Below are 72,089 nucleotides of genomic sequence, written 5' to 3' on the forward strand. Positions count from 1 at the left end.
TTCTGGTGGAGCCCTGTGTCCACGTCTTAATACCCTAAATACGGTGGGGGAGATTTAGATGCCTTTAGTGAAACGTCATTCAAATTCAACTTGCTCTAAACCTCCAGGGACTTGGAGTCTGTCCTGGCTTTGCCCAGGCGCCTGTAAGGTTCACTTCCCAGCCCTTCCCCCAATCCTGCAGGATGGAGGAGATGGTTTATTCCCAGAGCACTACATACCCCATAAAAGTGCAGTGTATTTATATATACAGGCAAGCCTGGGAAGCCCACAGTGCAGCAGATACGGGAAGAGATGTAGACCTTGGGGGAAACCGCTCAGAAGCAGACACGGGTGTCCAGGGCCTCCAGTGGGCGGGAGGTGCCATCTCTGTGACAACCACAAGGAACTTGAATTACCCCCAAGCCTGCTGTGGCTCCAAGGTGGGAGATGAACCCAGCTGGTAATCCAGGGTGAGGTAGTGACATTTCAAGGTGAGTCACTATAGTTCTTAGATCATCTTCCCAGGGTAAAGAGAGCTACTTCTGTTGCAGATGACAAAGGACAGGGGGTGAGAACAAAACTACTAACAGGAGATACCTCTGTTGCCCATTTTATATGCCAGGCACTGTTCCGAGGCATTATGTACATGAACTTGTTTATCCTGACAACAACCCTATGAGGTGGATACTAATATCATCCTCACTCTATGGATGGGGAAACGAAGGCACAGAGAGGCTCCAGGTCCCTGCTCTTAACTACCACACAAGGTCTGGGCCCCAGGCGCCACAGCCTTGTGTTCCAGTGGCCCTGGAATGTGCAGCTTGCCCTGCTGGCCAAAATGCTGGAGGTCTTTGCAAGCAGCCCAGGACACACTTTATCCTGAGAACTGATACTCAGAACCGCTGAGTGGCAGAAATTTGATGTGTAAGATCCCATTTGATTCTCGTGCCTACCCTTTTGCACCAAGTACTGAGATTGCACCCATTTTACAGATGAGGGCATGGAGGCACAGAGAGGTTATGCATGGGGTCCAAGGTCACACAGCTTTGAGGCCACCAGAACAGGGCTGGGCTCCAGGGCTAACCCAAGCTCTTTGGCTCCTTTATATCTGCCACTAGGCCTTCTCCGATTTTCCGATACCACCAGGGTGTGGGCCCTTATTTGCATGGCCTTCAAAGCTACAGCATCCTTGTTCTTTCCTTAGGGACTTAGTCCCAGAGAGATTGAGCACCCTGCCTGAGGCCACACAGTTTAGGCAAGTAGGGAGAGGGGATTCAAAGCAGGTTGGTCCACATTGAACACTCATGCTGCTTCTTCCCTTCCACATTTCATTTCTAAGCAATTTAGACTTACCATGGTTTAAATTTATGGGGCATTTTTCCCTCTTGATGAGGACTCTCCTATCAGGGGAGTGGCCCATGGTTTGGACCAAGCACTCAGACTCCGGAATCAGAGAGGTCTGGGTTCCAGTTCCAGATCTGCCTCTCACTGGCATTGTGACCACAGGCAGGTCATTCTCCTCTCTGACCCTCAGTCTCCTCATCGGTCAAACAGGGATGACAATAATAGCAGCACATCCCAGGCTTGTTGTGGGGAAGAAGTGAGAAAATCCAGTTGAATATGGAGTCCCTCTTTTCAGGGATTGTTGTCTGTGTGTTCTCACCATCCCAAACAGTAGATGCTCAATAAATCTATGGAAGGAGGGGAGGAGGGGAGGGAGGGAGGAAAGAAGGAAGGAAGGGAGGGAGGCATGTAAACGGTGTCTATTAAAATGGTCTCATCCATCTTCAGAATATGCCTGTGAAGAACAAAGGGGGCAAAAGTGATTCCATCCACTTTGCAGCCAGAGAACAGAGTAGCTGGATGTGCAAGAGGAGGGCGGACCAGAACAGGCCCAGAAAATAAAAACAGATATCTTTGCCTCTGTGTTCTTGACCATGATCTTACCCCCAACCTCCCCTATTAAAATGTCAGCACTTTAAAAGAAAAGGTCCAGGACCTCCCCCCTTCCCCCCCACTGGTCTCCCCTGATTGTCTTTGCCAGGAATGGAGCATTCCCAAGGCAGAGTGCCCTTGACCCAAGTTGGGGGAGACGCTGTCAGCATCCTGCCACTGACAGCACGTTCTCTTCTGGAGCCCTGAGCTCCAATGACGCACACCCGCTGCCTAGGGGCTGGTGCAGACGACTCGGCGTTTCTCTCCCAGGTGAGACCAAAACATCCACCTTGACAGTCTGCTCCACGGAGGTCCAAGATGAAACCGGTGGATTTTCACTTGGGGAGGAATATGCATGTGAGTAATTTCTAGCGAATCAATCTTACTTTCTGGAAGCTTAAAATCGAGAGAGGAGGCAGGCCTCAGCCAGTATGCTCTGTTTGGTTTTGATACTTGTTATGAAAACATTGACACTGAATAGCCCCATCCCAAACCCAAACACCCTCCCTCCACCCCGCCCGCTCCCCTGGGAGCTTGTGGACTTGCCTCCTATCCAGCAACTAGAAGGTTAACACCTAGCCCAGCAGGGACCTGTGCCCCTGGAGGCAATATATACAATAGTGAACCAAGTAACAGCACGCAACACTGCAGGGCACGTAATAGCCGTAATAGCCGAAGCAAGTGGTAATGACCTCATCCAATGGATTGCAAGTTTCCTCTTTAGAAGACGTCCATCCCTACCTGGCTGGGCCAGACCCCTTCCTGTCTCACCTGGGCTCCTCCCTCAGCCTTCACCCTGGCCTCCCTGCCTCCACCCTTCCCTTGCAGCCAATCTCTCCTCCACACTGCAGTCAGAAAGACAAATCTGGTCACGTCAGCCCCCTGTCTAAAACCATTTGGGGCAAAAGCTCTCTGACTGCCCCCCTCCCCCCCAGCATCTACTGCAATTAGCAATTATATGTTTATTTGTTTATTTTTGGTTTACCCCATGGGATTGCAACCTGCACCCAGATGCCCCACTGTTTATATCCAGTGTCTAGTACAGTGCCTGGCACACAGTAGGAGCTCAGTAGATGTTTGCTTAATGAAAAAGAAAGACTAAATGAATGGATGAATGAGGACTTCCTGTGAGGTTTGTAAGAGCCCCAGAAAAGCCTGGCTGGTCAAGCAGGGGTGGGTTATGGTTTGCATAGGCAGAGAGGGGAATAGTATTCGAGGCAGGGGAACAACACAGCCAAGGCCAGGAGATAGGAGGCAGATGTTATCTGCCTTAGAGGGACCTTTAAGCAGGGAGAATATTCAGCAAAGGGATTAAGAGTGCTAAGAGCTGGGGTCTGGAGTCAGAGTGCCTGGGTTCCAGTCCCTGCTGGTGACCTGGAGAAAGATGCCACCTTTCTCTGCCTCAGTTCCCTCTTGGTTTCAAGTGGGGACAATGATGAGATCTACCCTCTAGGACTGTTTTGAGAATTAAATGAGATAACACAGGGCTGGGTAAGAAGTAGAGTCTCAATCAACATCAGCCAGGGTGTCTGATTCTAGGGAAGGAAATACCTGGTTGCCAAGGTTTTTCTGTGCAAGGCCCTCTCCGAGCTGATCAGATTTAACCTTCATGGCAATCCGTGCGGCTTACCTTGGTATCTGTTGACAGATGAACTTGACATCCATCCTGGCCCACTGCCCCAGCACTCAGTTTATCGTGCTTGGTCCAGGGTGGGATGCTTAACCCTCTCTGGGCATTAGACTCACCTGGGGAGCTTTTCTAAACTCCCCCCACTTGGGCCCCCTCCAGGCCCACTGAGAACTTCTGTGCCAGTATCATTATGACCTCCACAGAGGAGCCTAGTGGGAGCCAGGGTGAGAGCCACTGGCCTGCATTAGGGTTTGAAAGACCTTGTCATTGTCATGAGGAGCCCCAGGGTGCCTGCTACGGAGATGGGCTGGGGTGGGGCATCAGGAATGGGGGTTGTGAGTTTCTTCTCACCCTGACTACTGAGAGCAAACCTGGACAAATAACTCGATAGAGGGACTCAGAAGCCCGAGTTAATACATAGGTATGGCCACGCCCCGAAGTGTCGCTTCTAGGTATTCAGTGATATTGTGTGGCAGTGTCTGCAAATAACAGGCATCCTTCTCTTTTATGGGGCTGTCTCCTCCAGGCAGCTGACAGGTATCAGTCAGCCAGGACTTGCTCTCTTTCATAGTGGGGTGTAACAAGAGAGAACATGAGACTTGCTGTTGATTACTCAACTTTTGGTTGCAATTATAAATAGTGCTGCGATGGGCTCTTTATCTTTTTATTTAGAATTGTGACAAGGCCTTGGTCAGCCTCCAAAAGGCCTGGCTGCATTTCTGGTTGGCTGGCTACTGCTTTTGCCAGCATGTCTGCCATCATTTGAGACAAATGGATTTCAGCCTTGACGGATGGGTCCAGGGCTGCTCAGAGGCCCAATTCATCACTCTCTGCCTCTTGGTAGCAGAGCCTGGTCTCTGCTGAAATGTACAAAAACACAATCCTTTCTGATCGAAGGGGAATCTTTTTTCCTGCCTCCAGACTCAGTCCATTCTGACAGCTCAATTTATTGCCCTTGTCTTTCCCATTTTATAGAATGAGGGGGAAAAAGTCTTCCAAGGGCCTGCAGACTTCATGTCCTTAAAAATATTAGTCTTCATCTTGGTTGGAACATCACTCCTTGTCTTTCGCTACGACACAGAGACCCCAAGTTTCTGCTGCTGGGTCTGCCTTCCAGCCTTGTCTTTGATTTATGAGAGGCCAGCTCATGGCTTCATCCCTTTTCAAGAATGTGTGCCTAGAAGCCTTGGTGAGAACCACTTGCTAATATGATACTCATTTCAATTTCCCTTTGGGTTCTCCTCAGCTGAAGGGGCATTAAACTTTTGCCAATCTCGTGGCTGTTTTTCTTTGGGGAAGCAGGACTAAACCCTAAGGCTCTGGGGAACTCAGCTAGCCAATAATTCAGTTGCAGCAGCGGTAGGAGAAAAGAATCACCAAGTACAAGCAAAGTAACAGAGAAAAGTGGTCACAGGCACAAGTGATGGGCACTGAAGCAATTCAGCCCTGTTTATGTGGTTTTTTTGTTTTGACATTGTAAGTCAGAGAACAAAGCTTTGCTTTATAAAATGTTTTCAGTTCAGAGGGCAGATCACATAAAAGTGTCCAAATAAGACCCTGTGGATGGTGGCCATTACAAGCGGCTCTTTATCTACCCTGCCTCCATTCTCTCCCCAGAACCTTCTGGAATATAATTCTCAGAACAGTTTGGACAGTTAATTGATTTAATTGTGGGGCTCACCTGTGCCCCTAGCCTGCCTTCTTGTATCCACTGATTTTTTTGTTGTTCTAAACTAGTTGGGTTGAAAAATACACTAATTATGCCCCCAATTCTCACAGACACTTTCTTCCTGGAGAATTGAGGTAATTTGCATGCATTATTTGGCCACAGGACATAATGGAGCAGTGATACCGTCGCTGTTTGTGCAGAGATGCTGGGAGCCTTGTTTGAAGTGTCCCAGTCCAGGAGAGCAGCCAGAGTGGGTGTAGGGTTTGTCTATTCCCAGGAGAATACACAGGTTGAGCAGGTACAGCAGGAGCCAGTCTGCTTGGGTTTGAGTCCTATCTTCAGCACTTGCAAATTTTAAGACTTTGGCTAATTAGCCTTTCTGGGCCTCACTTTTCTTACCTGTAAAATGGGGATAATCATCGTTCCCACCTCATGGGACTATTTTGACTAATAGGTGAGATATTGTGCAGTAAGAACTTTGGACACTGCCTAGTCCATTGTTAGCCATTATTTATCATGGTCTGAATGGTATTTGGACCCTTTAAGTGAGGATCACCTGGAGCAGTGCTTCTCAAGTGCACACAAACCACCTGGGGATCTTGTTTAAATGCAGATTTTGATTCAATAGGTTGAGCCTGAGAGTCTGCCTTTCCAACAAGCTCCCAGGGGATAGCCAAGCTGCTGTACACAGAACACATCTTGAGGTGCAAGGACCTTGAGAACGGAGGTTAACGTGGCAGATTCCTAGGCTCCACCTCAGGCTCTTGGGGTCGGATCTCTAGGGATGGAGCTCAGGATCCAGGTGTTTAACAAGCCCCCATGGCCACATTCATTTGACAGGAAGGTGTGGCTTCCTCAGAACCTGTGGGTAGGGGAGAACGTGCCATTTTTCACTTGGGATTTAGGTTTCTCTCTCTCCCCTTTGTTTTCCTTCTGTTCTCTCCCCCCTTTTCCCTTGGCTAAGCCATCTAGCCTAGTGGTAAGTGCACCTGCTCTGGGTTGCATCCTAGCCCCCCATTTTCCAGTGGGGTGACCCCTCTGTTAAAGCATGTATCATGTGGGTAATGCTGTCATGTGCCTTTGTCCTCCCTGCATGGTGATCAACTCAACAATGGGCTAGTTACTGGCCATGGGATTTCCTCAGCACAAGACTTGAAGTTAGAGGCTCCCAAATGCTTGCTGGATGGAGGAATAAAGACAAAAACACAGCCATCAAGCCATGGACCCATAAATACTGGCCTGGGCCCGACCACCTTCTCTCAAGTCACATCACCAAATATTAGTGGTTGTGTTCCTTGTACCAGAGACCATATCTGAGGCCACAGAAGGTTTAAGAGGGGGCACCGAGGCCAAGTAATTATAATTTAAGTCCTCTGGAAGCTTTCCTACTCGCAGCTCACAGGAGTGATTATCCTGGAACACACCCAGCTGTTCCATTAGTAAGTGTAAAATAAAAATGAAATTTGCCCTACCCATATTTGTAGTTTACAAGATGGTGTTACCTGACACACTTATATTTAATCTTCATAACAAAGTTGTGAGGGAGGGATTATTATGGTCCCCATTTTACTAATGTGCTGGGGTTCTGGGCAGGTAAGTAACTTGCCCCAAGCCAGACACCTGGTCACTGGCAGGGCTGGGTGGGGGCCTGGCCAGGTGCGAGTGCTGCCTGGTCCACAGGCTGGAGGCGGGAGGCAGGCAGGACGGGCCGAGGGACTTGGGCACCACGGGAAGGGGCGGGGGTGCAGCCAGGTGGAAGCAGCAGGTGACCTTCCCCCTCACACCCCACACCTCGGGCCCTTGCAGCGGCCCTGGAGTAGGTTGCTCTGTTGCACCCTCAACTCTGAGACACGTGAATGAGAATTTCCTGAGTTTGTCAAATCTCCCGTGTTTGTAAAAGGGCAGCAGGTGAAGCGGCAGTGGAAGTGAATTTAGAGCTGAGCCAAATCTTACCTAACTCCTGGCTTTGAATCAATCAGCAGGAAGAGAAACGAAAAAGCCGTTATATGTATTTTTACACAGAGACCCACACCCCACGGGCCCCACTCAGAGGTTCAAACTGCGGCCCCGTTCCCCGAGGGGGCGGGCATGTTTCTTGGAAGTCCCAGCCCAGCAGGGGAAGGGGTGGGGTGTCTGGCACACGGGCCTGCATTATCCTCAGTGCGACTTGACAGCCGCTCAGTTTAGCTGAGGCAGAGCTGATGCAACCCAGAGAGCTGCAAAATGTCACCCTCGGCTGCTGGGGCGTGCGGGCTTTTGACCAGATGACTGCGCCGTCTCTGGGGGCCGAGACCCTTTGGTGGCTGGACCAGTTAACCACTCTGGCAGGGACCCAGGGGGTACAGATGCCACCGAAATCTGTGCTGGTCACAAGCCCACCCGGGGGTATTTTGTGCCCTGAGGGACACTGCATTTAAGGATGCCCTAGATAGTCTGGAACGGCCTGATACTGGGAGAAATTCAATCTCACTAGTAATAAAGGAGAAGCACATTAAAACAAGATGCCATTTAATTTCAAACAAGCCCCCTCACATAACTGCTGATAGAACTGGCAGGATTATGCCTTAGAGACGGGCATAACCTTTAACCCAATTTTCTTTGTAGGCAGTGACCTAAGAAATAGGGAGAAAAGTACACAGAAAGTGTATGTGCAAAGATGGGTGTTGGAGGGTTTATAGTTGGAGGAAATTAAATGCCCAAGAAGTTAAATACAATTTGGTATATTCTTGAGATGAAATCCCTGGCAGTCATAAACGGATGACTCACAGCCTTATGTGTCGTTATGGAAAGATGTTCCAGATATATGGTTGGGTAGAAAAAATAAGTTACAAAATAACATGCATAGTATGATCTTATTTTTGTAAAACAAATAACACAAAACCAATTATCTGCATACAGATACATTTACATAGATACTTATATGCTGCATATAGGAAAGTATGGAAATGCTAACAATAGTTATCTTTGGGTGACGGGATTATGGATGAAGCCTGTGCCTTCTAATTTTTTCTTTAAGGGAACATGATTGCTTGAATAACACAAATGAAATGTTTTTAGAATTGAGGGAGCAGGCTGGTAAGTCCTGGGAGGGTGGGGGGATGGCTAGGTGGTCAGAGTAAGGGTGCCAGGTCACCTCGGGCCTGGGTGTGCTTCTGGCTCTGGCACCTGTAATTGGTGGGGCTCTGGGTGGGTGACACGAGCTCTGTGAACCTTGATGTCTCGTCTTAAGAAGGGATCTGATGATTCTTACTTTATACTGGTGTGTCAAGATTAAATGGATCATATGTGCAAAGTGCTGGCACATAGTGCACACTTAATAAATCTAATTAGATATAAACATGCTACCAGTATAGAATACTGTATTTATAGATAAGTATTTGTCTCTCTACATGACAGCTGTATGCATTTATATCCATATGTGTGTGTATGTGTATCCATCCGTGCATCTAAGAGAATAGGCCTGTTTTACAAAACTCCCCAGGGTGGAACCCACAGGCAGAAGTCACAGGGAGACCATTTACAGTTCCCAAGTAAGAAGCATTTTCTAGTTATCCAAAGGTGGAAGTGAGATCCCCATCCCTGGAGGTACCCCGGCAGGCTGTGGGTGAACTGAGGGCAGAGGAGTGGGAGACGACATTCAAGGGTCAGGTGACTGGGTTGACCAGGCCACTGGAGCCCCTTCCGGTCCCCAGATGAGAAGGTGGCTCGGAGTCAGGCAGCCTGGGGCTGCCGCGTGACGCTCTTGGGGCGGCCTCTCTTCTCTCTGAGCCTCAGTTTCCACATCAGTGAAATAATCTCTGCTGGTGCAGTGATTGTTAGAATTAGAAATAATAACAATCTAGTGCTTGCTTCTGGTGTTTTTGTTCGGAAAATAGTGGAGTTAGGACACTTGATCAAATAGTCACTCATTTGTTCATTCATTTGTTCGATCATTCATTCATTCACGCATTTGGCAAATGCCTGTTGAGCCCTTTCAGTGTACCCAGCTTCTGTAAGGAGCAGGGCCCCATTACGGCATATGTGCTCCCCAGATCTGCTGCTCCTGGTCCCCCGAATCCAGTTGGAACCATCATGCTTTACCTTCTTGTTCTGTGCAGGCACCAAAGGACAGCATTTGGTCCTGACGAGGGCAGAGTCCTCAGCAGCAAAGGCACGTTTGCAGGGATGTGCCGGCCTCTTCAAGAGCAGCCTGGGAGAAAAGCAAAATTCCTCAGGCAGACTTTAAGGTGGGATTGAGTTATCCTGGCTTGGGCTAGAATGATGTGCCCAGATAACTGGACATCTCAGATGTCAGGCTCTCTGCTCCTCTCTGCATCTCCCTCCTGTTCCCTGGCAGTGGTGGTGGGAGGGGTAAAAGAGCTCAGAACCAATGGGCCCCTGCTTTTGAGGTACGGGGTTATCTGCCTCCTTGTCAAGCTCTACTTCATCTCAGCTCCGGCCTCACCTATCTCAAGCACCCCCAACCACTCGGCCCACCTTCCCCCAGCCGGCAAACATAGTCACCCCTTCACCGGGGGCTTGCCCTGCCTTTGTAGGTACGAACTTGTCCTCTGCAGGACCTAGGTTTTCTCCAAAGTGGGGTGCCTGGAAGAGGATCCATAGGATGTGGGGAGGAAACTTTAGAACTTTGATTTCATAGTCTTTTGCATGTTTTATAACGTGTATAATTTAAAAGTGGCTTCCATGTGCAATTTATAAAAAAATTATGTATTGTAATCGGTGTTTAGCAATTTTTCAACTTGGGTGGTGCAGTCAAAAAAGCTAAGCACTGACTGTCCTGGACGAGGACAGCTCAAGAGCGGGAATCACTGATCACTTACCTGGGGGTTCTCGGCATAGGGCTTGCCCCTGGTTGGGGCCCCTAAATGTTTGCTGAATGAATGAATGAATGAAAGACCAGATCCACCCACTGATCTTGGATGCCTGGCCTTTTTGCAAGCTGAGAGGGTCCTGATGGTTCACATATACTGAGATGGATAATCTCCCTTCCCTTAGTTCAAGTAAACAAATACTGGGACTCATTGTCTACGGGCCAGAGCTGCATTTGAGGATTAGAGGTTCAGGGGTGATGCGCTCCAGCCCTCAAAGGAATCGCAGTGTTATAGGGGCTGGGAGACAATTTACACGCTAACTCTAAGAGCCAAACCTCACATTCAGTGAGATTCACTCCAGTTCTCTTCTTAAATGAAGACTCCTATTATTAATATTTATTTCTCAATTCTGTATGAGGGACTAGCTAAGTATTTCCCAAACTTCAGTCATTCAAGTGCCCCATTTACAACTTTTGCCATATTTTCATATCACTGCATTCAAATGATATTTTTATTTTAAATTGACTTGTTACTAAATGCAGTTATCGGAAAGGAAGTGATATCATTACCACAGCTGGAAAATCAGGATCCCTCATTCTAAATAGAAGATGACTGTAAAAAATAACGAGCTAATATCTATTTAATACATGCGCCATATAATGTTCTAAGCACTTTACATGGATTAATTCAACTGAATCCTTACAACCCAAGGAGGCAGGTACTATTATTATTCCCATTTTACAGAGCAGGGAAGCTGAGGCTCAAAGAGGCAAAGCAGCTCCCTGTAGTTACGGAAGTGGAAAGCTGAGCGGCTGGGATTCCAAGGCAGGGGTCTCGCCCCAGAGCCCAAGCCGGTGACCACCACATTAAGCTCCTGGTCTCCGACCACTACCGAGCAGTTCTAAGGAGATGGTCAAACCACAGCCAAATCCAACCTGCTGCCTGCTTTGGTATTGTCCCCACGTTAAGGATGATTTTTTTTGTTTTGTTTTCATTTTTAATTGGTTGGAGAAAAAAATCAAAAGAAGAGTAACCTGTCATGACCCATGTAGAACACAAGTTCAAATGGTAGTGTCCATAAATAAAGTCTGCTTGTGACCCAGACACACTCCTTCATTTACATGTTATCTGTGGCTCTGCAGCAGCGGCGGTGAGTTGTCAGGGGTCATTGTGAACCCCCAAATCTAAAATCCGTACTCTCTGGCCCTTTGCGGGTGTCTGCTGATCCCTAGCCTACTATTAGAAGAAAACATGTTCTAAAATTCTAGCTGGATACTGCTGTCACTGAGCCTAAGGCCCGTGGGTTCTATAGGAAGTTTTGTTTAACTATTAAACAGTTTAAACCAGAATTGTTATTTAACTATTCAACTATTTAAAATAGTTTAATAATCCTATTTTACAGGAAACATTACAGAACTAGTAATACCAGAGACCTTCTTCCTTGATATAGTGAGAAGGACTGATTGAAAAGAGGATAGTTTTCTTAATAAATTTTTTGCTGGGCTCTTGTACTCCTAAAAGCACATCATGGCCCACATTTTAGGAACTTCCAGCTGTCCTAGATGATCACTAAAGTCTCTTCCAGCTTAAAAAGTCTACATTCCTGAGCGCTGAGTCATCATTTCTCCCAATCGGTGAGTCCCTGAGAATAAAGTGCTTCCAGGCCGTGGATAAAATCCACTCACTCTGCCTAATGCTGTGGGAAGTAGGCCCATCTCCTTTCTCAGGTTCATTGAAACTGGGAGCTCCAGCTCTCACTCTTCAATATGGCCAGGAAAAGTCTCCTTTGATGCAACGAGTAGAACTTGCCCAGCTGTGGTGTGTATTAAAATGCATCTCCATCCCTGAAAATCTAATTTTGTTTCTCAAAATCTTTGCTGGAAATATTGAGTTGGAACACAAAATTAAATTTGCTCAAGGTCAAATGTGGTTTGCTGTCATTTTGAGCAAAACGGGTCTCTCTGTCGCCTGAATTTGTACAACTTCACATTGATCATTTTGATGAACTTCCCTCAAGAAAATGTTAATTTTCCAGAATCAAAAAATAATAAAAACAGGCCCCTTTTGCCAGTAAATTAACACAGGTGGAACTGAATTATTCAAATCCCAGAGCAAAGATGAGACCAGACTTCTGTTCTCAGAGCTGCCCGTGCTGTTGGAAGACTTCAGCAGAAAGATGACATAATCAGGGCATGATACTTGCTCATCATCTCCCTCCTTGCTGTCTTCCAAACAAGGACAAATCAAACGCAGCATCTATGCTGCCTGGCCCTGTTCACGGAACCCTGAAAACTTGGCCTGTCCCTCTCCCCAGTCACAGAGAGGCTTGGCAACTTGCCTAAGGTCACCCAGCAGGTACTCAGAGAAGCTGGAATTTGGACAGGGGTCTAGCAGTCTCCTGAGCCAGCCTCTCCACTTAAAATTGCCCGACAGAGCCTGGGCCCGGGGCAGGGGCTGCTGGCTCTCTGACTTGTCTCTGCTTCCTGCCTGGCTGTGGATGTTGCCAGGGTCTGGGCCTGGAAGGGTGGGGAGGAGTGGATGCAGCTGGTTAAGGAATAGAGCTCTTCCTCCCTCCCTCCCTTCCTTCCAACAAACATTTATTTATTGAGGACCTACCATACACAGCAGCTATGCCAGACTCAGTGGATACACCAGGGAAATGAACAAAGCAGACTAAAAGCCTTGCCCTCATGGTGCTTGTATTCTATGGGGGGAGGTAAGCAATGAGCAATGTAAATGAGAAAATCTATAGTAATGTCAGAGGGTGATCAATTCTACGAAGAACAAACCAAAGGAGGGAAGGGGATTGGGAGTGATGCAGGGCTGGGAGAGGGGAGTGCGATTAAAATTGGGAGACCAGGGACGGACGGTCCAGCAGAACTGAAGTTGTTGAGTGAGCTATGTGGCTCTGGGGTGAGTGTTCCATGGAGACGAAGCACATGCAAAGGCCCTGAGGTGGGAGGGAGCCTGGTGTGTTTAGGAAACGGTAAAGAGTGTAGTGAATCGGGGGGAATAGAGTCCGAGCAATGATGGGGCACAGGGTGTGTGTGCATATCATTTTGAGATATATTCACACATCATACAAACCATCCAGAGTATATACTCAATGGCCCATAGTATTATCACATGGTTGTGCATACATCCCATGAATAATTTTAGAACATTTTCATTACTCCAGAGAAGAAACAAGAATAACAAATAAAATCCCAATCCTCCCAAACCTCTTCTCCCCTCCAACCCAATTGTTGACTGATAGTGTCGGTGTGGTACATTTGTTACATATGTTACTGTTGATGAAAGAAGATTAAAATATTACTGTTAACTCTAGTCCATATTTTGCAATAGGTACATTTTTTCCCATATACCCCTCTATTATTAACTCCTTGTAATAGTGTTGTACGTTTGATCTAGTTTATGACAGAATATTTTAATTTTTTTTTATATTTGTACAGTTAATCACAGTCATGGTTCACCACAAGATTCACTGTTACACATTCCCATGTTTTAACCTCCAACTTTCCTTCTGGTGACATACATGACTCCAAACATCCCCCTTCCACCACACTCACACACCAGTCAGCACTGTTAGTTATTCTCACAGTAACGTGCTACTGTCACCTCTATCCATTTCCAAATGTTTAGGTTTGACCTAGTTAAATATTCTGTACATATTAAGCAACCACTTATGCTCCCCATTCTTTAGCCTTATTCTGTATCCTGGTAGCCTATATTCTCTTTTTTTATGCCTATGAGTTTACATATTATAATTAGTTCATATCAGTGGGATCATACAATATTTGTTGGACTTACTTCACTTAACCTAATGTCCTCAAGGTTCATCCATGTTGTCATGTGCTTCAGAACTTCATTCCTCAAAGGAAGGGCTCCGGCTTTCTTCTGAATAAGGCGGAGCCCGTGGAGGGGGGACAGGATCTGACTTCGCTTTGAAGATCAGTCTGACTGATTAGCCTGGATCAGCCTGGGAAAGAAGGGCTGAGTCAGGGGGTGAAGAGAAGAGGTTCCTGGTGAGAGATGATGGTGACACGGCCCCGGGCGCTGCAGTGAGGTGGGCAGAAGTGCACACATTCATGAGAAATTCAGAAGGGAGTTTTGTCTGGCTTTGGTGACTGGATGTGGGGGAGACATTGGGGTGTGGGAGGAGGAGGAGCCAGTCATGGAAACGGTAACCAGAGTCTAGGCCTGTCACCATCCACTTCCCAAGGCCCAGCCAGGATGATCCCTCTTCAGTGAGGACCCAGCGGGCTTGCTGCGAGAGACCATAAACCGTGTGCTGTTACGCAGGAAGCTTCCAGCATGGGCAGTCGGAGTCCAGTCCTGCTGGGGAGCATTGGGAGCGGGGCTGGGACACGGGCTTCATCACCATACCCAGGGGGTGGGGGGATCTGGGTATTTGGAGTTGGGGTATTTGTCCCCCAACTCCCTGTCTGCGCTGGGCAAGGGCCGCAGTCCGGTGGGGTGGGGTGGGGTTAACTTGTCCTGCTTGCTGGTAGAACCAGCTTCCAAAGCCTGAAACACCCCTCAGAGGGAATCAGAGGTGTTGGCAGCCAGCAGCCTGATCACCCAGAGGGGAGAGCCACGGGCATGGGGCACTGGTGGGATCTGCTACGGGGGCCACACACTCCCTTCTGAGGCTGGGTAAAGTCCAAACACCTTAGCCTGGTGAGCAACGTCCTTTTTTATAAGGCGCTGCAGAGTACATATTTCAGGCCTCGAGAACCAGACAATCTGTTGCAATGAATCTGCCATTGTATGGCAACAGCAGCCATAGACAACACGCCAACGAATGGGTGAGATGGTGTTTGAATAAAAGTTTATTTACAACGACAGGCATCAGTTTGGACCCATGGACCGTAGTTTGCCAACCCTTCTCGGGAGGATGGGAATTGGACAGGAAAGGGGGAGTGTGGTATGATGAGGATGCTAGCTAATAATTATAAAGAATCATAATCAAACAAGAGTCCTTAAAGATGCTCAGTGGGAGGTGAGAGCTAACTTGAACTCTAATTATGCAACATATACAGATTAGACCCAATATGTATTTCCTGTGTTTTGTATTTTTCTTTCTAAAACCTCCAAGCAGCATTTATACTAGGTGACATTTAATTAAAACCACAAAGAGATCTATGCTTATACAACTAACTGCCTGGTTTAGCCCACAGTTAACTGAAGTCAGTGGAGAATCATTTGAAAATGGATTTTGTTCTCCTCCAACTTTGGACCTGAGACCCTATTCTTGTTCTGTAATCAAGTCCTGTGGTTCTAAGGCTTTGGAGACCATCTGGAGTAGCTGAGCAGATACTTCATTCTGTTTGCCATTTGAGGATAACTTTCGTAATACGCTGAAACCAACCATCTTGTTACCAAGGGTAATTGTCTTTAATCAGAGGTCTCAGTAAAAAAGTTTAGCCTGCCATACAGAAAGTCTCTTTGTTTTTTTCGTTATTAGGATTCTGAATATGAAGTAAAATTCTAGATTTTTCCTTGTCTTTATTAGCTACTTCAAAATAATTTTCTATTTCTAGAACAGACTGGCATTTGACAGATCTGGGTTTAAATTCAGTTTTAGTTATTTACTTCTTATTTGGGTTACTTGAGGAAAATCAGCTTAACCTCTCAAAGTCTTAGATTCACTTGAAAATTGACAACAGTGATACCTGATCCTTGTCACATACTCCGCCCAATAATAAAGATAATCGCAAACATTTATAGAGTGGCAGGCACCTTGGTGAAATGTTACAATCACTATTTTATTAAATCATTACAGTGCTTTATGAGGTTGGAATTATTATCATCATTTTATAGAAGGGGAAACTAAGGCACAGAAAAAAGTCACATAGCTAGCGAATGGCAAAGCCAGGACCTAAAAGCACTGTGATGGGTAGGAGGAGGTTTGAGAAGTGAAGGGACTGTAAATGGGATGCAGTGCTCACCCTAAGACATTACTTACTGAGTGAAATGGGGGAAAACATGTTCCTTCTCTTGCATTGGCTCCCTTCCACATGATGAGCTTTTGACTCATCAACCAAATGAGTTCTTTTTCCACTTTCTTCACTTCCATTTGGCTGGCATGGTGAGACTGGGCCTGGGGGTGCCTCCTGCTTGAGAGGTCCCCCTGAACTTTGGAAGTTCCTAGAGGGTCACAGTGAGGCCCTAGAAAAAAGGAAATAAGGAATAGGATTCTCTAGAATTTATGGGAAAAGCACGGTGTTCTTGAGGGTTTCAGGGAATGTCAGTTAGGATACGTTCAGCTGCAAGTGCCAGAATAACAAACTAACAGTGATCTGAGCAAAAAACAAAGGAGTCTACAAGTGGGTTATTCCAGGTATGGTTTGCTGGCTTGACTATGTCATCAAGGGCTGACGTTCTTTACACTTTTCTGCTCCACCATCCTGGGTCTATTGACTTCCCAGCCTTAGACTTGCCTCTCGGTCACATAATGGCTGCCATAGCTTCAAACATCTCATCCTCACACCACCTCATCCAGGCAGGACGTAGGAGGAGGCCTCCTCCCTGTCACCACTTTTTATCAGAGGACAAAAACCTTCCAGAAAACAAAAACCTTACTGCATCTGCTGTTACATTTCATTGACCATAACCGAGTCATGCACCCAGCCCTAAACCAATCAAACCAAGCAAATGGGGAGTGAAATTACCATGCAAGGGACCATCTGAGTTCACCCTCTCTGGCTGGGGGTGAGGCTCACGTTCCCCATACATGCTGGGCCCTGCACAAAATTGCTTTCTATAATGTAAGCCGGGAAGGGAGGGAATGGCTGCTGGGTAGGTGAGGAACATCTGCCACAAATCCAGCTGCAGTGACCAGTGGGGTAAGCAGCAGGTCATGTGACCTCTTCCTCTTGGACAGGCCTAAGGTAAGGAACCCAGCTCATCTGGGTTAGAGACCCCATGTAGCAACCAAGACTGAAGCCAGCTCCTAGCAGAGTCCTCCAGGATGTATGCATACTTCAGTTGTCTGTGCCTCAGTTTCTCACCCATAAAATGAGGATGCAGAGAGCGAGAGTACCTGCTTCACAAGGTTGCTGTCAGGAGTAAGGGAATTAATCCATTTAAGTGGTAGAACTGTGCTTGGCATGTAGGCTCCACTGCTTGAGAATTCTCTGCTATGTTGATTGGGACCAGGCAGGTATCTAAGATGATACCAATTGTCTTGGTTTGCCAGGCCCGGGAGGCTCCCAGGACGTGGAATGTCAGTGACAAAACCAGGAAGTCCCAGCCAATGGAGCCAAGTGACATCAACGAGTGAAGTGGGCTGGGAGAGAACCGAGGCAGAGGAGTGGGTGCACCTTGGCACCTAAGGCTATTTAGCTGAACCTGGCTGTCAACATCTTGCAAGCCCAGTGTGCTCAGACCTTCTGTTTTTTCAGAAGTCAGACAGCTGGATTTTTATACTAAATTTCTGAATTTTTACATATTTTACACACTAAAACAAAACATCGTGCGGACCAGACAAGACTCATTTACCAACCAGCTGGGCTCTTGGCCCGCCATTTCTGCCCATCTTCTCCCGGTCTTCGCAGCCTCCTTCCCTTACCTAATGTGATGTTTCCTGTTTCTGAAACCCGCATATTTCCTGCCTTCCCAGTGTGGCTTCCGTAACTCACCCTTATTTGTTTCTGCAGGAAGCGAAAGACGGAAATTTAAGGAGAAAAATGTTCCTCAAGTTTGGTGGCTAGGCGCACAAAAACATTTCCCTGATAAATACGGCCCCCACTCATTCACTGGGGAAAGCTGCGCGCTGCGACGTTGCACTCCGGCGGGTGACGGCGTCCGGACGGCCTGGAGGAAACGCAAGTCATTCATCTCAGGCCCCGGGCCTGGCCGGAGCCTCCCCTCCCGCAGCCGCCTTCCCACCGCGGGGCGCGCAGGCCTCGTGCTTTGGCGGCGAATTTGCACCGATCTAATCAGCAGCAACCCGGGAAGGTTTGGAAGGGGGAATATTTGTCTCATTGTCAGTGGCTATTAGGTAGCCCGCTTAGAAGGCTCAGCAGCCGACAGGAAAACGTTTTGTGAATGCCAATGAAAAATGCATCTGGATCCTTTTGCAAGCTTCCCACGTCTTTGGAGTCCTGGGAACAAGGTGAGAGTTCTCAGTTGCAGCTCCTGCTCTGTTGCCTCTTGAGAGGCTCACATTGATCTCTCGGACCAGTCTCAGGGGGGAGGCAGCAGAGGTGCGGGGGAGAATCCGCCCGCAATGGCTCATCTTAACCCAAAGGAGCAAATCTCCAAGGGCGGCACTCCAGGCACGTGACTGCCTGACCTGACAGATAAAACTAGTCCTGGTGATAAAATTAGAGGGGCCAGACCCCTTGCTGCTGGGTTTCTGGCTTCCAGGCTTTCCAGCTCACGTCTTTTCTTCTCATTGTTATTTATTTATTTACAATGAAAGAGAGTCCTTAGCCCAACGTTTCTCAAATTTCAGATCTTTGCACACAACCTTCAAATTTTTTGGCCAGGTGATTACTGATTTAATATTTTTATTTGCATAAACTCACCTAAATTTATTTAACGTCACTGCTGTAAATGAAAACCAATATCATGTTCCATAAATAGTTCGTACTCGTATATAGAAACAAATGAAAACAATGTTATTATATGCTAACTAGATTCTGCTGCTTAAGAAGGCTCTTACCCTGAAGACTGGCCTCCTTTAACAAAAGGGAGTTAAAAAAGGGACAAAGTTTGGCAGGTATCTGAGAAATTATAAGGACATCATGACACCATTCAGAGCCTTTCTTCTTGATTTAATTAGAGGATCTGAAAGAGACTAGAAAGGAATTATCAGGCTGTGTTTCAGTGCTGTTTACATTTGGGCCTCCTCACCACCCAGAGCTACCTGGGGTCTCACACCTGGGGAAACACTGTCCCTGGCAGACACTATATCTTCAGCCCCAGATCTTTCTAGCTGGGAGAGCCTCTAGTAAGGGGAGCCTCTGTTTGGGCCTTGAGTCAGGAATTCCAGGTCCTGGCCAATTGTCACCGTGAGGGCCGCTGTACCTTAGGGCAGGCTTCCTCAATGGGCCGAAGCTTTAGGGTTGGATACAAATTCTCTAGGGAGGGGGCCCAGAAGACAGTGTATTTCATGGCTTCCCCAGGGGGTTCTCATGACTGCTGGAGTCTGTGTACCCCACCTTAGCCTCTCATCAGCACCTCAGGGACAGACTATTAGATGGGAGGGGGTGCCTGTCCCACTCCCCCCAGGTGCCCTCCGCAGACACAGATGCTAACTCTGTAGGCTGTTCATTCGGGGCATGCTGAGTGCCAGGCAGTGTACCCGGCATGGTACACAAAGGAGGGAGACGTGGCTGCTTCACATTCGTAAAGGAGGAGATGGTCCTTTTATGGAGCTCAGACTTGACTTCTGAGTAGTTATATCCTTTGAGCTGTTTTCAACACATCAAAGTGCACTTGCAAGGTCCGTACAATTTAAATAGGCAATGGGGGTCATTCTGCTTCTGGCATTGGCAGTCTAGCTTTTTTCGGACCAATTATTTGCTGAGGACAACTAGAAAACCTAGATCCCTCAAAAATCTGTTTAAAGGCGTTGGAAAAGTACTGAGGCAGCCAGGATTTGAGGGGCCAAGGCCTCAGAAAAAGAGAGCTGAGCCTGCTACTTCAAATCACTTTTTTCCTTGAGGCATTTGCCAATTCGACAGTGGAGGCTGAGGCTGAGAGGTTGAGAGGTTGAGCAGTAATTTTGGCCTATAGATAGAACTAGGCAACAAACACTGGGCTCAGGGCCCACGGAGGAGGAGGGGCCCTGGAATACACCCTGGGATTTCAGTCAGGACCCTGACTAGCTATCCTGGGAGTGAGGGAGAAGTAGAAACAGACCAGCCCTCAGAAGGGCTGAAGCTCGGCTCTGCATCTTCTCAATCCCTGATGTCGTTAGATCTTTTCCCAATGAGTTGATTTGCCAGAAGCAAAAGATCTTTGGAGAGAGATTGGAGAGCTTAGTTGCCTCTCCTCACATCCCATTGCCTTATATTTTATTCTAGCCACTGATGGAACCTAATTAATAGACTGGGAAGAGAAAATTAATAGACTGGAAAATAGATCAGGAGAAAATTTATGGATTGAAGCATAGAGAGACAAAAGGATAGAAAGTAAATTAAAGAACTTAAGACATAAGATGAAATGGAATTGGACTCCCAGAAGGAGACGAGAGAGAATGTGGAAGAAGCACCATTTGAAGAAATAATTGCTGAGAATTTTTCAAAATTTATGAAAGACATCAATCCACAAATTGAAGACTCCTTAAGAACCCCAATCAGTATAACAAAGAAAATCACCCATAGGTACAATATAGTCAAACTGCTGAACACTGAAGACAAAGAGAGAAAATTAAAAGCATCCAGAAAAAAAAAAAAGATTTTTTAAAAGAAGCAAAAGTAACACAATGGTCAATTATCACCAGAAACAATGGAAACAACAAAGGAATGAAATGATATCTTCAAAGTGCAGAAAGAAAAAATTGCCAATCCAGAATTCTATATGCAGCAAAAATATCTTTAAAAATTAAGGGGAAGTGGGGACATTTTTTGACAAAAGCTGAATTCTTTTTTACCAGCAGCAAACACTAAAGAAAAAATAAAACATAGTCTTTAGGCAAAAGGAAAGTGATTCCAGATGATAATTTGGGGATTCAGAATGAAATAAACAACAATGTAAAGGGTAAATATATGGGTTAATGTAAATGAACATTGATTACATAAATCAATAATTATAATGTTTATATTTATGATAGATTTACATTGTTATCATTGTTTAAAATTACTGTGTTAAAATAATATGCTTAGAATTAAAATACATGACAACAATAGCACTTTAGTTAGGAGATGGGTAAGTAGATTCAGAGTGTTCTAAGGACCTTGCATTGTCTTGGAAGTGGTAACAGCACAGGTTTATATTAGAATTTGATAATTCGGGAATGTATGTTGTAATCTCCAGGGTAAATAATAAAAGAATAGAATAGATGGGACAAAGGAAAGGCAACAGTAAGATGAAGGATTTAAAATTAAATAAATGAAATACATACTCCAAATAAGAGATGAAAATTATCAAACTGGATAGAAACACAAAAGCCAACTATGTGCTACTTCAAGAGACCACCGTAAACATGAAGATAGATAGATTTAAAGTAAATTGATAGAAAAAGATACATCAAAACAAAGCTAGTATAGCCTTAGTAATGTCAGAAAAAGTACACCTTTAAGGGAAAAAGTATCACTAGACATAAAGAGGGACATTCTGGAATGATAAAAATATACAACCTGTAAGGAAGATATAACAACTCTTAATTTGTTTGCATCTAATAACATAACCTCAAAGTTGATAGAATTAAAAAGAAAAATATTCAAATCCACAATCATAGTAAGATATTCTAATATGCTTCTATTAGTAATTGATAGAAAACATGGATAAAAACTGGTAATGATTCAGAATATTTGATCAACATGATTAATAAATTGACCTAATTGACATATATAGAACATTGCACCAACAACTACATAATACACATTCTTTTCAAGGACTCGTGGAACATTTAACAAAATAGACCATATATCAGGCCTTAAGGTAAGTCTCAACAAATTTCAAGGGACTGAAATCACATAGAATATGTTCTCTGATTATGGTGGAATTAAGTTAGAAAATAATCCAAAGATACCTAGACTACTTCCATATGTTTGGAAAGTAAGCAATATTCTTATAAATGACTCTGTTGGCTTGAATCTGTTATGTACCCCATAAAAGACTATGTTCTTTTAATCCACTCTTGTGGGGGCAGACCTGTTGTGGGTGGGATCTTTTGATTAGGTTGTTTCCTTGGAGATGTGACCCGCCCACTGAAGGTGGGTCTTAGTTTACTGCAGTACTTAAAAGAGCTCAGGGAGAGAAAGAGAGTTCAGAGCTGAAACAGAACCGGACACTTGGAGATGGAGACAGAAGGACATTTGGAGTTGCTAAGCTAAGAGATGAAGCCCAGAGTTTGCCCCAGAGAAGCTAAGTGAGAACCCACAGATGCTTAAAGAGAAAGCCACTGGAATCAGAAGCTGAAAGCAATGCAACCCAGGAGCAAAGGACAGGCAGACACCAGCCATGTGCCTTCCCAGCTGACAGAGGTGTTCCGGATGCCATCGGCCTTTCTTCAGTGAAGATATCCTCTTGTTGATGCCTTAGTTTGGACACTTTTATGGCCTTAGCACTGTAAATTCGTCACTTAATAAATCCCCTTATAAAAGCCAATCCATTTCTGGTATATTGCATTTTGGCAGCTTTAGCAAACTGGAACAATAACTGATGGGACAAAGAAGAAATCACAATGGAAATTAGAAAATGTTTTCAACTGAATGATAATGAAAAGATTGCATACCAGATCTTGGAGTCTTTCACTTCTGGCCAAGGTGAAGTAACAGGGCCTGGATTTACTCTCTTGCTTTAAACAAGTAAAACAATGAATAAAATATATGGAACAACATATATGGTCACATGTAACAGTGATCTCTGAGAGAAGGGAACAAATAGTGTAGCCCTACACTTGTCCCAGCTTTCTGCTTTGAGAAAGTGTCAACACTACAGGACAAATTAAATCGGATTTCATCAAAATGAAGAACTTCTGCTCTTTGAAGGATGCTGTTAAGAGAATGTTATAAAAAAAAAACAGACACTTTACCAAAGAAAATATACAGATGGCAAATAAGCACACGAAAAAATGCTATATACCATTATTCATTGTGTCAGTCAGAAGGAGAGACAACTAAAGAGATGTTATCCCACTCCAATAGAGTTGTTGGGTTGCCAGCAAAAGCATGACTCACACAGGCTCTGATGGAAAGAACTTTTTTGTACATAGAGAAGAGACAGAGCAAGGTCAGCTTCACGAGTGGGTGTTTGTTCCCCAGAGCCAGTGGGTCAACCAGGGAGCTGCTCTATGAGCAGCCCCATTGCTTGTGTTCCTGTCCTGTAGTGGAGGAACCCCACTCCCTCCCTGCCAGGACAGATCTACCACTGGGGTGTGAGCTGGATGCCCACCATAAAACATGCTCACCAGAGTCAGTCTGTCTCCAGTTAATGTTTCCATGTGCTCAGGGCAATAGGGGAAGAAATGAACCTGCAGTCCCCCTTTCTACTAGGGGATTGTATTTTATCCTGCCAGGTTGGCACACCTGGTCCTGAGTACAAGATGTATTTGTGGATCCCAGGGAAAGGCAGCTGCCCATGTTAGGACTATCCCCTACGCAAATGAAAATGTAAATAAAATCATGAGGTACCACCACACACTTATTAGAGAGGCCAAAATAAAAGGCACTGACAATATCAAGTGTTGACAAAGATGTAGAGCAACTAGAACTCTAATGCAATGCTGGTGGAAATGCAAAATGGTACAGCCACTTTAAAAAACCATTCATAAACAGTCTCTTTATAAAGTTAAATATATACTTAACATATGGCCCAGCAATCCCACTTTTAGGTATTTACCTAAGGGAAATGAAAACTTGTTTTCACAGGAAAACCTGCTGGCTAATGTTTGCAGTAGCTTTACTTTTAATCACCTCAGTTTGAAGCAACCCAACTCTTCTTGACCAACTATGAAATGGATAAACAATCTGTGGTCCATCCATACAATGGAATACTTCTGAGCCAAAAATGAGTTTTTTTAAAGTATTGCTGATACATGCAACATTCAACATCATGAATGAAACTTAAATTCATTATACTGAGTGAATGACGCCAGACCCAAAAGCTACATACGCTGTGGTTCCCTTTATGTGACATTCTTGCAAAGGAAAATGTATAGAGACAGAAATCAGACCAGTGGTTGCCAAGAACTGCTGGTTAGGGGAAGGTTGTCTATGCAGGGAAACTGGGTTATTCTTTAGAGGAGATGGAACTCGCTGTGTCTTGATTGTAGTGGTGGTTACACACTGTATGAGTTTGTCAAAACTTATAGAGCTGTACACAAAGAGAGTGATTATCACTGTATATAAATCATACCTTAATAAAACACAAGGGAAAAAAACTTTGTTGGGGGTAGCTAAACCTGTGCTTAGAAAGAAATGTAGAACCTTAAATATGTATAATAAGAAGAAAGCATGAAAACAAATAATCTAAGCATCTGTTTATAAGTTTGGGAAAGAACAGCAAATAAATAAAAAAGAAAAGGAAGAAAATAATAAAGATAAAAGTATAAAACAATGAAATAAAATATGGACATAACAATGACAGGCTCACAAAGCCAAAAGCTTGTTGAAAAGGTGAATAAAATTGATTAAATCCAAGAAAAACTGATTACGAAAAAAGAGAAGGGATAAAATTACCAATATCAGGAATGAAGAAAGGGATATCCATCCAATCCAATGGATATTAAAGAGACAATCAGAGGATATTATGAATGAATTTTATGACAATAAATTTAGACAATATGGAAACATTTCTAAGGAAACACAACAAATCTGATACAAGAAAAAAATGAAAATATAAAGTCATTCATCTACGAGAGAAATTGAAACTATAATTTAGAACCTTTTCACAAAGAAAACTTCAGGTCTACACGGCCTCATTGCTGAATTTTTCCAAACACCCAAGAAAGAGATAATACAAATATCATACAAATTTGTACAGAGGATACAAAAAAGAGGGAATCTTTCCTAACTCATTTAAGAGGCTTTTAAAACCTTGATACCAAAACCTGGCAAGGATATTACAAAAAGAAAAATTATAGGGCAATCTCTCTCTTGAGTATATGTGCAAATATTCTAAACATATACCAAATCCAGTGATATATTAGAAAAGTAATACGTCATTACTCAATCAGATTTATTTGAGGGATGCAAGGTTGGTTTAACATTAAAAATCAATCAATAGAATTTCCCATATTAACAGAATGAAAGCATAAAAATCTTTGATTATCTCAATAAAAGCAGAAAAAACTTTTGACAAATTCCAACATCCATTATATAAAAATCCTTACCAAACTAGGAATAGAAGGGAACTGTCTTAATCTGATACAGTATATCTGGAGAAAACTTGGTGAAATGTTGAAAGGATGCCTGTTTTCGTGACTTGTACCCAGCATTGTACTGAAAATCCTAGCCAGCACAATAAAGCAAGACAAAGGAATAAAATGTGTTAGGATTGTAAAGGAAGAAAGAAAATTATCAAAAGATGATGTATTTGAGTAATTAGAACAACCAGAAAAAGCTACAGATAACTTAGAATTAATAAGTAAATTTTATCAGAGTCCCTAGATACAAGGTAAATATATAAAAACCAATTGCATTTTTATGTATCAAGAAACATTTGTAGAATGAAATTTAAGAAAATAATACCATGGTATCAAAAATCAAATACCCAGGAATTAATCCAATGAAAGATGTGTATTACTCTACACAAAGACTATAAAATATGAATGCAAGAAATGTTAAGAGGCATAAATAAATGAAGAGATATGCTATATTAATGGATTGGAAGATTGAACATCGTAAAGATGTCAATTCTTCCCAAATTAATCACAGCTATGATGGAGTCTTCACAGTCTTAACAGGTTTCTTTGTGTGATGTGTGTATGGAAATTGACAGGGTGATTCTTAAATGTATATGAAAATGCAAATGTCCAGGAGCAATCAAGACAATCTTGAAGAATAACAGAGTTGAAGAGCTTATACTACTAGATATTATTACAAAGTAACAGTAATTAAGACAATCTGGCATTGACATAAGGATAAACAAATAGATCAATGTAAAAGAATGGAAAATTCAAGAATTCGATGCATAAATACGTTGCAACTTCATTTATGACAAAGGTGGCTCTCAGAGAAGTGGGGAAAGATGATCTTTTCAATAAATATTGCTGGATCAATCAGATATCCATATGGAAAAAAATAATGAAACTTGACCCCTACCTGGAAATAATCAGTTCAAGGTAGATCTTAAATTGAAATGTGGAAGGCAAAACAATAAAGCTTCTAGAAGATAGCATGGGAGAATACAAATTTTTATGGGGTAAGCACAAGTTTCTTAGGTAGGGTACAAATAGTATTAACTATAAATTTGGTACTTTAAAATCAAGAAACTTTGTTCATCAAGAGACACTAAGAAAGATAGGAGGCAAGCCACTGAATGGGGGAGGTATTTGCAACACAAATAACTGGGGGGAAAAAAAGGCTCTTATTTAGAATATGAAAAGAAGTCCTACAAACATATAAGAAAAAGACAAGCACACACAAAATTCTCTAGTGGAAAATGGCAAGAGACTAGAACAAACTTCACAAAACAGGATATCCAATGAACCAGATTTCAACTTCAGTGGACATCAGGGAAATGCTAATTTTCAGTGAGATACTACTACACACCCACTAGAATGGCTAAATCTTAAAAGGACCAATGATGCTAAGTGTTGGTGAGGATATGAAGCAACTGGAATTCTCATCCACTGCTTTGGGGAGTATAAATTCAAGACAAGCACTTTGAAAACTGTTTGGCGGTAGCTACTGAAGATAAACATACATGTATTTTATGCCCTAATATTTCCTCTCCTAGTATATATATATTCAACAGAATAGTGCACATCTGTACATAAAAAGACATGAATAAGAATTGTTAGTAATATTCCCAAACTGGAAATAGACCAAATGTCCATCAGTAGGAGAACAGATGAATACATCATGGCATATTTCCACAATGAAATATTGTACCTGATGAGAATGAACAAATTACAAGCACTGCAATAGCATGGATGAGTCTCAAAAATAATGTTGAATGAATGAAGGCAGACATGAAGGAGTACTTATTGTGTTAATATAAAGCTAATTATTATGAAGGTATAAATATAAAAAATATGAAGCTATTAATATAAAGTTCCAAACCAGGTGAAACTATCTAGTGTCTTAGCAGTCAATAATGTGATTACCTTTGGGGAGGAGAGAGGGAAGAATGATTAGAAGGAAGCATAGTGAGCCTTCGGGATCCTGTAATGTTCTATTTTCTTTTTTCCTGGGTTGTGATTACACAGGTGTGTTCACTTTGTGATATTCAGTGAGCTGTACTCTTATGACTCGTGCACTTTTCTTTATGTGTTTTATGTATCAGTAAAAAATCTAAAACATGCTAAAAGGAACAGTAAATGTAAAAGCCATTTCTTTACTCAGTAATTGTTTACTTGGCACCTATTATGTGCCAGGCACTGAGCCGAGGAAACAGTGAACAGGTTGGCCAAGGCCAACATCGGTGCTTACTGCACGTGTGCATGTGTGTTTTACAAACTAAAATGAAATCGTTATGATGTGCTTATGATTGGCGGAGATGAGGGGGCTATCAGAAACTGAGGGAGGGGTACCTGACATTGGGAACTTTTCTGAAGGAAGTGGTTTCTATGCCGGGAACTGAAGGATGACTGAGAGTTAAGCAGGTAAAGGAAGTGCGGGAAGAGTGTTCCAGGCCTAGGGAACAGCGTTTGCAAAGTCCCCACAGAGGTGAGTGCATGTAGCACATTTGAGGCACCCAAAGCAGCTAGTTGTGAGAGGGTAACAGGTGAATGGAGAGATAGAAGAGTTAGGTTGTGGCCAAATCATACCGCTTCCTCTAGGCCATGCCAGGGAAAGGGGGAACAATTGAAGAATGTTAGTGGGTGAGGGGAGTGGATAACTGGGTCAGATTTGCTTTTTGAATATTATGATGGCTTCAGGATGGCAAAGGGTAGAGGTACAGAGACAGTGAGAGGGATCCTGCCCTCAGTCAGAGGAGAGCCTGGGATGGTGGCAGCAGAGAGGAGAGAGAAAGATTTAGGAGGAATGGTTGGGACCAGGTGCTGAGGTGACTTGGGAGGTGGTAGGGCTGATGGATGACACCTGGGGAGTATTAAGTCATTTCCAACAAGTGGCAGCGGAGGTGACCAGGGCCTTGCATGCAGCAGCAGAGAGAAATGCTCAAGCGTCATCCGTCACTCACCACCCAGCAGCTTTGGTTGTCTCCACTGCAAGAGTCCCGCTGCTCCCGCTGCATCTACATCCAACCTTCTGTTTTCAAGGAGAGGCTGCTGGGGGGCAAGAAAAACCTGACACGCCATGGCATAATAATTACAGCGTCCACAAGTGAGCTGTAAATTGCAAATAAAACTTGAATTATCTGAGAACACATCCAAGCAGGGGAATGAATCCAAATACTCCATGCCCCCTTTGGGGTCCTTACATCACTTCCCGACCTGGACCCCATTCCAGCAGCTGGGAATTGAACATTAAGTGGTCTGGGTAATTCAGGATCACCAGGAAATGGATGGCCCAGTCTTTGGCAGCATGTCAGCTCAGCTCCTAGAACCTGCTGATGATAATGTCTGTAAGGAGCATCTGTCGTTTTGGCCAACCTAGCCCACACTCCCTCTTCTTCTGGAAACAGCATCTTGATTTCCTTTTGGGGAGACTCCCCTTCCTCACGACCAGTCCATGTGGTTCAGATGGCTCTGACTGTACCCCCAGCTGCAGAAGGTAGGTTGTAGCATCCAGCAGACCAAGCTTAGCCACTCCTCCAGAAGGAAAGTTCTTTTCCCACAGCTCCTGCAAGGATACTATCGATTCTCTTTGGGTCAAGAGCTCATCCTGTGCACCAATCGCTATGGCTGGGCTGATGGGGACTCTGACGGAGGGGGTGGATCGGGTCATTCACAGTTGCACTACCTGGAACGTGCTCCTCTCAGAAGTGATGGTGGTAAGGATGGTGGGTGATTTCAGCCCACATCTCCAGCTTCACTCCCCTGGTATATATTTTTTGTCTACCCAGCTGATGTACCCCTTCTTTTGTCAACAAAATATTATTTTTCCACCTTTCTTCTTTTGTGCAGCGTGGAGAGACTGTCAATCAAGGCCTCTTGCCCTCTGTGATGGTTAGGTTCATGTGTCAGTTTGGCCAGGTGATGGTGCCCAGGTGTCTGGTCAAGCAAGTACTGACCCAGCTGTTACTACAAGGACATTTCATGGCTGGCTAATAAACCAGAAGGATGTTTATTAAATCCTCAGTCATTTGATTGCATCTGTGGCTGATTACATCTATGATCATCTAAGGGAGTGTGTTCCACAATGGGAGGATCCAATCAGTTGGATTTAATCCAATCAGTTGAAGACTTTTAAGGGAGAAGAGAGAACTTTCATTTCTTCTTCAGCCAGCCAGCCTCTCCTGGGAAGTTTATCGAGGACTTTCATCAGAGTTGCCAGCTTGTGGCCTGCCCTATGGAATTTGGACTCATGCTTCCTCACAGTTGTGTGAGACACTTGTATATAATCTCATATTTACAGATATCTCCTGTTGGTTCTGTTTCCTTAGAGAACCCTGACTAATACACCCTTTCCTGGCCAAGGGTGGGCACCGGCTGAGGCTTACCTGGGACCGTTACTCAAGGACCAAAGAAGCTGACTGATGGGTGAAGCCTTGCAGACTCCCCACCCCGTACTGCTACCCAGACCCCCGGGCTGCCCTGGCCCTGCCTTTCCCCGTCTTGGTCCTCTAGCTCTCCTTTCATCTTTTGAGTCAACCCATATTTAAAAAATACATTCTTTTTTCACTTAGGTTTGCTAGAATTGGTTTCAGTTGATGGCTACTGAGAAATCCTTGGCTGGAACATCAAAGAATGCTTTATTTTCAGGGCCCCAGGACACCCAGACCAAAGAAGGTAAAAAAAAAAAAAACAAACACATCTCTAATGAATTGAGGACAAGCAGTGGGGAGACCCCCATTTCAGGAGAAAATTTGCTGATAATCCAATAAAAAGCCACGAATTGTGTTGCAACTCAGTGTCCCTCTGAGAGGTGCTATTTTGGCCAGAAACATTGGGAAAGTGAGCCAAAGGGGGTTCTTCTCCAAGATGACCAGTTGGATCATTTTAACTCCTTATCCATCCTCTTTGGAATGGAAAGAAGGAGCTAGGTGAGTGACCCTACCAAGGGACTCGAATACTGCAGCCCTCCATCGTTTTCATCATGGTTATTCTGCTCCAGCAGTAAAGAGGCGGATAAATATTGAGAGAACAGAGGCTCTTAGGTGTTGGCAGTAACCAGGATGAAAAGTGACAAGGTGCAGGCAGGCCTGGGTAGGATAAAAAAGAATAACAGCAGCTGACATTTATAGAGTGTTTACTACATACCCAGCTCTGTGCACTATCTCATACAGACATGGCAATCCTTCCAGCAGCCCATGAGGCAGGCACTGGTGTTATCCCCACTTCACAGAGAGGGAAGGGGGCACAGAGTGGTTAAGTCACTTGTCCCAGGTCACAGCAGGAAGTGGCAGAGTGGGGCCCTCAGTGGGGGAGAGGGGGGCTGCAGGCAGGCAGCTTGGCATTCTGCAATATATGCATCTGTATCCTGTTTCTCATACCTGTAGCCTGTGTCACCTTCTCCTGGGGAGTTGTAGAGGGCTCCTCCATAGAGGAGGAGTGTGGCTCAGTGAATGGGAGCAGGGTTCTTGGGTTCCAGTCCGATATATTCAAGAGCACTGATCTGGGAGTCACTTCCTAGCTGTGTAAGTTGGGTGAATCACTTAAGCTGTCTGAGCCTCGGTTTTCCCATCTGTATGAAAGGAGCAGAGACAGCATCTACCTCCTGGGGTTATTGTGAAGATTAAGTGAGCTAATGTCTGCAGAAGTTCTTTATAACCTGTGGTAGGTCCGTGAGATTTGCTTTTCTCATATTCTGGTCCCCATACCCCACCAGCCATTATCAAAGTGTGCCCGAGTCCCAGCCCCAGTGAATGCTCAAATGAAATGTTGATGCTGGTGGCTCATGGTGCTCCTTGGGACCATGAAGAGTCAACAGTGGTCACCCTGGAGTGTTTGTTGCAGGCACCCTGCCAAGGGCTTCCTATGCAGAGTGACGTGACCCTCACCATACTCCCCTGAGGTGGGTTCTATGACTCTCCCCACCTTACCTGTAAGAACACCCAGGCTCAGAGAGGGGAAGGAATGTGCCCAAGGACACACAGCTAATAGAGGACAGAGTTGGGATTCGAACCTGGGTCTGTCTGATTCAGAAACCTATGCTCTTAACCACTATGCAACGCTCCCTGGTGCTGCTAATAGTCAGGCTCCCTGTCCCCTGGAGAGAGCCTGGGGAGGAAGCTCTCAGCCAGCATCCGGCAGCATCTTTCCTGATTTGTTAAAAAAATCCCAGGGGTAGCTTCCTGCCTTGCCTGCCCATGGGCTTCTGCAACCTCTTGCAGAGAACTTGGGGGAGGGGGGCGGAAGATGAAGAGATGTGAGAGTCCTTGGGGGCGGTCGTGTAAGTATACATCGCTAATGACAATGTTCAGCAACTCAGTTCATGTTTATAAACATCATTCACTCATTCATTCATCCATTCGTCATGTGGGAGTCACTTTTCTAGGATCTGCAGGGGTTATAGGGGAAACAAAGGGACGATAATCCCCATTCCTACTGTCGTGGGCATCTGGTGTTGTGCAACACACACACACACATACACACCCCTTCCCGATTACAGCACCAGGCTCTTTTTGGAGGAGGCTCCCCATCCTGATCAGGTGGTTGGGAGGGGGCTGAACACTCTGTCACCGGGGCCATAGTTAGTGGTCAGGGTGGGGTCAGCCCTGGGACTTTGGTGGGCATCTTCCTTCCACCCGGGGTTGTCAGGGAGGCTGACTGTGAGCCTGGAGAGGCTGAGGGCTGACCTGCCACCTCGTGGGTAGATTCACCCACCGGCCAACATAGGGGTCAGTGGAGCTGGAAGCTGGGGAGGCCCCAGGAGACTGCTTCGCCTACTGGGTCCAGCTGGGCCTGTGGCTGGACTTTTCAGTTACGTGAGGCAATAAAACCCTTTAAGGAATTAATTCAAACAGGGCTTCTACCTCATGTTACACTTGACCACAAGCAGTGTGTGATCTCATTGCAAAAATGAAGGAGCATGTCCTTCTACCTTCCTGAAGTTCTTGCATGTGCATATAGGGATGTGTGTCTGGCTTCTGTTTAAGAGAATATTCTATACCCTTGGAGGCCTGGGTGTCAGTTCTGGCTTTGTCTCTAAGTCAGAGCATGGGCTTGGACTGGCCACTGCTCCTCTCTGGGCCTTGGTCTTCCCATCCGTAAAATGAATGCCCTGGGCTCACTGCCCCCAAAGTTCCTTCCACTCCCACATTCTCTGCATCTAAGATTAGCATCCAAGTGATAGCTAGAGACAAAATAACGATAAACTAAGAAAACACTGGTGTGTCATCTGCGAGGCTCAGGGTTCTGCTTGTTGATACAGAAAGGAGAGAAATCCAAGACCTGATTGGATGTGGGGGAGCAGGAACTTGTCTGCAGGAGGCCATAGCAGCCTGGGGATGGGTTTGGCAGGCTCCTGCAGACACATCGATAATGATTAAGCCTGCAAAGCTCCCTTCCCAGATGGTGGAGGGGCTGCACGCTGAGCTCCTGGAAGGAGAAGTGAAATGCAAGAGCAGTTGGCATCAGACCAGCCTCAGAGGCAGGCAGGAGGCTGTGAAGTTTCACCACAAACCTTGAATGCCTGTGACCTGCAGAAGCAGTGGCCAGGACCCCAAAGTGGGAGAGGCAAAAAACCAGTACTGGTTCCTCCACCTCTCAGATTCCAGACATCTCCGAGGTGGATATGACATCATGTTTTCAGAGCCAACTGGCTTTTTTTCTTGAATCATCAGTGGGACACATCCTCCTGGGCTGAGATAATGACTTACATTACTGAGCAACTGATTGATTGGTTGCATTTTTACAGGAGAAAAGTACACTTGTTAGGGTGTGTTTGACTGCTGGTAGCAAAAACCCGGAGTAACAGCAACTAAATGGATGAGAATATTTGCTCTTTTCTTAACAAGAGGTCTGGAGGGTAGAGGTATAGGGACACCTCAGATCTTGGCAGTGTCATCATTAGACCCATTCCCAGCCTCCTTTCAGATTTGTCTTCTCACTACCACAATATAATTGCCAAAGCTCCAGGCATTGCATCCTCACTCTGTATTTTAGGTTGGGGGCAGGACATGGGCAAGAAGCTCTCTCTTTGTAAGACCATGTCTTTTTTATTGGAGAAGATTAGCTTTCTAGTGGTCTTTGATGAGACCTGTTCATACGACTCAGTGGACAGGGTGGGTCATATCCCACCCTGGGTTGTAAAGGAGGCTGGGAAAGTGCAAGAATGAGAAGACAGGAGGAAGGGGCTGGCCAGGTGGTTGGTGGCTGGCCAATGGGACAATGATAAGCAAGCCCCCAGATGTTCCTCCCAGAGGTTCATCCCTTGGGGCTGAGTCAAGCTAGCTTGGAGATTGTCCAGCTGAATTTCTTCTCCTCATTCCACCACATACTCTCAATGTACCTACAGTGGACAAGAACTTTCCCTCACTGCGAATGTCTTATACAGAGTTTTGTTTGCAGAAGTTTGCAGCATTTCTTTTTAACAAGGGATGGAAATGTTTGCTTCAAGGGGTGGCAAAATCAGGGCAGAGGGTGTGGTGGCTAGAAACACAGGGTCTTGACAGTCATTTCCCATTTCTGAGCCTCAATCCCTCCTTGATGCAGTGAAGACAAGAGCAGCACCTGCCGACAGGTTGTGTCCAAGGGCGTGTGAAGCCATTGGCAGCCTGCAGGTGCACAGCACTCTCTCAGTGTCAGCTGTTGTTTTGTGGTGCCTGGTTATCATTATCAAACGGGAGCCCTGGGCTCTCGGCTTGTCCTGGACTTTAGGAGATGGGGGTGAATTCCGACTCCACAGCTCACCTGGTGTGGGGCCCTCTGTGCCTCAGTTTCCTCACGCAGGCAATGGGGATGATGACACGACCCTCCTTACCTCATGGGTTTGTTCCTGGGGTCTCATTGAGTAACTAGAAAAGCTCCTCGATTCATTAGCCACACCAAGTATTTACTGACTGCCTGGTGGAGAGGCTGCAAGTGCAGCTCTGGAGCTGGATTGCTGTGTGAGCTTGAACTACTAACCTAACCTCTCTGTGCCTCAGTTTCTTAAGCCATAAAATGGGAATAGCAATAGTAATTATACTACATGGGGTTGTTGTGGGGCTTAAGTTAAACATGTAAAACATTTAGAAAGTTCTGGAATATAGCAAGAACTCTGTAAATGTTGATCTCTAGGATTATGATTTTATCGGATGCTATGACAGACGCTGGGGATTCAGCAGTGACCCAGACACTGCCCCCACTCAGGGAGCTCATTGGCAGTGGAGTTAGAAATGCAAGCAGGTGACCTCAACCCAGCATGGAAAGTTCAATACATAGATGAACATAGGTGGGGGCTCCGGAGCCAGACTGCCTGGTTTGGAATTCTCACCTCACCCTTAGCATTAAAAGGGGATTGACACTCGGAATTGGCCCCGTCACCGCGATGTGGGAGGATGAGCTGGATGCGGGAGCGCTTAGACCTGTGCGGGCCTTATTGGAGTGCTCAGAAACCTTCCTTTCACAGCAGAACCCCTGAGTGGAAGCCCTGGAGTAGGGAGATCCAGGGAAAGCTGTGATTCGGAGAATGAGTAGGAGTCGGGGAAGGGAATGAGGGAGGATGAGAGGCCGGAGAAGATGGGGGACAAAGCAGCTGGGTGTGGCCCCAGCAGCACGTGGGAGGGAGGCTGCGCAGTCGGGCCAGAGCTGCCGGGGCCTCCTTGCCCACACCGTTGGTTCCACATGTATTTGCCAAAACTCCGTCTCTGCCAGCCCTGGGGTACAGCCGTGCACAGGACAGGCTTTTAGCCTTTTGCCCTGGGTAAGGGGGAACCCAAGGGGTATATTGTGCAGGAAAGGGAAGAGAAAACATTTGCCTCTAAGAAAGACTGGGAGGCTGAATCAGATCCGAACCCAGACGAGAGGGGGTGTCACTGTGACCCAGTCCAAATAGGGTTGTCATGATAACAACCTGGCAGCCCTTTGCCCTTCTCCTCCATGAGTGGTTGCGTGTAAAATACAGGATGCCCACTTAAAGTTGAATTTCAGTTAAACAATGAATATTGCCTGGGACTGACTTTAAAAACTCTGCTAAATCTGGCAACGCTGCCTCCATGGGGTCACACCTGGAGCTGACTGGCAGCATTTGGAGGCACCAGGTGCTTAATGGGCGCTCCCCTGAACTCAGGCCACAGCCTGCTGAGAGCCGGGCTACCACTGGAGAAGCTTCCTGCTCCACGAGAGGGAGGCGGAGAGAAGACGGAGGAGCTCCGCCCAGCCTTCTCCGAGCCTCAGGATTTGCTTCTTTCCTCTTTTCCAGTTGGCTTGGCATCCCCTTCTCCTCTGCAGAAAGCAGAGCTGATTTGACCTGGCCTTCATCCCCTGCCCCGGAGGACTTAAGGAAGGCTGCTTAAACTCAGAAGCCCATGCAGATGTTGTTTCACTGAGCTGGTTTGGACCCAGATCCTGTTGGGCCTTGGAGGCACCAAGCGAGCAAGATGGAAAAGGAAAGCTCTTCATCATCTAGGAACTTAAGAATGCAGCTGTGTGCAGAATCGCTCCACTGCCTTTCAAGGGCAGTCTTTGCAAAGTGCCTGTATGAGTTGGAATAGCAAAAGCTACAGCCTATTGAGGCTTTATTTGACACCTGGCATGGAGCAGAGAAGTAAGAACATGATTTTAGGGTCAAACATTGTTTGCTTTGGCTCTCGGTTTTACCATCTACCTAATTTGTATGACTTGGACAAGCTACTTTCCTCTCTGAGGTTCAGTTTCCACATCTCTAAATTGGGATGAATATGATTAGCAATTTTGTGGGCTTGGGGGAGTTGACATACCTGGTCAGCATCCAGGAAAACTATCAGGAAAAAATACCTGAAGGCTGTTGTCTCCATTGTACTGACAAGGAATCTGAGATTCAGAGAGGCTGTGATGATTAATCCTGTATGTCAATTTGGCTAGGTTATGGTGTCCATTTGTTTGGTCCAACACTAGCCTGTGTGTCACTGTGGAGCTATTTGGTAGATGGGATTAGCATCTACAGTCAGTTGACTTCAAGTAAAGGAGTTCACCCTCCACAATGTGGGTGGCCCTCATCCAATTAGTTGGAGACCTGAAGAGCAAAATAAAGGGCTCCAAAAAACAAAAACAAAAAAAAAAGGAAATTCTGCCTCAAGACTGTAACATCTACTCCTCTCTGAGTTTCCTTCTTGGCCTTCCTGGCTTTCTCTATGGATATCAGACTCAAGACTTCAACATCATTTCCCACTGGAGTTTCCAGCCAGCCAGCCTGGCCTAAGGATTTTGGACTTGCCACCCCTCATATTTGCATGAGCCAATTCCTTAAAATAAATCTCTTAGTATATATGTATATCTATATGTACACACACAAGCATATGTCCTGTTGGTTCTGTGTCTCTGGAGAACCTTGGCCACTACTGAGGCAAAGTCACAGCGTGAGCTCCTAGTAACTGGCAGAACCAGAACTTGATCCTGACATCTGGATCCACCATCCTGTAATTTAGCATCAGATCATGAAATGCAACCCAGAAGGGTTCTCCAACTTGGAACGCATGGACTTCTTTAAAAAGCTGAAACTTATTTAATTACAAGACTAATGCATATTCATTGAAGATAATTTGGAAAAATGTAGTTTTGCCAAAAGAAGAAAATAAAACTCACCGGTGTTCTCACCATCCAGAGATAGCCATGGTTGACGTGCTGCAGTGTGTATTTTAAGACTTGTGGGAAAATTAAAAAAAAGTAAAACTCTGATCCCCTGCACGGCTTTTAATCACAGGCTAGAATTTAGGCAGGGTTTCCCAGCCTCGGGGCTATCGGCGTTCTGGGACAGATAATTCTTTGTGGAAGGGGCTGTTCTGGGCATTGGAGGAGGCCAGTAGTATCTCTGGCTGCTACCCACTGGATGCCACAGTTGCCCCTTTTCCCAGTATGACAACCCAAAATGTCTCCAGACACCGGCAAGTGACCCCTGGGGGGCGAAGTTGGCCCCAGGAGAGAACTGCTTGGCGTAGGATGGAGTCTGAAGGCAGCCAGCTCAGGTGCACTTGGGCAGGTTAGCTAAGGGCTCTGACCTCACTGACCCCATCTGTGAAATAGAATGATACCTGCCACCTCATGGATTGTTGTGAGGATGAAAGGAGAAGTGTGTGTCAAGGAGGTGGACAGCTTCCTGTATGAGGAAACTGCTGTTGGCATCAGCATCCCTGTGTGACGGCTTCCCTGAGAGGCCTGGCTTCACCAAAAGCCAAAACAAGTCAACAGAAAACTCACCTGCATTTGCAGGGCCCTTTGCTCTGAGTGGGCGTGCAGCTTGTCTTAGAATGTCAGAGGCAGCCTGCCTCTGCCCCCACTGCTCTAGTGACTGAATATTTCTGTGCCTCAGTTTCCTCATCTGTAAAAGGAAGGCAATGGAGATACCTACCTCATAAGGTGGTAAGTGGCTATTTTACTAACTATTACTATTACAGGTTCCCTTTCCTGGGAGAGGTAGTGTGGAAGGGAAGGGGTACACTGGAACCCCCCAGAAACACCGAGTCTCTTTGGAGAGAAGCTCTAGGCATGGGAAATGACTGTGTGTGGTTGGCTACTCCTCTCTGCTTCTTTCTAGAGACTGGGCAGGTCACTGTCCTTACGGTTTGACGGCTTGTGATTGACTGGGCTGCTCTCAAGATCTGGGGCACTGGAGTCCGTGCCCCAGGGATATTTCTGTTTCAAAGATCCATGTATCCGGGGTGGGAGTGGGGTCCTCGTGTGTTCTTAGCCCAGCCTCCTTTTGTGGCCTTTTACACCCTGGAAATGTCAGAGTGTGTGTATGGGAGTGTCCTTTCTTCATAGCCATTTCTTTGTGTTTTTAAAGAGCTTCAAACCCTTACAATGAGTGGCTGCATGTTCGAATCTCACAACAGCCTAGCAAGGCAGACAAGGTAGAGACCACCTTTTTTCCCTCAATACATGTCTCCCTTTGGGTCTGTTTTTTAACTTAGGGAGTGACTGAAGAGCCAGCTCAGTGAGTGTGGCAGAGTCCAAACTAGAGCTCAGGTCTCCTGAACTCGGGGCCTTTCCCATGGGAGCAGGCGGTTTGCCTCCCCCTAGTTTCCTGTTACCAGTACATGGTCTTTGCTGGTAGGCTTGGGCCTTTCCTGCCGATGCAGAGTCCGCAGGAGTGGGTGCAGCTTTCTAGGCCAGTCTCCACCTCACCGCTCAGGGGCTGCGGACACGACAGCCGGGTCGTTGCCTGGCCCGGGTGGCAAAAGCTCTACTTGTCTGCAGGGCATCGGGAAGCGAGGGGAGAGGAAAAGCCCCTCAGAGACATCCCCACCTTTTCCTGCACAAGCCCCAGCTTTCACCCTTGGGTAAGTCTGTTAGGGATAGATCTCCATTGTTTGATGGACAAGGTTTCCCACACAAGCCTCTTTCATCTGGTTGCTCTTTCATGAGATAAAGCCAGCAGCACAGTTTGGGCAATGTTTTACCGTTTTTGGTGATCTTCATTCCTTCCTTTTGTTATTGCTATTTGGGGTTATTTCCTTTAGCAGTTCTTATAGTAGAGGTTTGCTGGGGATGAATTATCTCAGCTTTTGTTTATTTGAAAATGCTATTATTTTGCTTTCATTTTTGAAGGATAGTTTCACTTGATAAAGACTTACAGGTTGACCGTCCTTCCTCTTTTTTCTTCCTGCTTCCAATATTAACTGAGCAGCTACAATGCTCGGCACTGTTCTAGGAGCTGGGGACTCAGCAGTAAACAAAACAGTAGTAACTCTTGCCTTCCTGGAGCTGACATATGAGTGCAGAAGCGTGACAACCCACAAGCAAACAAGTCCATAAAACAGCGATAAGTTCCGTGGAGAAAGACAGAGCTATGTATGGGGATAGATAGAGATGGGGTGTGCAAACTTTTGTACATCTTGGGCCCTCAGCCCCCTGTTCATTGTGTGTTTTTTCATGTTTTTTACCCCTCTGGCAGGAGAAAGTGCTCATATTGGGTTCCAATCCTGGCTATAGCTACCTCTTAGCTCTGTGACTTTGAGAACCCCCACTGCCCGCCCCCTATTGTTCTGCTTTAATTTCCTTATCTTTAAATGGGGATAAGAACAGGATCTACCCCTTAGGGTTTTTGAGAGGATTAAATGAGTTGGTACAAGTAAAACTATTTAACCCAGTGCCTGGCCTAGAGCAAACGCCCAGTGAACATTAGCCAGTGTTACTGGACTAAAAGTGTAAATTACCCAGCACAATGGCCTGACTCATTGTGGAGGGTAAATAACCAGCAGTGTTGGTTACTGTTATTTCTCCAATTCTACATACTGGTGTCCAGGGTTTTTTCCTTCTTCCAGGCCTGCAGTGTCTTGTCTCCCTTGTTGGAGCTAATGGAGACGTGGCAGTTAGAATCAATAATCCTGAAATTGCCTATTGGCAGCACTCGTGGAATCAAAATCACTTGGGGAGAATCCAGTGGGAGCTGGGGCTGGAGGTGGTTACAGTTGGGAAGGATTCCACCTCCAGTTGTTGATGTGAGAAACAGCAATTAGAGAAGTGAGAAGACGTCGCAGCAGAATTCCAGGGGCTGGATCAAGGCTGCCCACCCGGCAGAGTTAGAGCAACATGGAGCAGCTTCTATTCTTTCCTTCCTCTCTGATGGCGCCCTCCGTGCATGCCCGCTGGAACGTATCGGACTGTCCTCCTCTCCCTCCCCCCTCTGAGTGGGCTTCCTTCACCTGGGCCCATTTTCCCTCTTCCCCTTAATGACGTTTAGGTCCCCTCTACTGTCATCATCTGCTGTTTCCCAAATTCTCAGGCAAGCTCAAGGAAGACAGCGTCAGAGTTGTGCCAGCTCCAATGGCTTTGATCTGATATTTGTTGGTGCCTGGCACACTCGGTGGGGCTGCTTTGATTTTGTTTTTTCAATCCCCGGTGAGGAGCTGGCTTACAGGAGACACATCATTAAGAGGAGCTGTCAGAAGGAACGGATCTGCAGCACCAGATTGCTTGTAGGTGGCAGGTACTGAGGCCTCGCTCCGGGCTCTGCCTAAGTGGATAAGCGCTTACAAATTGCCACCTGTGGGCCGTGACTCACATCGCCTCTCCTGTTCCACAGCCCCACTGTGGGCCAGGTGTTCTGTTTCCTAGAGAAAAAGGACTTTTCCGTAAAATGGGGGCATTGAGACCTTGATGTTTCCTTTCCTCACTATGACTTTATATTAGTCATAAAAAAGTTCAGCTGTCAGTGGCTTAAACAAGGTAAAGGAAGTTTAGAACTGGGAATGTAGTTCTGCTTCAAGTCCCCACAGACCCAGGATCCTTCTGGCTTGTTGCTTCACCGTGCATTATTTCTGTGTTCCAGTCACCTCACTGTTCAAGAACACCATTGCAGCTCCTGCCATTGAGTCTGCATTCCAGCCAAGAGGAAGGAAAAAGGGCAAAAACTGATATGCCCACTCTCTTGAAGGACTATTCCCAGAAGTTGCACATGTCACCCTCCCACTCACATCCCAACTGGCCAGCACTCAGTCACATGGCCACTCCCAGCTACAAGAGAAGCTGGGAAATGCAGTCCTTAATCCTAGCGGCCAGGAGCTCAGCTATGAAATTTGTGAGATCCATTACTAAGAGAGAAATGCAAAGCGGTCACTGCAGAACAGAGTGTATATCGGGAAAAGGTGATAATGTTGTAGAGACTTTGCTGAATGGAATCAGAGGACCTGTGTTTGCCCCTTAGACTGCTCTAAAACTTCCTCACATCTTGGTTTCCTGTCTATAAACTAAAATGAGGACCTGCAGTTGTTTTCTAGGGCTGTTACAGCAAAATGCTACAAACAAGGTGTCTTATCAAGTCTGAAGTCAAGGCTTTGTCAGGGCCACACTTCCCCTGAAGTCTGTGGGGGAGAATCCTTCCTCACCCCTTCCAGCTTCTGGTGCTCCTGGTGATCCCTGGTGCTCCCGAGGATCCCTGGTGCTCCCGACGATCCCTGCTGCTCCTTGCCTTGTAGCTGCATCACTCTAGCTTCTGCCTCTCTTGTCATGTGGACTTCTTCCCCATGTGTCTCTGCGTCCTCTTCTTATAACATCATTGGCCCTAGGGCCCTCTCTCATCCACTAGGAATGCAGTTAATTAAATGCATCTGCAAAGACCCTGTTTCCAAATAAGACTCCATTCTGAGGTTCAGGGTAGACCTGAACTTGGGGGGTGGGTAGGTGCTATTCAACCTCGTGGTGTTGCAAAGATTAAATGATGTGGTGCATTTGGAAGATACATTTCAAGATTATCAAAACATCTGGGCATTCTCTGGAACTTGCCATGGAAATTTTTTTCTGGTGCTGATAACATGTGCATCTAATTCATGGAGGCCTCTGCGTGAACAAAATATGCCTCCACCTGCAGGCCTGGTAGCCTAGACTTCATAGCTTCCCTGTGACGAGCTGGCTGCTGAAACCATTTGTTAGGACCCAGGTTTGGTGTCATGAGGTCCAGGTGTGGGGCCGTGAGCGCTTTCCACAGTGTGATGTGTGCACAATTGGTGTGCAAGATGATTTTAGAGGAAGAATTTTTTAAAAGTTTTAATATGTTATTTATTTTGGCACATTATTAGGAAAAAAGTAGAGCGTGACAATCAATTCTGTACCTTTTATGGATATTATTACTTAGCACAAGATTGAGTTTTTAAAAAATGTGTTCATGTAAAGAAAAATTAAGTAAATACTAATCTGAGCCTTACTTGGCTATGGCAGGAACTCAGATGAGAATCACAGCCATAGCCATGAGTTTGATTTCAGCCTGGCGAGACCCCGGTTAGATGACCCCACCAGCCTGTTCCTGGGCTCCTGACCCGTGGACTCTGTGAGATAATAAATTGGTGTGGTTTTAAGTTTGTGGTAATCTGTTCTGCAGCAACAGGAAACTAACACACACGGCCAGAGGTTGCCTTGGAGAATGTCATCCTGATCTGGTTTGCATTTCGGCTCATCCATCTGAGCAAGTTTCTTAACTCAGTTTCCTTGCCTGTAACCCGATGACAATAATACCCACTGTGTAGGGTCGCTGGAGGATCAAGTGAGATAATAAATGTAAGTTCTTACTTAATGCTGGGGAAATAGCTTAATAAATATTGGTTAGGACCTGAGGGTTATGGGATCCCTCCCCACAAGGACCTCTTTTGCTCACTCCCACGGATCCACTCATGGGTGAAACTCGGCAAGTTTCAGCAAAGCTTTGGAGTCCACAACTCAGTGGAACTTTCTTGGCAGCCTATTCCTTTGGTGTCTTAACTCTTAATTCTCTCCAACAATTTCAAGGTCAGAGCGTGGACTTAGCCTGGTGAGATTTGAATGTGGAGAATTCAGAGGGACACAGTGTCATTACTAGGGAAAAACCTAAGGCTGATTCTCTTTAGTGTGGGGTCAGAAGAAAAGGACCATTGGGGGACAAGTCTCAGCTGAGCCTCTGGATGTACCTTTCTGATGGTGACTAGGGGAGGGTGCTTTGCCCAGAATTCAGATGGGACAGCAGCTCTCAGTATCCCCTATCAAAGGGCTTTTCAAAATACACTGGAAATGGTTTCCTAGGGCAAAAAGAGAACGCAACAGTGAGATTAGGGACTTAACCTGCTTTGTCTATTTGGTGTTTCACTAAATTGGAAGATTTAACTGAAATCCTAAAGCAATGTCACTGTAAACAAGAACCACCTGGAGGAATTGTTAAAAAAATTCCGGATTCCCAAGCCCCACCCTCCATAAGGGGACTTTGGGAAATGTTTGGTGGACTCCAGCTCTCTGCATTTTTATCCAGCACCCTAGGGGGGTTAGGGTATATGGAGGTAGTTGAGGTGGTGCCCTGGTAAATGTTTAACAACCAGCTTTTTTGGAAAATAAACCCTGATTTGTAGAATTTGCAGGTTTCCGAGGTGTAAATACTACCACTGCGGTGTCACTGGACAGGGAGTTGGGAAGAAATGCACAGTAGCTCACTGTTACATAGTGTTTCCACTATCCAGTTAGCAATGGATGCAGTAAAATGTAATAAAATAATTAGGAAGTGATGAGTTTTGAGTATTTATCATCTTTGTTTTTAATATAATTTATTTAATTTTAAGTTTATATAATTTAATTGTTATTAAATTTACTAACTGGCTCACCAAACTCCTGAGGGTTTAACACAGGCTCTCACAAGCCACTAGGAGCGGCTCTGCATGCCTCTGGGCAGAGGGACGCTGATTTAACAGTAAACCAATTACACGGTTTCTGGTGGAGGGTCCCACACAACTCAGCTCTAAAATCTCCCCAGGTGATTCTAAGGTTTATCCGGGGCTGAGACCCACTGGCCAAGTCCACACTACTCAGTGTAGTCCTGGGACCAGTGGCAATGGCACCTCCTGGGAGCTGAATATAAAATGCAGCATCTCAGACCCCGCCGCAAACAGCTGAACCTGTGGTTCAACAACATCCCCCAGGGGATTCATGTGCACAATATAGTTTAAGCAGCACCAGTACAGGTAAAGGACCCAGTGGTTCCCAAATTCCAATTTATGAACCTGCTGTGACAGTGTCATACGATGAGCTTTTAAAATACGGATTTCTGGACTTACCACCAGAGGCCCCAGTTCAGTTGTTCAGGGGGCTTGGGGATTTGTATTGGGGAGGGGGCCTCCCTGAGGGAGCCTGAGGCACTTCTGGGTTTGGAAAAGGACTGAGGGTCACTCAATTCAAATAAAAGCCTAGAGGATGGAGGGGAAGGAAGAGAGATTCTTAAGTCTCTGCCTTGTAAATGCTACTCGGTAAGGAAGGAGAACACAAAGGGGACTGTGTAGACCATATCCTGATGGAGAAGTCCAGGCGGGATGCTGTTGAGTGAGACCACGCGCGTTCACGGTGCACGGAGGGGGCTCGGTCAGTGCGGGCGATGGAAGGAGCTTGGACTTCAGAGTCGGGGCCCCTGGGTTTGTTCCGTGGCCCCATTGCTCATGAGCAGTTTCTGAATTTCTTTGTGCCTCGGTTTGCTCTTCATGAAACGGGGTGATAACCCCTTGCCTTGCAGGTTTACTCTGAGAAACAAATGACAGGATGTGTGTAGAGGCCAGGCTGTGAGTGGTACAATATTGCGTGTGTGTGTGTGTGTGTGTGTGTGTGTGTGTGTGTGTGCACGCTCAGTATGGGCGTGCAAGAAGATGAATAGGAGGGTAGCGAGATACCCAAGCTGGCTAAACCCAGAGCTTTCTGAGTTCAAGGGCAAACCTGAATGCTGGGGAAGTGGAAAAGGAGCCTGGCTAATTAGAAAGGCGCCTGACAAAATAGCACCGCTCTGTGGGGATGAAATTAGAAAGGCCAAAGCTGCAACTTGCCAAGGACAGAAAGGGTACAAAAGTGCGTTGTTCCACAAAGCCGGGGAAAAGAATAGAGGGAGGGGGAGGAAAAACTGCTCCTCTGTATCTGCAAGGTAAAAAAAACAATCACAAAGAGGCTCAGAGGTGAGCTCTTTTCTTTAGTCTTTTTAGCAAAGAAAAGCCTCAAATAGCTGGCTGGAGCATTTCCCAGCTCAGGCCAACTGATAACAGGGAAAGCAGTTAAAGATGCACAGGGGCTCGCGGCCGATCCTCCCCAGACCCCTCAATGCACTTGGCAGATAACACTATGCAGCTTTCAGCCATTACTTTTGGAAAATGTACAGAAACAACCCCTGTCCCAGAGGTGCAGATGTGGAGCAGTTTGCAGGGGTGTGTGTCTAGGAAAGTGCCACGTAAATTGCCATGGGGCAAAGGGAGTTTCCAGAAGGGGTCATTCTTCAGTGGCATCTTACCTGGAAATCGTTCTTTTATGTCCAAGTTCCCTGGCACCGGAAGACCCTCCTGGTGGCCGAAGGGGATTTGCAAGGAAAATGGCAAAGGGTAGTTTAAGAAGCTCCTGCTCTGGGTGGATTTGGGCAGTAGGAATAGAGCTGGATTAATGGTCGTGCCTTTCTCTGAAAGAGAGTTAAAGAGGGCACGTTCACCTACCTGTGGCAGCTACTGCTGACCCAGGTCTTTATCAGTATTCCACCGTGCAAGCATTTGTTGATTCATTCAAACATGGAATGCCTGCTGTGTGCCGGGCACAGGGCTGGCCACTAAATTTGCAGGGTTCGGTGTAAAATGAAAATGTGGGACCCTAGTGCAAATAGTGAGAAAAAAGTGCCTTAAAGATACTAAAATATGAAGGCTTTTCCTTTTTCCATGGTCTCTCTCTTGACTTGTCTTGGTGTTTTTTCATTTGCTATTTAATATCAATTATTTCTTTATTTTTAATTCAATTTTATTGAGATATATTCACATACGATACATTCATCCAAAGTGTACAATTAATTGTCCACAGTGCCATTATATAGTACAATTAGTTAATTTTTGAACTTTTTCATTAATGCAGAAAAAAAAAGAATAAGATAAAAATTAAAGTAAAAAAGAACACCCAAAACATCCCATCCCCCCCCACCATTCCTCCCTATTATTCATTTACTTATTGTCTCCATTTTTCTACTCATCTGTCCATACACTGGCTAAAGGGAGTATGAGCCACAGGTTTTTCACAATCACACAATCGTCCCATATGAGCTATATAGTTATACAATTGTCTTCAAGAATCAAGGCTACTGGATTGCAGTTCAACAGTTTCAGGTATTTCCTTCTAACTATTCCAATATACTAAAAACTAAAAAGGAATATCTATGTAACACATAAGAATAACCTCCAGAATGGCCTCTCAACTCCATTTGAAATCTCTCAGCCACTGAGACTTTATTTTGTTTCATTTCCCTTCCCCCTTTTGGTCAAGAAGGCTTTCTTCATTCCATGTTGCCGGGGCCCAGGCTCATCCCAGGGAGTCATGTCCCACGTAGTGGGGAGGGCAGTGAGTTTACCTGCAGAGTTGGCTTAGATAGAGAGGCCACATCTGAGCAACAAATGAGGTTCTCTGGGAGTGACTCTTAGGCACAATTATAAGTAGGTTTAGCCTCTCCTTTGCAATAACAAGCTTCACAAGGGCAAGCCCCAAGATCAAGGGCTCAGTCTTCTAAATTGGTAGTCCCCAATGCTTGGGAGAATATCAGTAATTCCCCAGGTGGGGATGTTTAATATATCCACATTTTTCCCCAGTCCCTCAAGGGGATTTTGCAAATACATTTTTATTCTCTGCCCAAATTTCTCTGGGATATATTGGGGTTTCACACTAACCTGTACAGACCAACCAGATCTCCTTCCCTATTCAAAGTTCCATGTAATTATGGTGTTTGAATAAACTGACCATACAAGTTAAATTATATAATGTGCTATGGAAAATATAGATTTTGCACTTAATAAACATCTCTCCCTTTGGTCTCACACTGAAGTTGAAGTTTTAAAACACAGTTAATATCATCCTTTACCCTTTAGTCCTAACCAAGTCCATTTTGTTCATATCTCTAATTGAAGTCTGATCTCTTTTTTCAGCCTCTTTAACATTTGCTGTATGGGGTAATGCTGACATTCATAGCTGCTGGACTCTGGCTCTGAGTCTCAGGTGTCATGTCACACAGATACCTGAAGTTCCAGGGACTAACCAGGTTATACAAAAAGAGCTCAGCATCTCAGAATTTAGAAATAGCCTCTCAACTCAGGAATAGATGTAACTGCTATAAGAGCTTACAATCTAGGAATCTTTATGTTCCGGTTTGCTAATGCTGCCAGAATGCAAAACACCAGAAATGGATTGGCATTTATAAAAGGGGGTTATTTGGTTGCACGGTTACCATCTTAAGGCCATAAAGTGCCCAAGGTAATGCATCAACAATCAGGTATCTTCACTGGAGGATGGCCAAAGATGTCCGGAAAACCTCTGTTAGCTGGGAAGGCATGTGGCTGGCATCTGCTCCAAGTTCTGATTTCAAAATGGCTTCCTCCCAGGACGTTCCTTTCTAGGCTGCAGCTCCTCTTCAAAATGTCACTCTCAGTTGCTCTTGGGGAGTTTGTCCTCTCTCAGCTTCTCCGGAGCAAGAGTCTGCTTTCAGTGGCCGTCTTCAAACTGTCTCTAATCTGCAGCTCCTCTCTCAGCTCCTGTGCATTCTTCAAAGTGTCCCTCTTGGCTGTAGCAAGCTCACTCCTTCTGTCTGAGCTTATATAGTGCTCCAGTAAACTAATCAAGGCCCACGCTGAATGGGCGGGGTCACACCTCCATGGAAATATCTAATCAGAGTCATCACCCACAGTTGGGAGGGGTGCATCTCCATGGAAACACTCAAAGAATTACAATATAATCAACACTGATACATCTGCCCACACAAGATTACGTCAAAGACAATGGTGTTTTGGGGGGCATAATACATTCAAAGCTGCATATTTTACCACAAGCCTTCCCCTGATAACCCATGTTCTCAGGTTCAGTTCTCAGAGTTTGCATATTATAGTTAGTCCATGTTAGTGAGGCATTATGTTTGTCTTTTCATTTCTGGTTTATTTCACTCAACATATTGTCATCAAGGTCCATTCACCTAGTTGCATACCTCACAACTTCATTCCTTCTCGTAGTCACTCAGTTTCCATTGTGTGTGTACATGATAGTTTGCCATTCTATTCATCAGTCGATGCTCCCTTAGGCCACCTCCATCCATTGCAAATCATGAATACTGTCACCATAAGTCTGACAGTGCAAATGTCCATTCATGTCCCTGTTCTCAGTCTTCCAAGTATATACCCAATAACATCGTGCAGGACCATATGGCAACCCCATACTTAGCTTCCTGTGGAACCACCACACTGCCCTCCTGATGGGCTGTAGCATTCTACTTCCCCACCAACAATGATTAGGCACATCTCTCTCTCCACATTTTCTCCAGCACTTGTGTCCCTCTATGTTTGAAACAGCTTTATCCACACACCAGACATTCCTTCCTATGTAACCAATCAATGGTTCCTGGCATAACCACATAGTTATGCATCATTCACCACCACAATCTATATGAGGACATTTCAATTTCTTCTACAAAGAAAGAGGAAGAGGAGAAAAAGGAAGAAAAAATGAAAAAGAAAAAAAAAATGGTGATTAAAAAAATAATAATAAAAATAAAATACAATAAAAAGGTCAGACAACACCACCAATGCCAGGAGTCCCATACCCTTCCCTTATAACGCACTCTTATAGACATTTAGCTTTGTTATATTACTTTTGTTACAGTTAATGGAAGCATATTACAATGTTACTGTTAGCTATAGACTCTAGTTTGCATTGATTGTATTTTTCCCCAGTACCCTCCCATTTTCAACACTTTGCAAAGTTGACATTCATTTGTTCTTCCTCATGTAAAAACATTCTTATATTTGACATTTAATCACAATCATTGACCACTCTAGGTTTCTGTTCCGGTTTGCTAATGCTGCTATTATGCAAAATACCAGAAATGGATTGGCTTTTATAAAGGGGGTTTATTTGGTTACAAAGTTACAGTCCAGAAGCCACAAAGTGTCCAAGGGAAGGCATCAACAATCAAGTACCTTCACTGAAGAATGGCCATTGGCATCTGGAAAACCTCTTAGCTCAGAAGGCACGTGGCTGGTGTCTGCTCTGGAGTTCTGGTTTCAAAATGGCTTTCTCCCATGACATTCCTCTCTAGGCGTCTGCTTGCTCCTGGGTTGTGTTCTTCAGAATGTCTCTGTAAGCTGCAGCTCCTCCAAAATGAGACTCTCAGTTGCTCTGAGTTCCTTCTGTTTGTCAGCAATTTTATATGGCTCCAGTGATTTAATTCAGACCCATCCTGAGTGGGTGGGATAACACCTCTATGGAAATTATCCAATCAGAGATCTTGCCCGCGGTTGACTGAGTCACATCTCCATGGAAACACTCAATCAATAGGTTCCAACCTAATCAACACTAATATGTCTGCCACTATAAGATTGCATCAAAGAATATAGCTTTTTCTGGGGGACATAATACATACAAACTGGCACAGTTTCACTAAGTTATACAGTCCCAATCTTTATCTTCTATCTTTCCTTATGGTGTCATACATACCCCTAACCTTCCTCTTTCAACTGTACTCACAGTCATCTTTGTTCAGAGTACTTACAATATTGTGCTACCATCACACAGTATTGTGCTAGCCATTTCTGGATCTTTACAGTCAATTCTCTTGAACATTCTATACTCCTTCAGCATCAAATGCTTGATCTCTACCTTCTTTCTATCTCCTGATATTTTCATTTCTACACTCTTCTCCAAACCTGTCTCTCATGTCCTTTCCTATCTGTCTGTAGCACTCCCTTGAGTATTTCTTGTAGAGGAGGTCTCCTGTTCATGAGCTCTCTCAGTGTCTGTTATCTGTAAATATTTTAAACTCTCCCTCATTTTTGAAGGACCTTTTTCTGAATATAGGATTCTTGGTTGGCAGTTTTTCTCTTTCAGTGTCTTGAATATATCATACCATTGCCTTCTCTCCTCCATGGTTTCTGCTGAGAGATCCACACTTAGTCTTACCAAAACTTTCCTTGTATGTGATGGGTTGCTTTTCTGTTGCTGCTTTCAGAATTCTCTCTTTGTCTTTGACATTTGAAAATCTGATTAGTAAGTGACTTAGAGTAGGTTTATTTGGATTGATTCTGTTTGGGGTAGGCTGCACTTCTTGGACCTGTAATTTTATGTCTTTCATAAGAGTTAGGAAATTTTCATTGATCATTTCCTCTATTGTTCTTTCTGCCCCCTTTCCCTTCTCTTCTCCTTCTGGGACACACATGACATGTATATTCATGTACTTCATGTTGTCATTCAGTTCCCTGAGACCCTGCTTTCTTTTTTTTTTTTTTTTCATTCTTTTCCCTATCTGTTCTTTTGTGTGTAGGATTTCAGATGTTCTGTCCTCTAGTTCACTGATCCTTTCTTCTGCCTCTCCAAGTCTGCTGTTGTATGTCTCCATTGTGTTTTTCATCTCTTCTATTATGCCTTTCATTCCCATAAGTTCTACCATTTGTTTTTTCAAGCTTACAAATTTTTCCTTATGGTCATCCAGTGTCTTCTTTATATTCTTCATCTCTTTTGTCACATTTTCTTTCAACTTGTTGATTTGATTTAGACGATTTTTTTAATTAGTTGTTTCAACTCCTGAATCTCAGTTGAGGTGTTAGTTTGTTCTTTGACTGGGCCATATCTTGTGTTTCCTGGTGTGGCTCATGATTTTTTGCTGTCTAGGCACCAGATTGTCTTTATTTCTTTATTCTGGAGGCTGTTTTCTCTCTTTTGCCTGGGGAAATATTTCTTTGTTTCTCTCACTGGCCAGTTGTCAGATTGGCTGCTCCCCCAGACTTCCCCCCAAAATCAGGCACCCATTGTGGCCTGCCACAGGGATGGTAGGTTTGCACTGGGCACCCCAGCAAGTTCACTATGTGTGGTAATACAAATCTGCTGAATTCCAGTGGTGCTGTTTTCCACTGGCCAGCATGATCTGGGTTTGTTTTAGAGCCCTGCTTTAACAGTTGGTTCTTCTGTATTTCTCAGCCAAAATAGGGCCAGGATTCTGTATAGGACATGTAGACCAGCTCCGGTGGTCCTAAGAAAGGGTCTGGAGCATCTTTTAAAAGTGTTTCAATTCCCTTGTACCTTCTGGACTGTCCAGCAGATGGCACATGTCAGTAACTTAATCCTCCTCAGAGGCTGCTTTCCTCTGAGCACAGGTTGCATCTATACAGGTGAGCTGAAACTGTGGGATTCCTATATCTTCACTTTGCCGGCCAAAAAATCTGGTTTGATGTGGGGCTCCACCTGCAGCAAAGTACTCCCTTGGCTGACCCAGTACTCCAGCTGTCCCCAAGGCAAGGAAACAGCCACCAGCTGCTGCTTCCTTCAAGAATGGGGGAAGGGTTTTCAGACCCAGGACTGGAAACACAGTCTCTGTGCATGTTTTTTCAGTTCTCTTTGTCCCTCACTGACCTGGGTCTTGAGATGTCCTCCCGTCCCCCAGGTCTTCAAACGGTGGGGGTACATCACACTGCTGTGAGAGATTTTATAGTCTGTGTCTGAGGTGGGAAGGGTCCTGTCTGCTGATTCTGTGCTTTTCCCACATGAGACCAAGTGAGGGGGAAGGGAGAGGACCAGCTGGTCTGGGACAGAAAGTTCCTACCTGATATTTCTTCTCTTTCTTCAATTTGGCATTTGCAGGGTCCTTCTCCAGTCTATATCCTCCTCCAGAGTTTCAAACAATTCAGAATTGTCCTTTTTTTTTTTAATCTCTGGAGAGAAGTTTTCAGTAGCTGTTTATGTCACCATGTTGATGACATCCTCCTACCCCCTGGTAACTCTTTGATAAATGTGATTCGAGTATTTGGGATACCCACTTGCAATAAATAGTGAGATCTCTATCTCATATATCCTCTACCAAAAAAAAAAAAAAAAAAAAAAAAAATCCCAGACTTAAGCATATTAAAATGCAAAAGTACTAGAAGAAACTTTTTGAGAACAGTCATATAATTTTGGATTGAGAAAGACCATTTTAAAGGTTATGAAATCCAAAATCAGTAAAAGGGACACATTTGACTGTAAACAATTTTAAACTTCTCTATGGAAAAAGATAGAAAAATCAAATTATAAGAAAAATTGTCAACTGAGAAATATTTGCATCCTAATTGACAAAGTCTTAATATCCTTAAAAAAACAAAACATTCTTACAGATCTGTAAGGAAAAGTCAAGCACCACTGTAGAATAATGGGCAAAGAGTATGGATACACAATTCATAAAAAAAAGAATTATAAATAGTCCCTAAGCATGTGACCATTACTTTAGTAATAAGAAAAGTAAATAATATATATATTTCATCTCAGACTGCCAAAGATTTAAAAAAAAGTGTGGTGGGTGCCATATTGGTGAAGTTTTGGGTAAATAGAGAGCATTATATGTGAAGGGTTGGGTAAATAGGGGATGTCATATGTTTGGTGGGAGTGCTGTTCTCTATCTGGAATGTTCTTCCCCAGATATCTATGTGTGTCCTCCCCCACATCCTTCACCTCTCCAGGAGATTTCCTGACCTCTTCATCTTAAATGGTCCCCACTAACCCTTCTGCTCTCTACCCCTTCCCTTGCTTTATTTTTCTCATAGCTCTCATCATCATGAGACACGCTGTAGCTTTGTGTTTGTTTGTCTAGCTTCTCTAGATTGTAAGCTCCACAAGGGCAGGGACTTTGTCTTGTTCACGACTGTATTCCCGGAACCTACAAGAATGGCTGGCACATAGTAGATGCTCAATCAATATTTCAATGCATATGAAGGAATGCGGGTATATTGACCCAGGCTTCCTGGAGGGCGATTTATCAATACTGTCAACTTTAAAACGCACACGTCATTTTACCCAGCAATTCTACTTCTAGAAATTCATCATACCAAAATAATCACAAAAGTACAAAATTATATGTGAGCGTGGGTGTGTTTATTGCCTCATTATTTGGTGCAGCAGAAACTTGGAAATGACCCAATTACTTGTAAGAAGGATTTGTTTGAATAAACTGTGGTACATTCAAACAAATGAACATATATACAGCTGCTAAAATTAATGAGATAGTTATATAGCTATAGCTGTAGATATAGATGTAGAAGATATAGATCTATAATTATGGATACGATGTGCTTGCTAAATAAGATTTATTTCAGAATAGTTTGTAGAGAATGATTCCACTCTTATAAGAGGAGAATTTCTACATATAAAAACTGAGTAAATATGTAGAATAAAAGTCTGGAAGGGCATATAATATACTTTAAATAGTGCTTGCCTTTGGGTGATGGACAGGAAACTTTAAATCTGTTTACTTGTATAGTTTCAAACTTTTTAATTCATTGAGGATGTATCACATTTTTAATTTTTAATTTTGAAATAATTGCTACATAGACTAACAAGCATGCATCATTTTTTGTGATTAAAAACTGCACATTAGGTAATTGAAAATGTAGGGTGGGGAAATGGAAGCTGAGACACTGTAGCAGTGGAATAGACTAGTAAATTTTAAAAGGTGCTAGAAATTACAGCCAGGTCCACTTAGCCCTGGGCTCCACCCCCACCCCCCACCTGCAATTGCTACAGGGGCAGTAGCTGTTCTGAGAGCAGATCGCAGGGTCTTCCTTCGAGGGTGTGAGACCAGGGAGAAAAGCAGGGACAACAGGTGTCAGCCCTTGACTAACAGAATTCTGAATCCTTGTCATTTTATAAACATACTTTAACTCTCCAACTTGCCTTGTAACTTTTTGCACCCTGGGAACCCGGCATGGTGTCCTGAATGTAATGGCCACTGCAGTCAACAGATGTTGGTTAGTTGTTGTGTTTGAGCGCCAAAGGCAATCACTTCAAAAAATGCTTCAAGTTTTATTGGTACCTCAAAGTTTTTATTTTGGCATGGTTTTACATGTGACATCCAACTCACGAGGTGTCTCCATGCTGGATTATTATAAATGAGAATGCCACAATAAGGAACCAAACTTGGCTTTTGGCCTGCCTATGTAACCCAGCCTGTATAGACATAGTTCCAGTGTTGGACCAAATCATGGGGAAGAACTGAACCATTCATTCTGCAATTATTTATTGCTCTGTCCCAGACACTGTTCTAGGTTTTGAAAATATAGCACAGAACAGGAGAGAGAAAATTCTCTGGTCTCGTGGAGCTTTCATTCTAGAAGGTATAAGGGACGATAAGTTAAAAATGTGCCATATTTCATCAATTCTGAAATGTTATAACATTTTAAATTAATATTGCTAAAGAAAAAATTGCAGTGGGCAGTGAGAAGCAGGCAAGGATGATTTTCTTCACAGCTGCCCCGGTGGGGGAGAGAGTAGAGCTCAGGGCTGAGAAAGGCAGGGGTGGTGGAGTTTTATGGTTAGGATAAGGGCAGCAGGAAAGCAGCCTCAGACCACCTGACGCAAGAGGCGGGAAGGGAGATTGGGGCCAAGGTTGATAACTTGGAATAGCTAATATCTGAAATTGTCTTTTTTCCTTTTTTTCTCCCTGCAGTCTGAGTTATTTTTTTCTGCAGTCCCACAGTGGCAAGATTCCTTCCACAGCAGTCAGGGCTGGGCAGGGAGTGGGTAGGGGCCAGAGGAACAAGGCTGGCAGCTTGGTCAAGGGAAAGAAAAACAGTCTTGGTCAATATAATACGTTTGACTTAATTAACAACTAATTTATATAGTAATCTAAAATTTATAAATCTAGATAAATTTAGTATCTTTGAAACTAGGATGCATTTTACGGTCAATGGAATTGCTGGCCCATGCTTGCTCTTGAGCAGACAGCTGTTGTGATGTTGTCATTGCTTGTTCACATGCAAACACTATTGTAACCATTCAAATGGCTGTCACGTTTCTCAAGTTATGCGCATTATCAAAACTGCGTGTGCTGAGTTTAATTTCCACTTAAAATTTCTCAGCGCTACACTCTGATTCAGCATTGTTATGACGTATGCAGAAAGGCACAGGGATAGAGCAGCTGGGCGTTTCCCTGATGTTAGTGGAGTCAGTGAGCGTTTGCAATTGGAGTGCTGATCATAATTCCACCTTTGCTTGCAAAACAGCACCCACGTGCTTTCAGGACCTCAGCAAGGAAGATACTCAAAGATAGATGCAAACGTGGTGCATTTGGTTATTGAGATAAGACTAGAAAGCTTACCTGTCATTAGCCAAGCAGTGCTACTAAAGGCAGGAGACATGGCCAAATTCCCTTGAAAAGATGAAAGAAATTTTAAAACATTGAGAGGCTGATGTAAAGGATTCATGTAAGAGATTCAGGGCTGTACTTAAGGCATCATGTCATTTAATTGGCTGCAATTTTTCATTTTTAGTGCTGCATAAAATAATGGTGTGGCTCAGAGTAAATGGCATCTTACATGAAATGAAAATGTTGTCTGACAGATGGCGAAAGGGCTTTGGAGGAAAACAATGCAGGGAAGAGGGGCAAGAGTTCAGGGGATTGCAATTTTAAAAACATGGCCTGGAAGACCTTGTTATCATTATAATTAGTGGTGACATCATTATTATACTATAAAGGCCAAGGACTGAGTCTTTTAGAGAACCTTGCTACTCAAAGTGTGGTCACTGGCCAGCCATGATGATTGTAGAGACGGCTGACACTAACTTTGAATGGAGACATTAAAAGGGGGCCAGAGAGATGTAGCCACCATGATTAAAGGGATGGAACATGGGCCCTGTGGAGGAGGAAGAAACTCAATGACTGCAGTCAATTTACAAAACATTTTTAATGTGTGTCCTAACATCTGTATGGTTAATTTTATTTACTCTATTACCATAGGCACAGACACCTGAGGTAATCTATTCCCCTTTGCTGGCATGCTGCAGCAGCTTCCTATCGCTGCGTAACAAATGAGCACAAGCCTAGCAGCTTTAAACACGATACCTTTAGTCTCACAGTTCTGTGGGGCACAGTTCAGGCACGGTTTAGTGGAGCCCTCCACTCAGGGTCTCACCAGTCTGGGTTACGTTCCATTCTGGAGCTTGGGGTCCTCTTCCAAGCTCACAGGTTGTGGGCAGAATTCAGTTCCTTGTGGTTGTAAGACCAAGGACCCCTCTTTCTTGCTGGCCGTCAGCCGGGGGCTGCTCTCTGTTCCTGGATACCCCCGGGGTTCCCTGCTACATGATCCTCACAGCCCCTCTCACAAGCTGGCAGCTGATAACTTAAGGTCAGCAGGAGGATCTCTCACTCCAGTCGCCTATGCCAGGGTCTTAAATAACTAACGTAATTGCAGAGTGGCTATCCCATCGCCTTGCCCCATAACACAGCCCAATCAGGGAGAGACTCACCATCACCTTCGATGTAGTCTACCGGCTAGAAGTGAGACACGGGTTCCACCCACACCCAAGGGGGATGACTCATGGGGGGTCACCTTAGCATTTGGCCAAACACTTGCTATCGTCATTTGCCATGCAAAGCCCCTTCATTTTTATTTTTTAAATTTCTGTTTCCCCATCACCCCTGACCCCACACACAGTCTCTGCTTACTGCCACCCCTGTCCCCACCTTTGGGACCCACGCCAATGTTTGTGATCATGTTCTGGGGTGAATGTGCTTTTAATTCACAGGAATGGCTTTGTGCTATAAATCTCATTCTGTTTCTGACTTTCCCACTCAACATTAGGTTTTAAGATTTATTCACGTTGCCATATGTAGTTCATTGCTTCCCATATCTTTTTTAAAGATGAAAGTGAGATCATACTACACATATAGTATGATATATATATGCATACATATATATGGGTTAGTAACTTGCTTTTTATTTTAAATATGCCTTGGAACATCTTTCCATGTCGTTGTCACTACACGTCAATTGTCCTTATTCTTCCTAACTACGGAATTTTTTTCCATTTAAAGAATTCATTTAATTCCTGCCTTCTGAAACCTGAAGTGTGTCTGGGACAGCTAGCTGGGATTGGTTGAATGGGACAGACAGCCCGTCCGAGGGACAGGAGGCCATGGGAATTCATCACCTATTCTCTGTCTCCTTGGGGACCACGTGGTCGCAGACTCTGCAGCTACCTAGTTGCCCCTCTCTCGGGCTGGTTCCCCGCATGGTGGGAATGCGCGGCCCAAACGGCAGCCAGGCCCAGCACGGGTCCTCTCAGCCCAGGGCCCACTGGGACTGATTGACAGCCTTCTCTCTCCTCCTCCCAGGTATTCAAAACTAACAGAAACAATCTGATTGGTTCCTGGCCAGCCAATCGGTGTTCTGGCGTTGAGTTGCGCGCCCACATGTAGCCCGGTGGGAAGTTGCTGTGAGCCCACAGGCTGCTCAATAGGCTCGAAACCCTCCCACGCCCGGTTCATTGATTCGCTCTAGCTGCTCCCCTCTTTTGAGTTTGAGTTTGCAACTCACGGCCCTCTACGTCAGCGCTTCTCAAACTTTAGCATACACACCAATCACCTGGGGACTTGTCAACCTGTAAATTCTGATTCTCTAAGGGAGATAGACCCTGGCTTTGGAGTGGTACTGAGCCCACCCCTATGGAAATGATATGATAACAGTTAACCTTCGCTGCGTTTACTGTGGACCCGCCTGCACTGAGCTGAGTGCTCTAACCTGTTACATTTTGGCGAGGCATGGGCTAGTCCCATTTGAGAGATGCCACAGCCAGTGAGTGATGGAGCTGGATCCCACTCAGGCCTGCCTGACTCCAGAGCTTGTGGTTTACCCTCTTAAGGACATGGAGAAAATTCCAGATGGGTGAGAGGCCTGGGCAGTAAGGGCTCTGGGAGTTGAAGGTAGAAGGCTTTCCATCGGTTAGAGGTCAGAAAGACCTCCTGGGATGGCTTGGAGGGTTCTGGTGACACGATGTCTATAAATAATAACCATATAACAAGCCAGGTTGTGTCAACAGAGGTTGGCTTCAATTGTTAGGTAAATGTTCACAGCAATTAATTTTTAACCTGGAACAAATTGACTCACCATCAACAAATATTTGAGTCCTCACTGCTATTTTCTGCTGGGAGGCATTGTGGGGACAGAGAAACATTCTGCTGCTAAGGAGTTGACAATATAGCTGAAGATAACGCCTAAATAACATTTGGGTTATCGAGTGCTTGTCACAACGACAGGACAGGTAGTCCTTTAAGCAGCCATGTGCCAGGCAGTACTTTAAGCACGTGGCTTGTGTTAATTAACCCATGGGCTACACAACCTGATCTGGTAGGTACTGTTCTCCCCATTTGCCAGGTGAGGAAGCAGAGGGTAAAGAGTCTGATTGGCTCACTCAAGTCACCAAGGTACGAGGTGGCAGGGCTGGAGCTCGAGCCTGCGTCTATCTGGCTCCTCCACTTACCCACACAACCTCTGCAAGGAAGGGCTGCGGTACCCAGTTCTGAGAAAGCACCTTGTGGGCAGGGACACGTCTTATTTGTTGCTGGAGCTTCTGGCACCGTAAAATGCATAAAATTTTTTTAAAATTATTTTTTAATGCTTTTAAAAGAAAAGATGAGCTCAGTGAAACAGTTGGGAAGAACTTGGAGTAGGAGACTTTCAAACAAGGCTTGAATGATGAGCATTGGACAGAGCTGGAAGGAAAGAGGGAGATGCCCAAAGAGCTTGCTTGGCTCATCCCAGGGTTGCTTGGGAGACTGGCAAATAAGAAAAAGTGGTCTTTTTAGACGGTCAGGGAGGATGGTGGCTTAAAACCAGATATTCTCTCATCTTCCCCATTCCACTTGTGAAAAATGCTCGAAACACTAGACAGAGCCCCTTTGGGCTGGCAGCCTTCTGCCATTTTCTTTCCGCTTCTCACCTTCAGTGGGGGAGGTGGGGGAGGTGGTGCCAGGGGCTCAGTGGCTGCAGAGGAAGAAATAACTTCCAAAGTAAGGGAGAATGTTGACCCCTCCCCCAGTCCAGTGGGAAAAAAACCCCAGCCAACAACTCTGAGTAATGGGACCTAAATCCATCCATCACCCTAACACCGTGAATAACCCTAGAAACCTCTACCCAAGTTTTCATGAGGTAATTTTGGCTAGAAAGGATCTGCTGCCTGTGAGTGGCCCCTGCTGAGCGTCCAGTTGAACAAACACTCAGCTACTTAACAACCGAGGAGAGGGGAGAGATTTCCTTCCCGGCAGCTAGTGTAGCTGCTAATTGGATTTTACTCAAGACTTCCTTTCTGTTAGGGCTTGCTTATCCTAACTAGTTTAATTATGTGTCCCCTTCCTGAAAGAGGGGCTGGTCTGTGTGTGACAACCTGGAAGGGCCTGGGATGATTGGATCTTTTTGTGAGTTTATTGCTCATGAGGGACTTGGTCTGTTTCCAATGTTTTCTCTTTTCTTTCTTGGGTGGATCAATGCTTTGTTGATTTTTGGAAGGTTGAGGGGTCCTCTGGGTCTCTCTCTTTAAAAACTTTTTATTTTGAAATATTGTCAAATTTACAGGACAGTTACAAAAATAATACAGAACCCATACAGAGAACTCCAACATACCCTGATCCCACAGACACTCAGATCCACCAATTTTAACATTTTGTACCATTAGCCATATCATTCTTTCTAGATAGATCTTTCTATCTATCTGTCTATCTACCTAGGAATCCTTTTTCTGAACATTTGAGTGTAGGTTGTATACATTATACTCCTTGAACACTTAATACTACCATGTACATTTCCTATGAGCAAGGATATTCACTTATGTAACTACCTGTTCTAGTTTGCTAATGCTGCCAGAATGCAAAACACCAGAGATGGACTGGCTTTCGTAAAGGGGGTTTATTTGGTTACACAGTTACAGTCTTAGGGCCATAAAGTGTCCATCAACAAAGGGTACCTTCACTGGAGAAAGGCCATTGGCATCCAGAAAACCTCTGTTAGCTGGGAAAGCACGTGGCTGGCGTCTGCTTGCACCCAGGTTGTGTTTCAAAATGGCGTTCTCCAAAGTGTCTGCATCAGCTTTTAGTGACTGTCTTCAAAATGTCTGTCTCAGCTCCAGCTCACAACGAGCTCCTTCTGTCTGAGCTTATTTGGTACTCTAGTAAACTAAACAAGGCCCACACTGAATGGTTGGGGCCACACCTCCATGGAAATTATCCAATCAGAGTTACAACCTACAGTTGGGTGGGTCACATCTCCATGGACACTGAACCAATAGGTTCCAACCCAATCCACACTAATACGTCTGCCCCCACAAGAATGCATTAAAGAATATGGCTTTTTCTGGGGGACATAAATATACAAACCAGCACACCACCTTAATGTAGTTATCAAGTTCAAGAAATTTAGCATTCGTATAAAGCTTATAGTCTATATTCCAATTTTTTTCATGTGTCCCAGTAATGTCCCTTTGAGCCTTTTCTCCTTCCTTGGTAGATACCCTCCAGGGTCACGTATTGCATTTAATTGTCATTGTCTCTTTAGTTGCTCACTCTTTTTTCTTTTTCTTTTTTTTCAATCATGGGAACAAATATGCTACGTAAACTTTCCCATCTCAACCACTCCCAACCCTACCATTCAATGGGATTATTCACATTCACAATATTGTGATGCCCTTACTGCCTTCCATTACTGAAACTTTCTTCTCTCCTCAGACACTGCACACCCATTATGCATTAACTCCCCATTCCCTCTACCCCTGCTCCTGGCAACCTGTACTCTAATTTCTGCCTTCTTGAGCTTGCATATTCTCTAATACTTTCATTGTAGTTCCCACGGGGCTAAAATTTAACATCCTAAATCTATAATGATCTTGTTTGCTTTGATATCAATTTGACTTCAGTAGCCTACACGCACTATGTTCCTATACCCTTCTGTCTCCCCACTTTTATGTAGTTCTTGTCACAAATTACATGTTGATATATTATGGGTCCAAAACCACTGATTTATCATTCCATTTTATGCATTTGACTTTTAAATCCTATGGGAAGTAAAAAGCAGAGTTACAAACCAGAAACACAATAGTGCTGGCATTTATATTTACCCCTGTCATTATCCTCACCAGAGATTGTTATTTCTTCATGAGGCTTTGATTTATTGTCTATTTTCCTTTCCTTTCAACCAGCAAAACTCCTATTAGCATCTCTTGTAGGGCTGGTCTAGTGATGATAAACTCTCAGCTTTTGTTTATTTGGGAATATCTTAGTCTTGCCCTAATTTTTTTTTTTTTACATTTTTTATTGTGGAATATAGGTATACAGAAAAATGATAACTTTCAAAGTACAATTTAGGAAGTGGAGAGAGCAAATTTCAAAGAATGTCATGGGTTACAGTTCCACAATTTCAGTTATTTCCTTATTGTGAAATGTAACATATATGCAGAAAGGTGATAACTTTCAAAGTATGACTTAGCAAGTAGTTATATAGCAAATTTCAAAGACTGTTACGGGTTACAGTTCCACAGTTTCAGTTATTTCCTAATTGTGAAATATAACATATATACAGAAAGGTGATAACTTCACAAGTACAATTTAATGAGTAGCTATAGAGCAAATTTCAAAGAATGTTATGGATTACTCTTCCACCATTTTAGTTATTTACTTTGAACTATTCTAATACCCTAGCATCTAAAAAAATATTTATATAAAGATTCAGTATTCATAATCCTTTGTTAAATTCTATCTTTTCTGTGGCTACCTTCCTCTCATTTAATCACTTTCTCGATCTTCAGGGGTGTCTAGGCAGTGACCACCCTAACTTGTTCCTATTGAAAAGGGTGTCAACATTATGGGGAAGGGGGCTGCATCTGGTTAATATTTCTGAAGAGGCTGTTGCCTCTGGGTTTTGGGACTTGTCTGGCTTAGAAACATTCTGGAGGATTGAAGTTTCTGAAAAATAAACTTAGTGAGTGAAACTTCTATAGAGTCTCAGATAGAGACCTAGGTATTTCAGGACTACAATTGATTAAGGCTTGGCATACTGTGGCCATTTGGAATATCTAGCTGGAGCTTGCATAAGAATAATCTCCAGAACAGCCTCTCAACTCTATTTGAAATCTCTTAGCCACTGTAATCTTATTTTTTTTACCTTTCTCTTCCCCCTTTTGCTCAAAAAGTTGCTCTCAATCCTTTGATGCCAGGACCAGGCTCATTTCTGAGAGTTGTGTCCCACATCGCCAGGGAGATTCACTCCCCTGGGATCCTGTCCCACATAGAAGGGAGGTAAATAAATTTATTTGCTGAGTTGGGCTTAGAGAGTGAAAGACCCCATCTGAGCAACAAAAGAGGTTCTCTGGAGGTGACTCTTAGGCGTAATTATAGGTAGGCTTAGCCTCCCTTTTATAGCTATAAGTCTCACAAGAACAAGCCTCAAGATTGTGGACTTGACTTATTAAGTAGGTCTCCCACATTTTTGAAAGACAGTTTTACCAGATATACATTTCTTGGCTCTCAGTTTTTGCTTTCAGCACTTTAAATATGTCATTCCACTGCTTTTTTGCCTCCATGGTATCTAATGAGAAATTGGCACTTAATCTTATTGAGACTCCCTTGTGTGTGACAAGTTGCTTCTCATGGCCTTCAGAACTCTCTCTTGATCTTTGGCATTCCAGTTTGATTATAATATCCTCAGCATGGATCTATTTGGATGTATCCTGTTTGGAGTTTGTTGAGCATCTTGGATATGTACATTTGTATCTTTCATTAAATTTGTGAAGTTTTCAGCCATTATTTTCTTGAATATTCTCTCTGCCCCTTTCTTTTTTACTTCTGCTGGATCTCTCACAATGTGTATATTGGCATGCTTGATGGTTTCTCACAGGTTCCTCAGGCTCTGTTCACTTTTCTTCATGCTTTCTTCTTTCCGTCTCTCAGACTGAATGATTTCAATTGTGTTATCTTCAAGTTCTCTGATTCTTTCTTCTGCCGGCTCCAACCTGCTGTTGAGCCCCTCTAGGGAATTTAAAATGTCTGTTACTATGGTCTTCAGCTCTGTTTGGTCCCTTTTCAAATTTCCACCTCTCTATTGATATTCTCTTTGTATTTTCCTGATTTCCTTTAGTTCTTTGTCCGTGTTTTCCATTAGCTTCTAGAGCATATTTAAAACAATTTTTTAAAAAGTCTTTGATATGTTCCAGGTTTGGTCCTCCTCAGTGATGGCTCCTAATTCTTTAATCTCCTTTGTCTGGGGCCATCACTTCTTGTTTCTTTATATGTTTTGTTACCTTTTGTTGAAACCTGGACATTTTGATAATTTAACGTTGTTATTGCTGGAATTTAGACTCCAAAGTGTCTGTTCCTTAAGTTTTTATCCAGCTAGTTTATGACAGAGCTTACCTTGATTGCCAGGAGCTAACAAGGAAAGAAGAAGATGTAAACAAAGAAAACACCTTTCAAGTCTTTGTACATTAACCTGTATAGAGTGCCCTGTTTCAGGGCTTATTTATACAACAGTTTTAGAGAATAGCTCCAGGCCAAACCATAGGGGCCTCCTGAGCCTTTCTGTGTATGTGTCTTGTCTTGGGCATGCATGAGTGACCCTAGGAATTCCCCCATTTACATGTATACAAATGTCCTCTCTCCCCTGGGAAGCAATTTCCAAACAGTCCTGGGCATTGCCCTGTATTTCTTACAGCTGGCAATCCCTTGGCCCAGGCAGCATGACTTGACTGCTTTCCCACAGCGTTCAGTAGGAGAACACCATGAGCTGCCTCCCACATGCAGGAAAAGCTCTGGGATGGCGAGTCCCACCAGCCACCACCAGACAGATTGGGCCATACATCCGTGCTCCCAGTATACGCATGAAGGTTATCCTGCTCCCTCCAGATCGGGGACCAGGGATCTTCCCTGGGAGCATAGGTTGGCTCCACACTGAGCTGATGAGGGGTGAGGAGGAGCCAGCTAGGGCTCCTGGAGTTCCTACGACTTTTAAGTAGCTTTTTTCTTGATTCAGCTCTAGGCCTATTACTGCAGCCTGTTAGCTGTTTTCTGGAGCTTTGAGAAAGATATTTCTGCCAGTTCTTGCTGCTTGTTCAAAGCTTCTGTCAGGAGATAGAGCCTTGAAGCACCTCACTCCAGCATCTTGAACAGGGTGGGACATCTGGGTCTCTTTCCAGTTATGTCTGAAACAGTGGGACCCAGGTACTTTTGGTTTCTGTGGTGACTGTGTTCCATTTGAGTATGTTCTGTGCCTGCTCTTATGACTCTGGATCATGATCTTTCAACAGCAGCAACAACACAGCCACAACAATAATAATAGTGATGGCTGCAGTTTACCAAGCATCTAAGTGCCAGGCACCTCCCTGGGAACTTTATCTTATTTAATCCTCACAAATACTTATCAAGACAGGGATTGCTGAGGAGAGTAGCAATCAGCAGGATGAAGATCTAGAAGAAGTGGATAACCTGTCTTGAGTCCTACTATGTGTCCAGGCACTGCAGTGACAACTCACTTGATCCTTTCTACAGGCCCATGAGGTGGGTGCTATTTGCATCCTTGCTTTATAAATGGGAAACCAAAGCTCCATGAGCATAAGTAACTTTTTCAATATCTTCTAGCTAATAAGAGGCAGAGTCAGGACTTGAACCCGCATCTGCTTATCCCACACCCAGCTTCTCTAATAATTTTACCTGTAATAATGTGGTGGGGGTGGGCTGTTAAGTTTCCCACCCCGGTGTCTATGGGTGGACCCTCCATATGTGGAGTTCCCTAGGGATGCTGGCAGGAGAAAGAGCAAGTTAAAGTTTGCTTTTGCCCAGTTTGGCCAGGGAGGTAAGGGTGATCCAAGAGAATCCCCTAGGAGATCTGGCCACAAAAAGGAGTGATCACTGGGCCCACGCAACTCCTGGGAGGTTATGGGAGGCAAGAGGACGGGGGCATTTATTGAGCTTTGCCTGTATGGTGGGAGCATTGCTTCTAAAATTGCATTTAATTTTGACACAGCATTGTATTTTAAAGAGATGGGACTGAGGCTTAGAGAGGTGAAGTCATTTGCTCAAGGTCACCCAACCAGTAAGTGAAGAACTAGGGTTCAAGACCCAGTCAGCCGGTGCCCTTCCCCTCATCTCTTCCTCTGCCAAGCACACCCATGATCATCTCAGCACAATCATCTCTGTATTTGAAGTGTTTATTTGGAGGGTAGATGTTCTAGTTTTTCAAGTATAGTGTAGTGTAGAGATCACAAAATGGCAGCCCACAGCTCAAATCCAGCTCAGAGATATTTTTTCCATTTTGTTCATTAGGATATAATTTACCTACAGTAACACTTACCCCCTTTAGCGTACCGTTTTACATTGACCAACATGATTGTATGACTGCCACCATAATCTAGATACAGAACATTTCCATCACTCCCCAATATTTCCTCAGCTGCCCTTTTGTGGTCAAACCCTCCTGGTAGCTTTGGCAAAAGAATGTCATCTAATTGGAACTGTACGGTATGTAGGGTTTGGATTCTGGCTTCTTCCACTTGGCCTGATGCATCTGAGGTCCATCCATGGTGCTGGGTGTAGCAGCCGAGTAGCTGCTGTTCCCCTTAGGGGGACGTGCGTTCTTAGTTCACCACCGTCTCCACCTGACCAGCCTTGACTTTACCTGCCTGTCCCCAGGGGCATTTGCGTCTGAGACCCTGGCAGAGGGATGGAGAGCAGTATGGCTTTTGGAGGCAAGTGGCTGGGGTTTAAATCCCAGCCCTGCCTCCCAGCAACCATGTGACCTTGGGGTCCTCTCTGCACCTCTCCAGGCACCAACTCTCTGTCTGTAAGAAGGGGAGACCGATGTGGAGTGACTAAACTAATGCGTGGTGAGCACTCAGCACAGTGCCTGGTGCCTAGTAGGTGCTCAACAAATGTTAGCTCTTGTTATGTTCCTTGTCAGGAGCTGTGGATCAATCTGCACACAAGTAGCAAATGGCCGGCCGGGGTGCGAAAGCTTCATCTTACTGCGGGGAGTGTTGATCCGCTTGCTGTGCGTCACGCCCTGCTCTTCAGCCTGAGCAGGGTTTTAATAGATAGAAAAAGGACTCACTTCAGCACTGTTAGTCATCACCCCCCACCGGCTGAACAGGACTGGGCACTTGTTCCAAGACACCATCAGCTCGTTGAGAAAATTTGGAAAAGCCCCAGTGTGCACATTTCAGTCTTCTCCTCTCCTCATAGCCTTTGTTAATCATCTCCCAAAAGTGCTTTAAAAGGAATAAATGGCAAATGGTCTGGCTTTTCCAAATGGCTTGTCATTTCTAGTACGATTCATTTGCATTCTTCAGAAGATGGAATTCCATGGAGGTTTAATATGACCCCGGTTGGGGGATATGGGGGGTGGAGTTCTAGAATTGTCCAGAAGAGAATCAGGGTGGGGGTGGCTTGTGCTCTGCCTCGTCTATGTAGCAGAATCTTCAGAAGGAAAAAGCTCTGGGGTTGGGGGAATTTCTAATTATAAGACTTTGTGGGAGTGCCACTTTGTGGGAGCATAAAATGCATCTATGTGAGTGTGTGTGTGTGTGTGTGTGTGTGTGTGTGTATAGACTCCTGTGTACACACCTGAACCAGCAACACAGAGCAGCTTTGGACTCGGCAGATACCAGATGGTGGTCTGAGATGCACCCCCGTGCAGCAGGGCAGGCCTTGGACGATGCTCTGTCACCTCCCAGCATGAGCTCTAGTGCACGTTTATCAGCTGTTCTGAGTCTTAGTTTTCCCAGTTGTGGTAGGGACATCATTCATTCATTCAATAGATGGTCATCGGCACTTGCCACATACTGGGTGCTGCTGTGGATGCTTGGAATGAACCAGTGAACCAAATAACCAAGACCCCTGCCCTCATGGGGCATTCCAAGGGCAGAGTGGGGGAGACAGTGAATGAGACAAATGAGTGAACTGAGGTAGGTTAGCAGGTGGGAGCAGTGAGAGGCCCCACAGGTGGCACTGGGTCATGTGCTTGAGAAGAGGAGTGAATGAGTGGGCATGTGCTAGCAAAGGACCAGGGGAGCTTCACAGGGCAGAGTTGCTTCCGGAGAGGATGATGGCTTTTACTTTGGGCAAGAGGAGAAGCTGCGGAGGCTTTCAGCTGAGATGGTATCTCATTTACATTATATAAAGATAATTCAGCTGCCATGTTGCAGATTCTAGAGAAGCACGCCAAGGTGAGGATGATGGCGGCTTGGATTGGGAAGGTAGCCGTGGAGGTGCTGAGACGGGCCGGGTTCTGGTTGTTTATTGAAGGTAGAGATGGCAGGACTGGATGGGAGATGGGAGAGAGACGTCAAGGATGACGTCATGGGCTGAATTTTGTTCCCCCCAAAAAGAGGTGTTCATATCCTCGCCACCAGCACCTGTGAGCGAGACCTGCTTTGGAAATAGGGTCTGTGCAGGTGCAATTAGCTTACGGGTCTTGCGAGGAGAGTATCCTGGACTGCGGGTGGGCCCTGCATCCAATGTCCGGTGTCCTTACAAGAAGAGGAGAGACCCAGACCCAGACACACACACACACACTCACACTCACACACACACACAGGGGGAAGGCCAGGTGAAGATGAGGCAGGGAGTGGAGTGATGCTGCCACAGCTAAGGAACGCCAAGGATGGCCAGCAACCGCCAGAAGCCAGGAGAGAGCAGGACAGGTTCAACCCAGAGCCTGCAAAGGAACCAACCCCTGCCAACGTCTTGATTTCAGACCTCTGGCCTCCAGAATGGTAAGAGAACAGATTTCTGTTGTTTCAAGACACTAGGTTTGTGGTAGTTTGTTAACGGCAGCTCTGGGAAACTAGCACAGATGACTTCAAGCATTTTGGCCCGAGTGACTGGAGGGCTGGCGCTGCCAGGCTCCGAGTGAGCGCCTCATTGGGATGGGGGCATGGAGGAGGGGGGGGGTGTCAAGAGTTTGCTTTGGTTGTGTTAGGCTGAGACCCTTTGAGGCAGCCAGGAGGAGGTGCCAAAGGAGGCTGTTGGGTTTTGAGGTCTGGGGTTCAGGGGCGAGTCCTGGCCTGGAGGTGGGAATTTGGGAGCATCGGATGTAATTTAAAGGGATAGCACTGGCGGAGCATCCCCAGGGAAGAGGTCTGAGGACTTGGCCCTGGGACCCTCCAGTGTTTAGGGGTTGGAGGGAGGAGAAAGAACCAGCAAAGAGATGGAGCAGGAGTGACCAGAGAGTTAGGAGGAGAGCCAACTGAGCACGGAGTGGGGAGGGGTCCTGGGAACCAAGTACAAGAAGGATTTCAGGAAAGATGGGGTGACCCTCAGGGTTGGTGGGGCTCATAGATTACGTGGGATGCGACATGAGAATCAACCATGGGATTTGGCAGCCTGGAGGCTATTGTTGACCTCGACAAAAGCTGTTTACTTGAATGTTGGGGAAGAAAGCCTGAGTGAAGGGGGCTTAAGAGATGATGGGCCAGAGGGTGAGGAAGTAGCAAATATAGTCAACTTTTTAAAGGTGTTTTTCTGTAAGGGGAACACAGAAATGGGATGGTATCTGGAGGAGGATGTGGAGTCTAGCAAAGAGTTTTTTTTTTTTTTCCAATGGGAAGCAACATCATCAGTTGAGAGTAAGGATGGGGTAAGAGGAGAGGGGGAAGAGGAGATGTGAAATAATGACTGTAAGTTTCCTTGGGTTGCTGTGACAAATTACCACAAACTGGGTTGCTTGAGACGCAGAAATTTATTCTCCTCCAGTGCTGGAGGTTGGAAGTCTGAAATCAAGGTGCTGTGGGGCGGGTCCCTCTCTGGGAGCTCTAGGAAGAATCCTTTCTTGCCCCTTCCAGGTTTCTGTTGGCTTATGGCTGCATCACGCCCGTCTCTGCCCAGTCTACACGTGGCCTCTTCTCCCTCTGTGTCTCCACCTGGGTCTTTGTGTCCAAATTTCCCTCTTCTTATAAAGGAACCAGGCTTCTTGGGGTCAGGACCTGCCCTAATCCAGCGCGACCTCATCTAATTCCACCTACACAGACCCTATCCAAGTAAGGTCGCGGTCCCAGGCACCAGGGCCGGGTCTTGAAGGCATCTTTTTTTTTTTTTGGGGGAGGGGCTTTTTTTTTTTAATTTTAAAATCAGTTTTATTGAGATATATTCATATATCATAAATCATCTGTGGTATACAGTCAACTGTTCACAGTTCCATCATATAGTTGTGCATTCATCACACCCAATCAATCTTTTGAACATTTTGCTTATCAGAAAGAATAAAAATGAGAATAAAAAATAAAAGTAGAAAAGAACACCCAAATCACCCCCCTCCCATCTCACCCTATTTTTCATTTAGTTTTTTTTTCCATTTGCTTTCCTTTCCATGTTCTCCCTTTTTTTTTTTTATTAAATTCAGTTTTATTGAAATACATTCACACACCATACAATCATCCATGGTATACAATCCACTGTCCACAGTATGATAACATAGTTATGCGTTTATCACCACACTCTATCTCTGAACATTTTCCTTACATCAGAAAGAACCAGAGCAAGAATAAAAAATAAAAGTGAAAAAAGAACACCCAAATCATCCCCCCATCCCACCCCTTTTGTACTTTAGTTTTTATCCCCATTTTTCTACTCATCCATACACTAGATAAAGGGGGTGTGATCCACAAGGTCTTCACAATCACACTGTCACCCCTTGTAATCTACATTATTATATAATTGTCTTCAGGAGTCCAGACTGCTGGGTTGGAGTTTGGTAGTTTCAGGTATTTACTTCTAGCTATTCCAATACATTAAAACCTAAGAGGTGTTATCTATATAGTGCATAAGAATGTCCACCAGAGTGACCTCTCGACTCCATTTGAAATCTCTCAGCCACTGAAACTATTTCGTCTCATTTTGCATCCCCCTTTTGGTCAAGAAGATACTCTCAGTCCCACAATGCCGGGTCCACATTCATCCCCGGGAGTCATATCCTGCATTGCCAGGGAGATTTGCAACCCTGGGAGTCGGGTCCCACGTAGAGGGGAGGGCAGCGAGTTCACCTGTCGAGATGGCTCAGTTAGAGAGAGAGAGGGCCACATCTGAGCAACAAAGAGGTACTCAGGGGGGGACTCTTAGGCACAACTACATGCAAGTTTAGACTCTCCTTTGCGGTAACAAGCTTCATAAGGGCAAGTCCCATGATCGAGGGCTCAGCACATCAAACCACCAGTCCCAATGTTTGTGACAACATCAACACCAGTCCAGGTGAGGATGTCCAACACATCTGCACCTTCCCCCAGATCCTCGGGGCTGGGGAGGGGGAGGCTGTAAATATGTTTTTTATTATCTGTGAAGGCATCTTTTTAGGACACAGTTCAACCCCCACGAAGACCTGCCTCTTGGCAATTGTGAAGCTTGCACGATGTCACCTACAGAAGGTGCCATTTCATTGGTCCCAGAGGAGAAAGGATTGCCTGCAATAACATTTCCCAACATATTAATAAGCATTTCCATCCAGCCCCCCCCCCCAATTAAAGGATGCTTTTAAAATACATCTTTATTTCATTCCGACTTGCCCTATGCTGCCTAAGCATGTATGTGTTTTTTCTAAAAGGAGAGGAGATCCTTTCCCCCAGGTGTGTCTGGGTCCATCCCTCACGTCCTCCTCCGCATGCCACAGGCATCTGGAACCTTTCCATCTGCTTAAATTAATTACATTAAAGTAATAATTAATTATTAAATTAAAGTAATTAAATTAAAGCCTGCCCGCCGGCTTCCAATCTTCCCTGATTCCGGGCTTTGCTCCCTCCCTGCTGCTCCATCCCGCTGCCACCCCTCGTCCAGGCCTCAGTTGCTGTCAAGTTAATCTAATCGGAGGGTCCCCACCCAGCCTCCCTGACTCCAGACTCTGTCTGCCCTTATTCATCCTGCTTCAGTAATAAGGAAATACTGCATTCCCCGTGCTGCTAAAATACGGCGGTGTCTTTGGTTCTGAAGGCATAAATTACAAATTACCTGACCCGAGTTTACCTCATTTCCCACCTCATTTCCCCAGCACATATCCTGTGCTCATCCAAGGCAGCTCTCGCTGTCCTCTGAACATCCCAAGGTCCTGCTTTCTGGCCTTAAATGTCTGCTCATCACTTTTAGGAGAAAATCCAAATTCTTTCCCGTGATCTTCAAGTCCACATGTCAGCTGTGTTGTGCTCACCTCTCCAACAACCCCCATCTCCAACAACAGCGCTAGCTACCTCGGGGCCTTTGCACATGCCATTTCCTCTGCCTGGGATGCTGTGGCCCATCTCATCACCGGCCTGGCATCTATTTACTCTTCAGCTTAACTGTCACTCTTCAGAAAGATCTTCTCTCAACCTAGCATGTCACTTTGTTTATTTGCTTTATAGAATTTGCCACTCTGTGAAGTGATCTTGCTGGCTTGTTTACTGTCTCTCTGCCCCCTGGAATGTCAGCTTCACAGGGTCGCAGCTGTTACTTTCTTGGCCACTGCTGTCTGAGCCTCAGGGTGGTCATCTGTAAAAGAGGGCAGGAGCAGTCTCCACCTGAAAGGGTTAAATGACATGGGGCGAGTAGAGCTGGAAATCCATGGAGTTTCAGTAGATGCGGGCTCTCATGCCAGGGAGAGGGTCGGGGTCAGCCAGGCCAGCCCAAGTCCTGGCTAGACCTCGGGTGTCAGGGTGCCTGGGGACTGTTCCGCCAAGCTGGGGCCCAGCATGGGGACGTGGCTTCCTGGTCTCTCCTGGGCATTCGAATCCAAGGGGCCGGGTGCTGGCTGCGGCTGCTGGGGAAAGTTCTGCTTCGGTGGATGGTGGAGGAGCTGAGAGGCCCCTCGGCAGCAGCACATGTCCTTGCCATAACCTAAATAATTGCTTTCCTCCCGAGGTCCCTGCTTACTTCTGTCTGGTGTCTGAGCCAAGCTTGGGGCCTGCCATGATGCCCCAGGGCTCCTTTATTCAAGTTGGTGGAGTCTGATTTTAATTGACTGACTTGTCCCTGAAACCAGTGTCCAAGGGCATAGGAAAATCGGTAATTAAGCTGGGTCAGTCCTCAGAGGAGTTCTGAGTGGTTTGTGGCTCCCGGGTATAAGCAAGGGTCATGGGAAGTGCCTTTGTGAAGTCCCGATGAGATGGGCTTGTTCTCAGCTGCTGAATTCTAGTCCCCAGGGATCCAGTTGCTCTTCAGTTTGCCATGGTAGCAAGTAGCCTGTGTGTGGAGTTGGTATTGAATGACTGTAACCAAGCAGGAGGGCAGATTTCGGGGCTGCCTTTTACTTGGCACAATTCTTTGGCAGTCTAGCCTTGCCCCTTCCTCTTTGACTCTCCGGAATGAAAAGGACAGGCAGTTATGAGTCTTGATGAAAATCCTGGCATAGCTAAAGACCTGCTCCCTGACACTCGGTTGCAGTATATCCTTCTGTGCTTTGGGCGAGACCCTGCCAATCGCGGGGAGAAAAACATCTGCTAAATATCTTACAGCAGCCATTTCTCAAAGTGCAGTCCACGTGCACCAGGGTCTCTTGGGAGCAGAGGGCTGCAAAAAAATAATAAATTCCTGAGGCTTACTCCAGAACTTGGAATCAAAAGCAGCTTCTGGATGTTGCTTCACCTGTTGTGCCTGTTTGCCACAGCCCCTGGGCTGGGATGGCGAGATGGAGACACGATGGACACCGTGTTTGTTAGGGAAAGTAAGTGTTTGGGGCAGTGGGTTTTGGGGGCTGGGAGAAGGTGCTCCGTGTGGCAGGGAGATGGGAATTTGAAATACAGAGGGGATGACGTGTGCCTGAGCTGTCTTGGGTGTCCATCAAATCAGGGGCAGACTTAGGACGTCCCTATACC

This window comes from Choloepus didactylus, chromosome 19 (assembly GCF_015220235.1).
Source record: "Choloepus didactylus isolate mChoDid1 chromosome 19, mChoDid1.pri, whole genome shotgun sequence".
In the NCBI taxonomy this organism is placed as follows: domain Eukaryota; kingdom Metazoa; phylum Chordata; class Mammalia; order Pilosa; family Megalonychidae; genus Choloepus; species Choloepus didactylus.